General features: G+C 39.6%; 1 protein-coding gene across 1 annotated transcript; it reads right to left on the bottom strand.

Annotated features, from left to right (window-relative positions):
- Positions 1-41,584: 41,584 nt before the first annotated feature.
- gabra6b (gamma-aminobutyric acid type A receptor subunit alpha6b) lies at positions 41,585-59,308 on the bottom strand. Its single transcript, XM_041051402.1, has 9 exons — positions 59,220-59,308; positions 58,943-59,067; positions 58,444-58,511; positions 57,134-57,354; positions 56,423-56,505; positions 55,120-55,263; positions 54,571-54,723; positions 49,690-49,967; positions 41,585-41,845 (listed from the first exon to the last, which is right to left on the bottom strand). The coding sequence occupies exons 1-9, from the start codon at positions 59,306-59,308 to the stop codon at positions 41,585-41,587; spliced, it is 1,422 nt and encodes a 473-aa protein (XP_040907336.1).
- Positions 59,309-62,519: the final 3,211 nt, after the last annotated feature.

Here is a 62,519-nt window from a genome sequence, read left to right as displayed (position 1 = left end):
GGTTGTTAACATTTCTCACAGATTTACTGACAGCACATGAATCAAACCAAATGGCCTTGCCACATGCATTGGGCCATCACACGCCACTTGACACGCGCACCCCTCAAAGCTTTCACATCATCATTTTGAATTAGCTGTCACATTGACAGAGACATATTTTACATCCTAACTATGTGGGAGACGGAATTTAAATAGCCTCTCAGCATTTCGATGATCTGAAAGGGAACCAGTGTAAATGCGACTTTCATGGCTGGCACTCAATACACACACATATGGTATGGCTGCAGCTGTAGCGCATAATAATTAAGAAGAAATAACAAGGCATCACATCATCGACCACATAACACCCTGTGTGAGCTTGTAGCACCTGTGCACAGCCTCCTCTAATACCCTGCAATGTGAAGCGCGGCGATACCGCAATATCAAACCAAATCCCCTAAAATAAGAGCATTTGCTTCCTCCTTAATCATCAAGCTATGATGTCAGCCGGGTCATAAAGTATGTAAGCAATAGTCTGCGCTATTGTGCATGCAAAACACAATGCTCAGATTCACGGTCCATTTTTTGAAAGCATCATCGATGTGTCCACGAGAGGACCAATTACTTACTTACTAAAAAAAAGCGCTTAACCACTATTTCACAAACGACCACAAAATTCTGCCACTGAAACACAGCCCGCATAGAAGACAATACCCTTTCTACTTGCTTGTGATGTTCCAAGGTGCACTGTAAGCGGATGGGAGTCGGGGGACAAACAATGCTGTGTTAAAAATAAAAATAAAAATAAATCCTTTGCTTGACAAGGATTTGACGAAGCGGGGATGATGGAGATTAACGAATGGAGGAGAAAATCCCGCACAAGCACACTTTCTAAGTTATTCAGAGGAAATGTCACCCTCTCCTCCACGATATATGAATATATCTGAGTTGGATAGGAATTTAGCATGCAACTGGCATCCCCGCGAGGCTGGTCTAAATACATGCATGCCGATCCAATTCGTGCGTGGCGGAGTAATTAAGCAAATGTGCGTTGATGCCGTTTTATTCGGAGCGCTGTCCGCGGTGCTGAAACCAGTCTGCTTTCCCGTTCAAAAAACAAAACACCACACGGCTCGTTTGCCATAAAATACCCTTAAACGGTCTTAATTTCGACGGCAAACTCCCCCTTCTCCCCAATAAAACTCGTCTTCGATTCTAGCGGTGTCCAGCATCACAAACCATCCCTTCTAAATCCGAGTGTTACTCCCCTCTCCCCTTCTGGTGCCTGATAAAAAAGGCGATAAAAATGGAGAAAATCACTTACAGCAGATGTGTCGGGGTATATTCGGTGTCCGCTGCCTATATCCTCAAACTTTTGTGAATATCTTTTCTAGCCGGACTGAATGAGAAAAATCCTCTGTGATCTCAGATCTGACGAATTTTAGCTTGAGGCTGGAGAAGCGGCTGCTGACGATATGCGCAGGTCTCTCTCACTGTTCATTGGTGATGCTGTAGTGAGTTGAACTCTCTCAGTCTGTCAGCAACAAAAAATGTTGTACTGAACAAACAAATCTGGACTGTGTGCCGAGGTCGCCATCCGAAATGTTTTAGTTCATCAACCCTGCCTGTAATTAAAGTGCATGGCACACAAGCTGTGTCCAAGCGCAGACCATTTTTATTTTAGAATAGACTGTACCAACCTAATATAAAGACTAGCCCGCCCTTTTTATATGCAGCACAATTTAACTTCCACTGCTGTCGCCCTAATCTCTTTTCAGTGGCTGCTAAATAAAAATCCTCTTACATTTTCAACTGGGATCCCTTGTTTTTTCCCCATCGCGCTTTCTCTGTCTCTCTCCCTGATTCCTACGTGATGATTTCTAAGGAGATAAAACTGACATTTATCAAAAGACCGTCTAGCGACCAAAACAGCTAGGACATCTTATGGACAAGAGTGGCAGTCATAAAACGGACATTAAGTACTTACGATGAAGCAAAACGCGATTTTAGACACGAATGGACTGCACGGCTCGGATACGCGCGCACACAAGCAAGGAAAAGCCACCTCCAAAAATTTTAAGAAAATCGCGTTCTCTCGTCAGCCTGCTCTGAAGAGACGAGCGTCTCTCTGCAATAAAATCCTCCTCGAATCACTCACCGTCTCCTAAAAGCCCACGTTTCGCATCGAGACAACAGCACTGTGTCTCTGTTTACAGCCAAATATTCTGCTGCTACAGCCGCGCCACTCCAGACTGAGCTCAGAACGGCGAGGAGCGCTGAGCTGCGTGCATCTGCAAGGGAGGGAAAAAATGGGCTGATGATACCCAGCGTATATTTTTGTAGTCATCTGCGTATTCCAAGTTAAACTACAAATCAGAGGACATTTTCATCACCAAGGACTACAGCAGGAGGGATAAGAGGAACACAAGGACAGTCTTATGGGCAGTTTATACCATATCAGTGTAATTCATGATGGCATGAGCCTGCTTTAAATCCCAGCTGTTGATTTGGGAATGCTTTTGACAGAGGAGCAACTCATTTTTCGCCTTCAGTTTTGACTGGGGGATTATTTTCATCAGAGCAGGCAGAGTGAGCTGGCAGTGTAGTCACGTCAGTCTGGTCTGCAGTGCAACGTTTCCTCAGCGAGTGTGTGTGTGTGTGTTGCCTCCTCACGCGTGGTTAAAGTAGTGCATGTGCATGATTAGTTACGAGGGACATCGTGGGCTTATATGCGCCTCTGTATGCTCTGTGCTCAATAAGAGATAGATCTATCTATCTCTGAAAATAATCCATATATTTGACAAGGACTTCTGTCCACTCTTTTTCTCCCCTTCTTGCGCTCTGCTCATATTTCGTTCTCATTACCTGATGCTGCAGGTGCACATGCATATTTTAATACTCAAAATAACAATTAAAAAAACCAACATCCAACAACATCCCCACCGATCTCCTTCCGTAGAATTAAAGCCATTGTAATGCAAGTGGAGTATCATTTCAAGCTGCTTCCCCTTAAAGCCAGACGCCACCTCTGCATGTGACTCGATTTGCCTGTGAGCGCGCGTGCACGTGCGAGCATGCATAACCAACACGTGCCCGCGTGCGTGTTGTGTTGATGCGGACGCCCGCGATAGTGGAGAGGGAAGAAAAGTACGACTGCCTCCCACCTCTTTCTCACGTTTTAATAACCTTCCGTTTCTGCCAAAGAGGAGAATTTCTTCGCGGGCAACAATAGGCAGCTTCTGCAAAACAAGTGATCAATTAAGTCGAATTTCCAGGGTCGCCTCTCAAACAAATGACGGCAAGCAAAGGAGACTTGCCTACTAAAGTACAGCTCCATCTCTGGGCAGGTGATGGGAACAGATAGTGAAGTGAGGTGCGTGTGTGTGTGTGTGCAGGGCTAAACGGAGGGAGATGGATGACGGTAATTTAGGTGAGAGATGTGCAAGTTATGGGAAAATAATCACTCGCTGTGAACAGTGCTTTTGAATTTTAAAAGAAGGGATATTGATGAACTACGCCCCCCTCCCTTCTCAGTTTGTCATGGTGCTGTATGTGGTGACAGTGTGTTTCGTTCCACAAAAGAAAACTAACTGTGGCCAGTTGACATTCGGAAGCAATGTGTGGCAAAGTCAGTCCTGTATCAGTGACACAAAAAGTAACCTGGAGCCACCTTTGCCTGTTTGCATTTAATTGTTTCATGTCAGTTTGTTTATGTGTGCACACATTTGTGTCCACTATGTTTTTGCACTGGGCATGTGTTTCTGAGTGTGTGTATGTTTTGTTCAGGTGCGCAATTGATCTTGTACATGTCAGTGTGTTTTTGTATTTGCTTGTCCATTTGACCTTTTAAAGTAAAGTCATTCATGTTGGAGTTCATCACTCTGTTTTCATTTGTGTGGGTACGCATCCAAGTGCTCAACTATTTGCTCTTTGGGATGTCCTATAGAGCCTTTGTCCAGCACTTAAAGTGCCAGGATTGTTGTCTCTCAGAAGAAAAGTGGCCCTTTGAGTACTCATGACCCTGAAAGGTTTTGCTGACCTCTTTTTGGTTTAGTGAACACCTGGCTTTTAATGACTGTTACACAAACTTAACAGCCCTGATTCTTTTTCAGCCCTTGTCCGCAAGCACACAGTCTCAGTTTTGAGTCTCACTTTCAGTATATTTCTAGGCAGTAAAGAGCATTTTAAAAAGGGATAAAACCAGGACAGGTAGGAGAGGGCTTTTTCAGCCTGCTATTCACAGAGGTGGGGGTGGGGATGTTTTAATTTGGTCATGTGGTGTCACTCAGAATGGAGATTCCTGAGGCTCTGTGAGTCTCTACACTCCTGGACTCTTTTAGGGGCACGTTTTAGCTCCGGCTAGGTCAGGCCTGCTCCTCAGTGAAGAGGTAGCTCAAGACCATTCTGTCCAGTAGGCAACAGCAGGCAGGGCTCCCCTTTTGGCTGCCTCATACTGAGGCTATATCAGTGGAGAGAGAGAGAGGCAGAGAGATAATCCCAAGTGCAGTACTTCAGTTCAATTACTGCAGTAAAGCTTGATTTGCGCTTGCCTTTTTTGCCCCTTGTGCTGGTGCATTACATGATGCCAGTGGGTTGAAATTCTGCTACTGCTCTGGCTCTTGAACCTGAACTTAGTGTCTGCTGCCTAACATTATCTCATTCTGTTCCTGCCCAGTGTCTATTCATCTTTTATCCCTTCAATCTGGATGGAGCAGACTAATTGAGAGTTTCCACAGGTGTGGGTGTAAATTTTCACTGAGGTGTTATCCATACCTACCAAGAAGAGGAGAAAACACTCACTGTAAATCATAGCCGGAGTTACGGTAGTGCTTTTCCAACAAACAATAATGAAGGAAGGCTGGCACCAGTGTGGACCAGAATGCAGTGTCAGAAGTTCATGCTGGTACCTGGCTTTCTAGAGGCTGTAGTCTGTAGTTCCCATTCTGCAGAGCATCAAGAGTGACTTGCCTCAATCAGTCGTCCTGAGGAATAAATCAGGCCACTGAGGAAGACAAAAGAGTGCTTCCCCTCTGTGAGCTTCTCTCTGCAATCAGCCATGAGCTTGGATCTTCTCTGACTCACTGTTTCAGGCCAAGTCCAGTGTGACACATATGCACAGGTGCACACATACAGACACACATTCATACTCATGAACACAGTGAAAACACTTAAGCCAGACATTCTTACAAAGGGGCAAAAGGATTGGCATAGTTACTGACTAAAAATCTTGGTATCAATTTTCACTCAAAATATAGCTTTAAGAAACATGTTAAAGGAATTAAAGAGAATTCAGATTCAGCTTAGCATACATTAGACAAATGGGGAATTCTTTTTACTATCAAAGCTGCCAACATACCACATTTATTAATCACTTGATCCTCTCCCTCATGTTGCACTATTCTTCAGCCTACCAGCATGCAGGAGAAACCAGTCATTCATGATATATACAAATATATTGACACCACTGGAAAATATAAATGGCTTAGATTAAGGTGTTGTTTACTTGGTTAGTAAAAGGTCTATCAATCCATTTAGATGTCTCAGTAAGTCACACGCCCATGGTTGTGGTGGGGGTGGTGGTAGGGATAACATATTGTATTTTTATTTTTTTAAATAGTAAATAAAAAGTCACCTCAGTGTCACAGTTGCAGTAGCACTTGAGAAACGATCTTTTGAGTTCTGTCAATTACAGATTTTATCCAGATGTAAGTCTGGTGCATAAAATTTTGAATAACCTGTTCTCTCAAAACCTTATCTCTCTTTGGGCAGAGAACATCATGAAATTTTGGAGAATGTCTTCCATAAGTCTTTTGCGACCAAACCCATTATCATGATAAGTACTACATGTGCTTCAGTGCCCACTGGATTGGAGGATTGACAGTGATGCTGTGTGCAAGAAGGGCATGAGCTCAATCTACTTTCTGAGGAAACCCAGATCTTTCAATGTATGCATCAAGATGCTAGAGATCTGCTAGTCTGTGGAAGTGAGTGCCACCTACTGTGCTGTGGTCAGCTGGGGGAGCAGCTTTACATAAATGACTGGGGTAAATTCAAGTAATGAAAGTAAACCAAGATGTAATCTGCACAGTTACTACATTACAAAAGCTTAAGCAAATGTACAGTATGTGCTTGCAAAAGCACACACAAGGAAATCCAGTGTGTATGCTCATTAACAGACATAAATGCCTTTGCATACATAAAGGTTGTGCACAAATATTAATTTATATCCCACATGCATACAGTGTGGTAGAGGATTGTGTACGCACACCCACATCCATCTAAACACACACTCACACATGCACAAAACAATGCAAGACAAAATAAGGAGGTAAAACCAAAGCTAAAGCAAGAGATTGTTTGCAAATCTCTGCAGGCAACTGCATTATGCAACCAGTTGCTCTTTTCACACTCAAATATTCGTGATTGCCAACTAAAACATCATGACTTTTAAACACCACGTGAATGAACATCAAAAGAAGTACACTGCTCAACTCCATGTTTAGAATACATATATGTGCTAACCTGAGATAAAGGAATCAGAGGCATCTCTGCTACATCTTTATACCACCAAGTACATATACCACTGGTTTTCTATATACTAGGATACCAGATGGACCTCATACTTTAATGTATGTGAACTGTGTAGGTGTGTGCATGTGTATAAATGCTCTTTACTTGCAGTAAGCTTTTACTTCTCAGAATTTCCACACTGTCATCACACCTTTTAAAGGGATTTTTATCAACGTACACCACAACATTGTTGTGGATCTAAGGATCTCCTCTTAATATTACTATAACTAAATGCTGTATTGTATGTAGAAGAACACAGACGTTAGACACCATGGAGACTAGCTGCCTCCACGGTGTCCAAATAAAGTTTAAATACTAAAGAAGAAGGATTGGGGTTTTTTTCCCCAACTGCTGTGTCTTGACAACTCAGAATTGTTTTATCTTCACAGTGACGCAGTCACAGTCAGTACTTTTGGCTACAAGGTTGAATATTACATCTCCTCTTCTTGCTATGCAATTCAGTAGTTTTCCACTCGCAGTTAAATTCTACCACAGTGTGTCCTATAATGCCATGTTCACTCCTATCCTATGTTCAGTTACAGATCATCTCAGTGGGACTCTAGCCGTAATTCACATAATTAGCTCCCATGCCAATATGAGCATGAGTATATGAGCTGCTTGTACATAATAAAGTACATATATGGTCAAAAATTATAAACAGAGCTGTATTTAAAAAAAAAAGGGAGTGGCTAAGAGCTGTACTTTGCTGCAGCTCACTGAAATACAGCACTCCACTTTTTTCATTTAATTCAAGTACTCAAACACCTGTTTGCTTAATTAGAATTTCTTCATGTTCTTCCTGTTTGACCAGTTCCCAGCTCTTCCTTATATGAATTTGTTGGAGTTTTTCCCATTAATTTCAATACAGCTTATTGGATCCAGCCTCTAGTGGCCATTAGAGGAAGTGCCTCTGTAGATATTTCACACTGGCTTCAGCATTCAGCTTTGGTGGTTGCTGCTTTTTGTGATGGGCCAGTGTCCTCTTTGGCCTTGTGTGTGTCACTCAAATGCTTCTGCTGTAGGGAACGTATTTGAATTCTACTGAATATCTGATTTTGTCTGTGTCTTTTCCTGCTGGCCTTGATCTCTCTGCTTGGTTCATGCACATAGTAATTCCATTTTCCCTCTCAAAAACACACGTCTGCTTGTGAATTACACGCCAAACATATTCAAACGATGCTGTGGATGCAAGCAAATAGGGCCACGGAGCGGAGGCAGACCGCACAGCAGCAGCGCTCTCACTTGTCAGTTTACATAACACTGATTATAACCCTGAGATTTAGCCAACCAACGCGCAACAGTTTAGTTTGGCCTGGGCATTAAACTCTCACTGACCATCTGTTCCTCTGTTTAGTTGCTTCCCTTCAAATACTTTTCCTGGACACTGATTCTACTTAGTGAATATGCACTACTGACACTCATGCTTCAGAGAGCAAAATAATCTATTTCAGATATCTTTTAAATAGTCTTTTCGTCTGGAATGTTGTCCTGTCTCTTTACTTCTAATCAGGTTTTAAAAAAAAAGTAACTGTGGCATTGTGGTCATATTTATCTTTGTGCTATTTAATAATGTGACTTTACTCTTTGGCATTTCCTTCTGTCTGTTTTCAGATTTTCTCCTTTTAAAGCAAATTAATCTACTATTCATCCTTTGTATAACTAATACATATCATTATTAAAATAAATAGATATAGAAATAAAAATTATGGAAGCTTTTTTTGGAAACTGCTTTAAAAAATAGAGTCAATAAATGGGAGACAAACAGGTCACCAGGTTTATATTCACAAACTAATTAGAAAGTTAGATATTAAGGTATCATATATAAAGAAGGAATATTTTAGCTTTATCCAGTAAAATGTCCCAGTTTTGAGTAAATCCTAAAAACTAGATTAGTTAATCCTTGTTTTTTTTTCTTTTTATGTATTTTTTATATTATAGAATTAGTCGACTGAAGACTAATCAAATTGTTGCAAGTGTCACAACACTTAGGTTAGTGCCTCTACCGCACACACACTGAGTTGAGCTTCTGTGAGAACTGATCCCTGGTTATGTCAGCGGTCTTTTGTGTTATGAAGATCAGCTGAATGTTATAGTCGATGAGTCCTATGTAATTATGACTCAACCGCCTCTGCGATGGACCTTGCTTCCATACTGTCCTCCCTATGTCCAATATTTCCTCTGAGTGCAGTATACAAGTTAGAGTACTGACATTAATGGATCATAAACTCTCTTCCCTCTCCAGATGCGATGGAGAAATAGCAGTGTAGCACCATTAACTATGGCAATTATATGGAATGACAGTTCCTCTCAAACATATCACTGATCCCAAAATAAAGACAGAGTGAGAGAGATAGATAGACAGAGAGAGAGAGCGAGAGAGAGATGTTCTCTGATTGTTAGCACAAGGTAATGAAACACTGAAAAGGTGACATTATCAACATGTGGGCTGAGAGATTCAGTGAGACTGTTGCTGCCTCTATTTCTGGAGGTGTAGGAGTATTTGTGTATGTGTGTGTATGAGCGCATTTATGTGTCTGTGATTGAGAGAGAAACCTGGTGGTGTCAGAGTGTGCATGCATGTGTGCGTGTGAAAGAGGGAAAGTGACAGAATGAAAAACAGATAGAGGGAAGGAAAAAAAATATTTTTCACACATCTCCTCCCTCATTAGAGCCTATCATTCAGTCATTCAGCAAAACTGTGAATTTGTATGTAGGTGCTATCATGGGATGCAGCCACAAAAAGTTGCTCTTCTATTTCCACCATGCAGCCAAGACTAAAAATATTTCTTATTGACTTATATAGATATACTGAACAATGGCCTGTTGTACATACTCCCATGTCAAATGAAGAAAGCATACATTGCAGTTTTTTTTTCTGAGGCTCATAGTACCTTGCTGAATTGCTTTGAAACAAGCACAGATTTCCTCCCCTTGACTCTCTCATTAAAATGTGTGGAATCAGTGACGGTGCTTTGGCTTTTGCACAAAACTACCCTTGCCTTTAGGTCTGTGCAGAAAAATCTGCTTATACACATGGATTAACTCATGAAATACACATTTTTACATCACTGATGCTTTTAAATTTATACTCTGTGTAAAATCAAAACAGCTGTATATGCTGTATTAAAATGCTCTAGTAAAAATACCAGAGAAAGCATATAGAAAGTGATAGGTAGACAGGTAAACAGAGAAATTAGACAGTCAGTGAGCAAAAAGAAGCAGGGTAAGAGAGACAACACTGACGTCATTACCACTGAATAAAACCTCAGACATTTGATTGTCTGGCTTCAGTTATGCCATGCTTCAGACATCATCACTTTCATCTCTTGATGCTGGTATGAGCAAATCCAACAGACACAGACCCACAATTACCTCTCCTTGATCAGAGTCTAGGTGGAACACAAGTGGAAAAACTTGATGGCTATTTTTGTTTTGTGCTCTTTTAGCGCTCTTTCAGCATAAGCTGCTATCGCTCAGAATACATTAGGGGGAGTGAAAGAGCAACAAGATAGACAGGGAGCGAGAGAGAGTCAGACTTAGAATAACCGCAAAGCAAGTGTCTGACTCTCAGCTTGTCACTGTCAAATACAGCTGCTGGCCTTTAGCAGCCCTACTTACATGTTGTTGTTAAAGTGAGGCAAAACAATGTAAAGTGGAAGGAGAAGAATTTGTACATAACACAAAGTCAAGATAAACCACAAAGAACAGCATTGTTGGACTGATGTGCACCAATATGATGCACTAATGATAGTGGTTTCATTGCAAATATTCAAAATGAACCAACAGTGCCCTCCTAAAATCTCTGCACTCACATGGAGCTACTGCTGTTGTTGCTGCTGCTTCTGTTCATATAGCTTTTCAAAAGCCACCCTAACATGCAGCTTTAGGCTCTGAGTCTACATTCCCCTGAGGTGTAAGTTATTATTGTTGCTCCACAGTCCCTGGTGTGTTGTATCCTTGTGGGGAGTGACAAGGTCAGAGCCAAGACGTCAAATATCAGTACTGTACCTTTTCTGTTATCACATAATAAACCTTTTCATGCGAGTTTCCTGACTGAACTAAAGTGTCTTGTAATTTAATGCAACCAGAGCTGCTTTACTTGTGATAGGCATAAGTCAGCTAGATTGTGACAATCTCTAAAAGCCAAAGTGAGGCAGTGTCCTTTAGTGGTGGTCAACAAACTTACCAGTGATTCCATTACATCATGCAACCAGCCATCTACAAAATGGCTCTGGTTAAATGAGGTGATTTTAGGCTAAGTCCGATCACTAAATAATCCCAAGCACTGGTCTTAATAAAACATCCCAGAGCATTACCAGCCCCCATGAATCAATAACAAAGGGCGATTCGGGGGAAATGAAAACCAGACTCAAACATTTGCTTTTGGCTGACTCTCTAATCTCCTGTGGACAAAAACCTCGGTGACTGGCATGAGCACCATAGCTTCCTGTCAGAAAGAGCTGCCTTCCTCCATGACCTTCAGCCATGCTACTGTTTTGAAAAGGAGAAACAGCAGTGATATAGCTATGTTTTGGATGTACTGCATATTGATGAGGCACACCATGGTAGCTCTACTTGTGAGACTTTAATGTGTAGTGAAATGTGTTACGTGAAGTAAAGGTACACCTATTCCTGGCATGTAAATTACACCTTTTGGTCCCTAATTTGAATTTATGAGAAAGCCAGGGGCCGACCTGCTGCTGACCCAGTTGCAAGCATGTGAAATCATAATGTTCAAACATCCAGTCTCCTCACAAATACTCCTTTTTGCTTATGCTAGTTATATAGAGGTGTCAAAAAATTGAGACTGTTAAATAAACACTAAAAACTCCTCAAAGCTGCTATAAATGATTTCCTCATTGCACACACACACTGCAGCCCTTATTTCTGTGCTGACATGCATAACCACTGTAATAGTCTTGTAAACAAGATTGTTTTTTCCCCTGAATGATGCAAGTAAATAAGTTCAGCTGTGACATAAAAATGCAGTGCTGCACAATAAGGATACGAACTGTGTATATAGACCTATTTCTTATTCACACACATCTACAATAAGATCAGCTAACACAAATACATCCTCAGAGACCCACACACCCACGTAAATATACAATGGCCCTCTAGCTTTGTGCTAGGTGATATCATCCATGCTTCGGCAGTCACATCCAAGGTCAAGTGCTCTGTAATGAAGATTGATGTTGGTGTGATGTGGACCTAAATTGACAGCACTGATTGTGCAGTGTTATGGGTGTGTTTGTGTGTGTGTAAACATGCAAAAGAAGAAATTGGAAAGTGAAAAAGAAAGACTCTAAAGAGCCCGTGTGAGTTTTGATATTGCAAAGAAACTGTATCAGACATTCAAATAAAACTCAAGTCACATGTCTTGTATCTGTAAACAGTGCTCACAACTGTATTTTTGTCCCAAGTGTTTCTCAACCCTCACCATGCCTCTACTCAGCCTCTATAGTTAGTTGACCATGATTGATGAAAGGCACAAGACCACATTGGTGAGGGAGAGGTGACCACTGGAGCTTACAGAGGTAATAAGGTGTGATGGTGGTTGAGATAGCTACGGTGGATGTATTAGTGCCTCATACAGTAGCATGCAGGTTCACATTCTCTTAAGCATCAATCCTATTTTGGATAAAGCGGTCTGGCTGAGAAGACCTTACAGGTTATGACAGTCTGAGAGTCAGTCTTGGGGCCTTTATGCATTCAGAAAGCTTGTCACCCTTTGATGATGACAATGAAAGAGGGTTGCTTTGCTGGCTCTCCAGTGCACACACACACAAAAAAAGGAAGAAAAAATCCTAGCTCTTGGTCTTCAAAGTAAAGAGAAATATGTCAAATATTTGACAGGACGCTGATGATTATTTCTGTAGGGTATTACTTTAAGGTTGTCATGGTTAAAACAGCCAGATACTAAAACAGACATTTGAGCCAAGCATTTTTGTAGCGGTAAATTTTTTTTCTAGTGTCAAGACTACCAGTTCGCACTTATATGTTCCAAAGGCACTATGATAATGTTTTCAACAAACTGATTAATAGTATAAAGCTGAAGGAAGTTACAGTTTCTGTGAGATTCAGCATAATTTGGCTGGTTTGTTATTTTTTTCATTACTTCCTGTATTTTACAAGTCCAGTTTTCATGCATGCACAATACAAATGAATAAGCTGTGAGTCTGGCATTTCTGGTGGGTGGCTAAATTTGAAATAGGCTGAGATTCCCAAGCCTGAATCACACATTTTGTCGGTGACACAAAGTCTGTGTCATACCATTGCTTGTTATGATGCTTTTTTGTTTCAGTCACTCAGTCTTGTTTGGAATTTCAAGACCTTGTACCTGGTTGTATGAGAATGAATAATGAAGGGAGGAGGAATGAAGAATAAATGAGAATGAAGGTCCCTCCATATTCTGATCTGGTGTGTTCACTGAGCCTCGGCAGAAAGATATAGCATTACACTCAATGTAGAGAACAAATAACACTTACCTTGTGTGTTTTGTATTTTTCGTCTCATTAAACTGACTTTCATAATATTTTGCCTGCCATAATTATCAGAATTTCTATGAGCAAAATAGTTGGAGACAGCTCGGGACAGCAATATGGGGATTCATGGGTTTTCTACAATTAATTTGCAGTTAAAATGGGCATGTTGATCCAGAATTGATCTTAAATCACAAAGGTTTCCAACCTAATGAATATGCATAAATTCATAGCTATAAATCTGTGAGTGCCATGAATTGGTTGAAAAAATGTTGGTGTGGAGGCGGCACTCTGACATTCATCGATGTTAAATATTCTAACACAGTATGTTTAAGCTCGACCATCTGTTTTTTTTTCCATTCTCAGGAGACAAAATGCAGAATCTTGTGTTGTTTTTTTATTTTTTTTAAATAATGAGATACTGATCAGAACTAGTCAGGATGCATGAGTTGCTTGTTGTTGCTGCTTTGGCAGTTACAACAATGTGCTTTTGAGGAACTCTCGGACCTGTGAAAAAAAAAAGTGTATTCCCTTTTCAGAGGGTGATTGACTCATCATATATCACATAGACCCTGAGGCTAACATTGTAATCCTCCTTCGTTTGTCCCCGTGTCCTGTGTGTTTCCTGCACCTGTGGCATTTCTCAAGCTCCGATTTGGAATTGTCATATTAATGCTTTTTCTGACCTCCAGGGCCAAGACATCAATCTCTGAACAGGCAATAGATTTGTGTTGGACACCTGGAACCCTTCATTTCACCAAGATGACCTGTCCACTTTATGATGATGGCACTTGTGTGAAAGTGGGTGGTAAATTCCAACACACTGGGGTTAGTTTAGCTTCAGAGTTGACTGCCAGTGCTTGTCTGAGGCAGTGCTGTTGGAATCTTTTACTGCCACTGTATGGTTACTGTTATGGTGATTAGAATTTGCCCAGGAGTATTTTACCTTTTATTTCTCTTTCAAGCCAAATGACGTTTAAAAACAGAGGATCATCCACCAGACTAAAATCAGGTCATGGGTGTTTTCTACTTCCCACCGTTCTGACATTGCTATAGCAAAGTAGGGATCGACCCTTGTATCTATTTCTGAAAGGACATCACCGGAGAGGTGGTCACCCATATTTATTTACATGTTAGCATGCAGCTGATGCTCACCCAGAGCTCTTTAAAATGGACAGGGAATGGCTCGGTGTCTAGCTTAATGACAGTGCGACCGGGTGAACACATTGGCTGCTGAGACAGCAGATTGGAGTTTCAGCTATACAAACATTTCCTTGAGATAGAGCTGCTCTGGAGGTTAATTCTCAATAAATAGAACCAAATAATTAAAGTTTCTGTGACATGACCTGTATCCCAATTCCATATTACCCAGCAATTGAGTATGCAGTGTGTTGACACCTGTGTGTAAGTGACAAACTTAAGTATACTCAAAAAAGTCCTTACTTAATAAAAAAACACTTTAGTTTTGACTGTGCTGTTGAAGTAATCTATCGTCCCAAAATCCTATACGCAAATGAAGTAGAATTGAATTACAGGACTTAAATCAAACTGCACAGGTGAAACTACCCCAGAAAGATGTTGGAAAAAAGATATTAAATCTTTGCTGCCAGTGTCAAAACTTTTGGACCAGAATCTTGTATAGTGACCACTACTACAACACACATTTTAAAGAGCAGCCAAAATACAGCAGTATATAACCACAATATTTGACGCACACCATGCAACTACGCTTAATGCACCTGCAAAACCATAACGTAAATGTGGAAATATTTACACGATACTGATGCATGTGATTCAAATGAGGAAATATTTGTGGCACTAAAGAGAGTCTGGTTTGTGTTGCTGCAGTGTTATCATGACAGTACCGAGACCATGGAGCATGGACAGAGAGAAGTGCTGCTTTGGTGCGCAGCCATGGATGTATTAAGAGAAGCGGGTACTGTTCAAATATGCCACCCCATACATTCCAATGAAAATTGCTCAGCAGGCCCATTAAGCATGTGCATTAGAGTTCTTCTCCAGCTGGGCTGACTGACTTCCTGCTGATTCCCTGCACACACGAATGGCAAGAAAGTAACTTGCAATGTATATATAAGTTTACAGCTGTCTGTTTTCTTTCTGGATCAGTGTGCTTCACATGGCTTGGAGTTCTGACTGTGTCCACTATCATGAAATTGTCCCTCAGTCCAGTGCTGTTCCTGGGGGCTTTTGAGTAGCAAACATGCTAAAAGGGGCACAGACAAATCAAAGACTGAGCAAATCATTGATGGAACAAATCCTTTATGTTGACCTACAGTACTGACTAGCTTCTTGGCCATCATTAAGAAATATTTAACTAGAACTTTAAGCTGAATGCATAAACCTGTGACCTTTATGTTACAAGGTAGTCTGTTAAATTGCCTGAAAGTAATCATTTTCAGGGCATCTATTGGGAGCTGAGGTTTTCTGGGATGACAGCTGTGCCTCTGAGGGCTATAGGAAGAGGAATGCTTTCTTTTGTTTGGGCTGAGTGTCAGGCCTAGAATATGTGCTGATGTGAAATATGTCAACTCAACACTGGCCTAAAGGTTCTCCTTGGAGCAGGTATTTACTTGAGCACCGTCAGCATATTAGATCAGGCTGTAAATTGGTTGACGTAGAATACAGCTGTACAGGTCCTGATGTGTATTTCTATGAGAAGCAATCTCTGATGAGCAGGCCATCCCATGCCGGGAAGACAGGAAATAGAGGGGTTGGACTTCAAGAGGTACAGCGTCAACATCATCATTGTTATATTTGTTTGCCAATCAATGCACTACATCTCTATACTCATTTTTTTGTCGTTCTTCTCTGCCCTAATCAGTTTCTGTTATCATTTAATGCTTGCTTCCTTTCCCACTCTCACTTATCTGTTCAGCACACTGGCTGTCTTCACATGCCTCCATTTCTTTTCTCTGGCAACGTCTTTTCGCATTTACAACCTTTGTCCATCCATCCATCCACCCGTCCAGCCATTATCCATGCATTCATCCATCCATCCATTTATTCACCCATACACATTCATCTGTCCATCCAGCCAATCCCTTATCTTCCTCCCACAGTGTCCATTACAACCACTCCTCATCCCTTATCCTGAGTTCACCTGTACTGTTATATGTCTCTCATCTGCCTGCTTCCTCCTTCACCCCCCTGTGCTAATCTTTTTCCAATTCACCCTTTGCTCAGCCCTCTCCCTTACTGAATTACTCTGGCTCCATGATTTGTTTCCTTTTCTTCGCCCTCTGTGTCTTCACACCATTTTTCAGTTCCTTCCTGCTTTTCTTCTTTTTATTTCATAGGAGCATGATTTTGTTATGTCTAACCCCCCAAAAAGGACAGATTTGTTTCCTTTCTCCATTTTGGTTTTGGTCACTTGCCGCTCTTACCCACTTACCACCTTACCATAATGCCTCCTGTCCTCCTCCTCAATTCCTCCTTAACCCACTCCCCACAACCTTACCTCTGCCCCTGCCTTGATCCTTTTGTCCCAGATTCCTTTGCCTCATTACAGGCCAGATTTGACCCTCTCTTCCCCTTCTCCCACATCTGTTACTTACTTTGTTGTCCTTGACTGTTTTATTCTCTCTTCCCCTGTCCTCCTCCCTTTGGTCCAATTTCCCTGCTAATCCTTTCACCTTAGAAATTTTCCATGTGTTCATCTTCCAAATGCCATTCTCTGTCAGTCCAAATCATCCCCACAATGCCCCTCTCTCCTACCTTTTTCATGCCACTGCCGGCCTCTCTCTTGCTTTCGCTAATGTCTCTAATGTACCTCTCCCTCATTCCCCTTCTCTTCCCTCCCCCTGCTGTCCTTTTTCTTCAATCCGACATGCCCCCTAGTGTGCGCTCCAGAGTCTCATTTGGGGTAGTTAGGTTATTTACAGATTTTATTTCCATGTAATATTAATGGCAGCACATTTTAAGTCGGCAAATGAAGTCTATTTAGACTATAGCTAAATGTATAAAGGGGAGCATTGCTTTGTGTGCTCATCATTACATAAAATCTTTAGACAATCTTTTCAGTAACCTAGTTGGGGGATGATTCATAAATGAAAGCCTGTTTTGTAAAACTGGTGTCGGTTATTGTAAAATATGATCACAAAATGTCCTGTTTTTGCCAGCATTTCAAGCCACATTATACCATAGAGTCTGTTACACAGTAGGAAAAGATTATGACACAGGCAATATGTTGCCAGGAAAAAAAAGCTGTTTAATTAATGTGAAAAAAAAAATCAATCTTACTCATACTGTAAGCTCAACAGGGATTATTTAGGTTTGCTTTCAGCTTGGTCATGCAAAACCACCCACCAGTGGGAAACACACAGCTTTTACATAAGATCAACTGCATAGCCTGCAGCAAATACTCACAAGTCTGTTATTGATTGATTGAGTTTAAAGGGGCAATATGTAATTTTTTTAGTTGAAAACATTAAAAAATTAACTAAGATTGTGAAGAAATGACAGCTTTTACACTTGTATGTATTATGCTGCAGAGATATCTACTGAAGTTAGCATGTTAACCAGCTAGCCCCGGGCTATCTCACCTGTTAATACCACTTTATACCTCAAGAGGTGATAGTGAGTCACTGTAGCATCCAGCCTGCCCAAAGTCCAACATGAGAGGATGAAGAAATAGTAACTCAAGTTAAATCATATGAAGTCTTCAAGGTCTTTGGAGTTATTTCTAGTCAGAAGTGTCTAGGTGTCATTTGTAAAAAGAAACTAGTTTTTAAGTAATCAAACTTCTGATCTTGAATACTGTTCAGATACTTTTCTGGAATGTGTTGTAGCATGCTGTGTAAAGGAAATAAAAGATACCCCTCTGCTACATATGTTAGTAGAAGAGCACAAAACAGAGTCCCTCACAGAATCTTATCAAAACCACAATCTTACCCTTTACCAGGGACACACCTATGCACTTCTTGGGTCCAGTTACAGGCAGTGGGCGATCAGGGCAGTGCCAGGGAAATTTTTTACTTATATAAAGCTGACCTTCCTGTTTTAGATTTACTGAGCCTTGGTGAAGGTCTTATGGCATGTCTCCACAGGAAGTGATTCTGTCTCTTTTTCAGATGTCCAGTTTCATGTTCATCTGACAGAACAGATGTGCTTCTATTTTAATCAGTGGCAAACACGATACTAGCTGAATGTTAGAGAAGTTTATTTGTGTATCTGCCCACAGAACTTCATACACATCTGTCAAAACAGATGGTACCGTCCATTTAAGTCTATTGACTGTATATAATTAGTCAATGATAGGGTGTTCTGGGAAGACTGAAAATGCAGCTCATTACGACCCACAGTTACGTTTTATTGGTGACCTGTGGCGGCTGTAATAATTAGGATGGGAGTAAAAGAGTAAGTCATGTGACATAGTATAAACAGTGACAAAGTCCATATTAGAAGAAGGAGGGGTGGGGGTAGATGGATAGATTCACAAAACACAGGACTTTCAAATGGGACACCACTGTTTATTTCACCGATTGAAACCGATAGTAGTGGTTGTTTCTTTTAACCCTGACCATTCCACAACCTTAAGTGTTTATTACTGTAACCATGATGATGAAGGTCCTAAGTAAAAGCCTAAGTAGTTTTTGTGCATAAACCAAACCAAACCATGACCGTTCTATGAGCTTAGCTATGTGTTTCTAATTGTAACAATATTGACCAAGGTTTGATACGCCTGCGGCTGTAGGAGTGCTTTTGTGAGAGATGCCTATGGGTTGTATCAGTGGGTAGGGAAAATGACCTATGTGGTTGTTCAAGTCAGAGGGCTTGGTCTGGGGAATCTTTTGGTGTTATACCTAGGGCTATTTTCATAATTAATCCTCCTGATGAAAAATACATTGTTTTGCACATAATTGATGTCATACCTTTCCATTGCATGACATAAATCTTTAATTTAAACCCCTCTAATCACAGGGTCACAAATAGTTATCTAGTTTACAAAAAAAGGCACAGTAAGTTCCTAAAGTAGCTGGGAGCTATTTTCAGTTGCATTCATATGCACTTGTGAGTATTTACAGCAGCTGGATGGTGAATGTGGGACTGACTCAAAATAAACTACAGTGTCTGTGTTCATGGAAATGAAGGGACATGTCACCCAGAGCAATGATGTGGCTCGCTCGTTGATATGTTTTTAATGGTTTTTCAACAACAGTGCAGCTCTGTGGCAGAGTGCACTAAACTATCAAGCTTTGGCAGCACAAAAATACTTCCTGGTTCAGTTGTTGGATCAGTTCAGTATTTATTTTGCTCTTTTCTTAGAATTTGCTAACCATAACAAAAACATTTAATTTCACCAGACTAATCACTTCAGGGCCATAATACTCATCATAATTCATGGTCTTTTGTGCCTCTTCTGTACCAGATCTTCAGTACCTGAATCAGTGGCCCACTATGTCTTATGTCTTGGACACAAATTATTATGTCTATATTGTCTGTATGTGTGTAGTCTTTATATAAGTTTTTTTTTTTTTTTTCTTGAGATTTTTGTTTTATTTTATCAGGGTAAGGAAACCAGGAGAAGCTGAAAGTATCCAGGCAAACAAGCAAACCATTCAACCAAAGCAACCAATGCCTTGACCCTGTGACACAACTGTCTGGTCAGGGCTCATCACCATCTTCATGTGTGCTCATGTATTTGTGTTAGGCAAGGTTTACTCAGATATTTCAGATGGACTGCCACCTTGATCTGATTCTTTTGTTGTAACGTATTTGTAAGGATAGTGGAAGGATTGTGGTGATAAAAAATGTTTCCCCTCAAACTGTCCATGACATTTTGGTTTTCACATTTCCCAGATCTCTGAGCCAAAACCATCCAACCATACATCCAAGAATATATAAATCCATCCATCCACTCATCTATCCCCTTCTCATCCCCTCATCCATCCACCCACCCGTCCAACCAGCCAAGCTATGGCTAGCCATCTGTTATTTTCTCAACTTTTTTTCTTTGCTCCCTACTGTCCGCCTATCTCTCTCTACTCTCTCTCTCTCCTTCTCTCTCACTTTCTCTCTCTTCCAAAGCCCATCCATGATATGAATGCCCCGCTCCAGTGAGCAGTGTGCTTTTTCCCAGACATCCTGACGGAGAGAGACAACCTTGGCAGAAGACTTTATGTAAGCAGTTCATTAGCTTCTCAGCTCTGGACCCCCCACACTCAAATGATAATCAGAATGGCTGCCATGGTGAGAAATCATCAGAAAAATATCCATTTGACATACAGACTGAAAACACTCCAGCCGGACATGTTATGCAACTGTGACCCTGGTCTCTTTGCGCTGCAGGAGTGAAGGCACTGTAGGGCAGAAAAGGCCAGGCTGTTGATTAAAAGGACAAATTAAAAGGGCTTTATTTCACTGCCCTTTTGAACTGTCACTTTACGTGCAAGAGACACCTCCTAAACTCTGGTTTGGGAAACCATCACTGTGTTATGATATCATTAAATTCCACAACAGAGGGCTGTTAGTGTACCTCATCTGCCACTTGTGATGTTAAGCAGTGGAGCAGTTGTGGCTGAATAAATTGTATGTCGCTGAAACTGCCCGTGTTATGGGATAGGTTATCGACTCGGGGTGCACTTACTGTGGCAGTCTGTGCTGTAAAAACATCTACTACTTTTTTTTTTTGAAATGCACTTTGTGCAGTTAAACTCTGTTCTTTATTGAGAATTTAAGCATAATACATTATTGTATTGGGAAATCTCATCATAGCTGATTAGAAATTTCTGATCTTAGTTCTAAAAGTTAAACTTATAGCAATGAAACTATAAGTGTGAAATATAACTAAGTACATTTACGGAAGTATTGTACTTAGGTACAAATTCAAGGTACATTCTTTTGTGTTTTACTACTTTGTGCTTCTACTACATGACAGTTCAGAGGGAAATAATGTTCTAATTACACCACTATGTTTATCAGACAGCTTTAGTCACTAGATATTTGCAGATCAAGGGCAGCTGTGGCTCAGTGAATAGAAAGGTTGTCCACTAATAACAGGGTTGTCAGTTCGATTCCCCAGCTCCTTCTGTCCACATGCCAAAGTGTCAATGTGGAAGACACTGCACCTCAAATTGCTCCTGATGGCCAGGGCAGCATTTTGCATGGTCACTGCCATCAGTGTGTGAGTGTGTATGTGAATAAATGGAATAAATGCAGCCATTTATATTGAGATTTTATACACATGCATTTTTGTAGACTGAACTAACTAAGTGTGGCTGAACCATATGTTTCACTTTTTAAGCTGGTACAGCTTCTTTAGTGATTATTAACTAAAAGAGGGAAAAGCATGAATAATTTAAGATGATGTATTCAAATTTAAAACATTTATTATCTAAACAGAACATTCATTTTCACAGTGTGTGCCATCAATACACATTAGGAGTGAAACTGGCAATTGCCAGATTTATGGCAAACAAATTTTGCACTGTTCACCTGTTTATCAGCCACTACCTACATTTGAGCCAAGATCTACTGCATCACTGCATTACCACTGCCACAAAGGGCTTTGGCACTGTAATATTTTCACTTCACCTCTGGATTCTGAATAATTAAACTAAATTGTAATTATATCTGATATGTTACCTAATATGAGATTAGTTGCCTTACTGTTCATCATAATTAAACCAATTAGGCTACATGATTCTGAGTTGCATAACCAGGCGTGATTTGGCGCAGCAGCTGCAGGCTCTGAGAGGGATGCTTCCTCCCGATAGCTAAGCCAAAGATTGTTTCAAATATCAAAATATGTTAATCTTATGTTAATAATATGCTAATAATATTGATAATACAGTAAATGGCTCACTGCAGAAGAGAGGAAGACAACTGTGTATGATATACATTCTCATGTGCCTTATTGATACACTCTTGTGCACTCCTGGTTTGGATTTTTGTGCAAAGCAATATGTGGAGACGAAACTGTAAGTGTCTTGGTTACAGTTCGGCTAATTACATAGGATGCTGCAGATTCTGCTAGTACACATAATGAAAGATCGACTGTGTGGGCTAGTAAATAAAATGATGTTATTCAATTGCTAATTAGATCTATATGTACTGTGTTTCTTTGAATGAACATATTGGTCTCTTGTAACTGGAGAAAATAATACCCTGATACACAGACAGGACCGGTGACCTTTATGACCCATGGCACAAAAAACACACCCTTGCTCTCTCAAAAAGTCGACTCCCCTCCCTTTAGCAAAATTGAAAAATACAGTAGTCCCATTTTGTCTGACCTTTCCTTTTACAAAAAAGGAAGCCTTATTTGTTTGTTGTCTGTTATAATAGCTAATGCAGTGAACACTGGGTGGGAATGTCTTCTTCTCTTGTTTTTGTTCTTTATGAAACCAAATAGCATAGGATGTTGCTGCTTGAATGAACGCACAGATTCTGTATGACTGTAACAACAGCAGCTGGTATGAGGTGTGCGAGAACCGACTCAAAGTTATCTGAGGAACAGATGGACCAGCTGGTCTCTTCTGGTGGGTTACCATGGTAATGTGGATTTGACCTTATTTGTGTCTAATATTTCTACTGCCCCGCCGCCACACCGCACCCAGTCCTTTCTTTAATAGGATAGGCATATATGTCTGTGTTCGTACTCACATGGATATCCACTTAAACACACATTTCTTAGCCATCAACAAAAAAACACACGTTTATACCCATTTGCCCACACACATATGCACACACCTATTTCCAGTGGAATCAGGCAGCACCTGCTGTGTTTGGAGTTACTGTTGCCTCTTCTCATTCAGTTTGCTTTCTAAACCCATGGGAGGTCTCCCGTGTTCCTTATTAGCATAGGTTCTGTCCACAGCATGTAGCCTGTCATCAATCTTCCACTTAAGATATGCAAACTTGGGGACAAGAAAGGAAAAGAACAAAATCAGAAAACAGAAGACTGTAGGTCAATTTTAAAGTGTATTTTTTTATGCTTGTTGGAAGAGGAGATTTGTGTACAAATTTCCATGAATTGGTTTAACAACATTTCTCTTTCTTTCTTTCATTTTTTTGGTAATATCTACTTTTGTTTCATGTAGCCCTTGTGATTTTGTGGCTGCTTGTGAAGAAAGGGGTGAGCTCTTTATAATGAACAAATGGTTAGTATCACCTCTGTCCAGGTGGTCACAGCATTTATTGCTACAATACAAGCTAATGCTTCATAAAGTCATAAAGGAGTCATTCTATTCTTTACACCCACAAAGGAATTCTGTGTCCACTACAGCTTGTGATTTAAGCTGATAAAGCAAGTGTATTTACATAGCCTGCACGACTGTTAACTGTTGTTTTACAACGAACCGTCAGCCACGTTAAGTCTGAGACCTTTAACTTTGTTTACATTCCTGGTCAACTGGCTACTGAACTCTCTCTTCCCCACATCAGTCTGCACCTTTCTCCACCCAGTCTCAACATGTCTTCTTTATGGCCTGTACCAAAATGTCCCCCAAAAATTAAATGTTAAATACATTGAGTTCTAGCTGCTAAGGAGGCAGGGTTTCCTGCCAATTAAACTTTTTTTCCTCTTGAGTGCATGGAGCCAGGAAGTCCTATTGATGTATAGATATGCTTTAATGCAAAAATCATGGTGCCTAATGTACTGTTGGGTGCTATAAATCCCTTGTATAGGCTGTTAACTCTTAAGTGTTGAGCAGGTTATAGGATGTGTATATATCAACATTTTTTTCTTTTTTTTTTGGTCATGCTGTCATTGTTAACATACATACTTAGATGCGATACGTACAAAATTCAAAACAAATAGAAAACATAAATGCAAACCATTATGTTCTGATCTAATACACATGACATATCAGCTATCTTCTTGTTTCATGTCATGTGGATTAATGACCAAGTGCATCCACGTTACTGTCTATCTCCAGTATAATCTAGATGTTGAGGTCACAGCAAGCTGCTTAATAAAAGTGGTTTCTCTGTAAGTACAGATCGGCTTTTCCCATCACACAGTATGCGCTCCTCTCTCTCTCTCTCTCTCTCTCTCTCTCTCTCTCTCTCTCTCTCTGTCACACTCTCTTTCTCCCCTGCTGTAATCCTCACAATGAATGTCTTCAGCTTAAACTGCAGTGTCAGGAGTAACACTGCTCTTCACACTCTGGATGAATGTGGGATTTAGGTATAACCGTTTGTAGACAGGAACAGTTAATACACACGTCACTAGGCACCTGAGCAGCCAGCAGTACTCTTGTAGTGGGTGTGTCAATAATTTTTGAACACAAATATTTAATTGTATATTATATTTAAGTATTCACTTTTTTGACCATGTCAGAGACTTGTTGGATAAACTCTATGGTCAATTTAGCCATAGGCCACAGTTTATGGTAGGGCTCTAATATATTGCATCTTATTGTAAGAAATCCCTGTTAATTTATCCACTGATATATACTGTATGTGTCACTAAGGTCAACATATATGTGTCAGTGAGATGATTATATATTTTAAAATGATGACTGTAATAAACTGCTTGGTTCCTGATGAAACCATTAGAGTAACACTTGAATAATAAACTACATTGATAAAAAGATGAAAACAAGCATTTTATACTGATTCTACCAATACTATATTGATCATTGAGGATCAATAAAAGCAATCAGGCTTAAATGGTCCCATCCTCAGTACCTCTGTGATTTTCCTCATTAAAAGACCGACATGGCGGTCGGCCATCAGCACTGTTTTGAGAGGCATTTGACACATCATCAATAATGACCTGGCCCTGTTCACATATACATATTTAAAATGGCAGGCTCTCCATTGCAGAGGTTATAGCATAGAGAAAAGGGAAGCCTTTGACGGTGAGAATCAACTTTTCCTTCATTATATCTGAAATAATTTTAAATTTTAATAAAACAACTGTGGTTCCTTATTGGTTGTCACCTGGCTTTTGCTACCATATGTCAGAGGACATCTGTGTAAAGCTGAACCTCTCTCATCTTCAGTAGGGTCATGCCACTGGCCAAATTTTGAGTCTTTAGTCATGGTGGGTGGCACCAGGATGCTATTTCAAGGTTCAATTGACAATGAATGGCGTCTTGTGGCGCCTCCAGTGTGGGTCTGTACGTGTGAACGAGGAGGAAGACACAAAATGTTATCACAGCTACAAAAATAACCAGATTATTACTTTCTACAACCTTCATATCAAATTGTGATTTTTTTTTCTGTTAATACAACTTCGCCCACTAGAAGCAGTAGAAAAGCAAGAATACCAGAGTCCTTTCAGACCTGAAAACAAAACCTGACACATTTGCCAAGTACTAAAGATCTAACAAGCATTTCTTTCATAGCACAGGCTACACTGTGGACTGGTGAGGGGAGGTGAGTCCCTGTAATGTCAGTGTGTTTACAGACTTTTGCCATAATGTGATTTATACAATCACACACAAACATACCCCACAAGCACTTCTGCCACCTTCTCTAGCTTGTCAGTTGTCTCACAGTCTGAAGTGATTCAAGTTTAATTCCTTAAATTTAGAGCAAGTCCTCACTTTAATGCAGTCATCATTTTTAAATGTATTGAATGACTTTGCATCTGCACATTTGACCCTTGTATGCACCTAAACTTTATTTAAAATGTTATTTCTAGGTATTTTGAGTGTATTGTGGACTGAAGACGAGATGTGGTGATTCACAGTTTTGCTATTTTGTCTCATATTTAGTCTAAAGCAAACACAGAGATGGTGCTCTGAGCCAAGATTTGTTCATCTGTAATGCCTTGTTCAAATAAGATGGTTTTGATTAGAATTCAGTTGGCTAGTCGCCCAGGCCACAGAACTGCTTTTATTAATCTCTCCTCATAAAAACTCATCATACAAACTGCAGCAACTTCATTATGAAACTATTGCCTTCAAGTCAAATAAATTTGTTACACTCTGTAATCAAATGGCATTTTGTCACCCTGATACAAAGCACCGCCACTATGCATCACACGCTGTGCGCAGGGCACCCAAATGGATAGCAGCGGCCCTGCTGGCGCACACAGGCTGTTTGTAATACTTTAGGTTGAATTAATTGACATAGGGACTTCCTAATTTGATATTTGCGAGTTCTACTCTGAGTGAAATGTATGAAACTACAGGGAACAGATAAATTAAGACTTTCTTATACAAACCACTGCAAGAATCGAAATAACAAGTCTGAACATTGATGAGAGCTGTTGTGTGCTAGAAAATATGGCTAGGATGTGAGTAACACAAATAAAGAAACAGATGTGTACTCATGAGTAATATGTTGGAGGAGAATGTAAGCTTGATGCAGAAGTTGAGATGGGACCTTTCACCTTCCAGCGTGGGAGACCCAGCCGTTGGTACCCTGTCATCTTCTCTGCAAGCTCTAACTGACCTCTTGCAATAAGAAAGAATTGGTTGCTATGGTATCAAGAGGGATTTTAATGATATGCTTGGAGGCGTTGCTATAGAGAGACCGGTTTAATGCTGCCAAAGAGTGCACCGTATCTCCATGCCTACATGGCAATAGGTTATTTGAACCTCTAAAAGTGATTAGAAGAATGCTTTGTTTTAAGTTGGGCCCAGGTGGTGGTGCATGTTGCTTCCTGTTTTGCATGGATATTGGACAGAATACTATTTAGCCAAGAATATATGCTTATTACACCAAATATGAACATAGAAAATATATATATTTCACCACTGCTTTATTGCAGATCATTATGCAGTGTGGTCAAAGGATCTCTGCCTGATTCCTTTCAGCTGTTTCTTTTATTTTCCTACCTTTCTTAGTGCTATAAAAATGCAACATTGATTGATTAAGGTTCTTGAAGACGTTTCCTCTTGTGCTTCTTCTTCAGTTCAGAACTGAAGGAACCTTTCGGATAAGACGTTAAATGTATAGCACTTAGAAATATCATGACTGAGAATCTTCATAGATGTACGTGTATATAGTTTATACTCAGTTATACCTTTTTCATTTTTTAGAGGTAGGGTGCAAGCAAAACCTATACTTGCGGATATGAGAAGAATAAATAGCAGAACAAAAAATAGCTTATGTGACAACATGAGGCACTGAGTCATAGAGCTCAACCTCTCAGGCTAATGTATTCATTGATTCACAGGGTATTTGTCTGAAAATAAGAAACTGGCATGGATCTTTTTTTTTTAACCTTCATATTTGGGATTTTTGGAGATTTTGATATTTTTGAAGTTGAGATTTCATCACCTGATCAAATAAATTTTTAATATGTACTGCAGGGTATATTCACAATTGTGTTTGAAGAGAGCGCTGGACAAATTTTAACTCTGTAATCCATTCAAAGACTATTTTTGAGCTTTTATTGAAATACTCATCGAAGCTCCTCATCTGCCCAGTATGCTGTTTCCGTTCCAGGAGTGTGTGAAGCACTGGAGTGTATTGAAGGAGGTCGTTTGTCACTTATTCTGTGGTTATTTTTAACCATCCCCCGTGTGCAGGTCTAATCAGAACAGGATGTTCCTCATCAAATTAACCAGGAAATATATTTTCATGAAATGAGAATGGGTCTGTACATAAACCCTACCATGATGTAGCAGACTAAGGTCAATTACACAGGAGGGTTACGGGGCTAAATGCAGATCAGGGTTGAGTTCTGCAATTTCTACAGTAATGGCTTGGAAACAGAGAATGTTAAGGTTATTAGTTACTTCATAATGGGGCAGTAACCCAGAGACAAAGTAATATTTGAAATTAATGAAAAGTCTATGCCCAGTTATTTTTTTCCTTGTTTTTTTCCTTTAACTGAAAAGGAAAAAAATCTCTGCTAATAAATGTAGTAACAATTATTTTCTATCTTGATTGTGTCAAGACTAAAGCTAAACGTTTTCCCATTATTTTATTATTGCTTTGTGGGAATACAGAATATTCTTGACATAACTTAAGTTTGATTTTTTTAACACAGATCTTCAGACTATTTATCATTAATCATTAATCTTTGAACACTCTTTCAAACACTTTTAGGGATTTTATGAAAAGAGAATATGAAAATGTTCATGTATGAGGCCCATTCTCCCTCCCTGCTGGTGTGTTGGCAGTGTTTTCCTCTTGCAGTAACCTAAGATAATTAAGAGGCCATTCTGTGTTTGTGAAGTAAACAGATAAAAAATGTTGTCATTAATCTAAAGAGCAATCTCTCCTTGTTCAAAATTATTTTGCAACAAGTGACAGTTTGAAAGTCACTCCAGCTGTGATGAGCTTCTTCAGACCTCATTTACATTTCACACGGTGACACATTGCATAATATCACTAAACACTGAGGATTTTCTCCTTGGGTCGATAAGAGATTGACTGCATAAGGACCACAAAAGCCTTACTGGATCAATGCTCTTCAAACACTTCAGGCCCATATTTTTACATATATTCAAAAGCTGAAATGTGATACGTGTGGTGATAGTGCCATTGAAGATACTCCACATAAAGTGAAACCTCCTAAGCATTGTTTCATATACCATGCTGCCAGTGAGCAGCAAATGGAATTGGAGATCTGTGTGCATGACACCACATTACATCCTTCAGAGGAAAAGTAGATGGAACGGAATGAAATGAGAGTCAGCCGGCACCTCCACACAAAACACCATCACTAGTGTTTCTGTGGATCTGCTACACAAAGAGAGACAGAAAGAAGCCTGAGTATGTTTCCCATCTGTGTGACACTCAGCGTTCCCGGGTTATTGGCTGGTTTGTGTCGTCGTGTTTCTTCTTGAACACCAGCTTGGCATGTCAGGCACGAGAGAGCTACAGTTCTGCTTGCGTGCCCCTTTGATTTATTCATCTTTTTTTCTGAATCCCTTATCCCTCTCCTATCTTTTTCTTCACTATCCACTTCTTAGTTTATTCCTGATTTTCCCATCGCCTTTCCATCTTTGCATATTTCCTCTCACCTTCCTCTATCTGTTTCCTCTCTGCCCCCTCCCTCTCTCCTTCCTGCTGTCTCTCTATCTTCTCCTCTCCTGAGTTGACAGAGTGGAAAGTTGATGAATCAGACTGCATGTGACAGTCTGGCATTTGAGTGAATCTGATGTGGTTAATATGGTGCCTGCTGACAGGGCTGTGGAAATTGTTAACAGTGGTGGGGCAACGAGGCACCGCTACACTTTGGCCTGGCTACCCTCACTCACTCCGCTGATAGTGTGTTTGTGTAGGGGGAGCATATGTTTGCTCGAGCGTGTGTGTGTGTGTGCATATTTGAGTGTGCATAAACAGTTTTTCCTGGATGTCAAAGGTCAGCAGAATAAGTTGCCTTCCTTTGTCTTCCCACACATATCATCCTTGCTCCAGCAGCTATTCCTTCCAGAGTTCGCATCACCATGACTGTGAAAGCAGGTTCACTGGATAAATTCAAGTGTTACATACACACTGGGCTTACAAAAAACAAAGTACACTAGGTGCTCACAAAACTCACATTACATAATGATTTACTGTGGATAAGATCCTTTCTAAAAAGTCATGTTACTTTAGATGTCTTTCCGTGAAATATTATCTTTAAATTGATTAAATTAAGAACATATAATTACTACTTTAAGAAATGTTTTCCCTGATAAAACAAAAATACACACGCACACACCCTTTTCCCCTTTATTTTATTAAATTAAATAAAAATAAACACATACATGTAGGTCCTACATAGTGAATAGCTTCTCATATGATCAATAAACCTTCAGGCCAAAATTTATGCAGCATTACTGAGATAAGTGGGGATATTGTTCATGGATGTTTGAAACAAGCATACAGAAAAAAATGTTCTTGTTAAATTATTTAGCTATATAACTCCTTTCACATGCAATGATTTTGGTCTTATTGCTGAGTTGTGAGTATTTGTCAGTTTTTGCATTGGAATAAATCTGTGTGCTGTAATTCTGTACATAAATACATGCATGAGCATCTGCATGCGTTCTCGCATGCACACACACAAGATATTTCTGCATGTCAGTCTATGTGTGCACATGGCGACAGTGTTTGCTCAAACTGTGATTTTCTCTGTGTGTGTGTAAAAACATATGGTGAGTCAGTGTGTAGGAGTTGAGCGCCAGTGTATCTGTGGGAGGAGGGAGAGTAGATAGGTGGTGGTGGAGAGGAGAGAGGATTCAGGTTGTGCACCAATAGGTGGCACTCTACCCTTTTGTGATTGGCTATGGTGACCCAGACTAAGACAGGTCTGGAAGCACATGCGTTTGCATCCGAACAGAACAGGAAGTTGGATGATAAAACTTCTTTTTTTTTTCAGTTCTCTGGTTATTTCTGCCTGCTGGCTGCTCTTAGTGAAGAGGAATGAAAGGAAAGTAAGAGGAGAGTGTGATGGATGGTTACACTCTGGGTGTATGAATAGAGACTTAACACTGCTGGGGTTAGAGGCTGGCTTCCCTTTAGGGCTAAATGCATGTCTTTATGGCAAAAAGCTTTGAGTGACCCAGGTCATGTGTTGCCTGTAGATGTGTTCATGTTTATATTTAGCAGTGGAAAATGATTGTTTGTGCGTATGTGCAAAGTGTCACCAAATGTCAGCCAACACTCTGTGTCATAAGCTGTAGTTTACTGTCGTGTAACCCATTCACAGAGTAGAACATACTGAGACTGAATTACATAAATGGGTGTGTCACTGACCACACATTTCATATCACATCACTGCGATGTGATATGATCATTGGAAGTAAAGTCACATTTGCGTCACATTCAGGGCACAGTACCATTCATGTGTGAAATGAGAATTAATCATACTGTGTGGTTTAAAAAGTACTAAATGAAATTTGGAAGCTTCTTTATGAGGACAGACTATAATAAATACAACAATAATTATCCCGGAATGTAATTTTGGTTTGTTTTGAACATTTTCTTCATCCATTCATTTTGCACAACAAAAATAGCAGCAATAATAATAAAATAAATGTACTGCTAAGTAGGCCTTCAGAGATTGCATACTCAAAATCTTACAACAAAGACTGTATTTTCAAAATCCCACATTGAGCAGACCCTCAAATGTTATTCTAAAAGACAGAATATCTCACTGCACACTGGTGGTTTTATACAAAGAGACCTGGAAGAGAGGTTTTTATATATATACATAATCTGTCTTTATTGAACATAGTAATATACAGTCCTGTGGGGAGAGTGAGCCGTAGTTAATTTATTAACAGGGGACAAAATACCTGAATATGCAAATATTCTTTTCTCTTGCAATAAAAACAGGCCATCCTCATGACAATGAAAACTAATGGAATAAGGAATAAATGTGGAGGAACAAAAATACAAAAGTTGTGGTTTGTCATTCAAACCAATGCAAATGGTTAATGCAGTGCAACTGATCATCAAGCAGGGTTGTACAGTTGGAATACAAATTGCAACCTACAGAAATACTTAATCATATTCACAAAATGTACACATAAAATAACAACGTGAAGCATTCATTGTCTTCTAAATTGTGTCCACAATTTCTAGGCAAATGACAGTGTAGAAATGAACAAAAAAAAAGCATTAACACTGGTTAAATGAAATCATGAATCAATAAAGCCCATGCCTGTGGAATGAAATGAAATGACTAAAGGGCAGTTTTTGGCCGCAGTCACCATAGCAATAGAATTCTATATTCTATGGAGTTCACAACCTTCTACATTCAACAACCCTAACAAGCACATAAAGGGTCGGAGGTCATGCAAGTGTGGTTCTCCCTGTGGTGTGATAGCGCTGAGCAGCTAGGCTGGAGTCAGAGGGCAGATCAGCTGGGTCACTGATAAAAGCAAATGAGCTCAGTCATATAAAAAAAAAGCACACACACACACACACTTAGTACATACACCCACCCCCACCTCACCACATCCATCTCCTCCCACCGTATCTTACTTTTGTTTTCAACTGTAGTATATTCTGCAGTCACTCATCAGTCACTGCTGGAGGTGGGAGGTCGTCACTTTTCTGAGGCTCCAGTGGGGTTGAGCCAGCAGTTCTGTAGCAGTCTGAGTTCACTGGCAGTCAGGTTTTCCCACAATAGAGGCTGACGTGCAGGGCAATAAGGGCTGAGATGCCCTGTCTCTTCAGCCTCTGCCTCAAACACAGAGGAGAGGACGGTGATGTATGAAGTAGAGAAAGAGGGGGGACACAAAGTTCATACAGTCCGACACCACTGTTTTTTTAGTCCTCTGGTGTACACATGAAGAAAAAAACATGCAACAACAGGCCTTAAAATGAATATATTTGTATTTCATAAATGACACTAGGCCATAGTTACTCATCATTTCGAAGATAACTGAATAAAGCTTGAAGTACACAGTTGTGTGTCCAAATTTAGTATGTTAGATTTTCATTTTTATCTGTGACCATGATTTTCCCTGAACCTTAACAAAGAGCTTTAGTAGCCGAGCCCCAACCTGACCTTAATTACACCATAGCTGCCATACGCAGATGTTATAGAAAGTGACAAGTTAAAATCCTTGGCACTGGATGTAACCCCAGTTTTAAATGAATTGTTCAATACTGATGTTCTTGTCTGGCAGTAATGTTTCATTTGCAACCAAGTTAGCAACCAGTTCATGAAAGTTTTGCAACTTCAGGATATGGTTTTAAGCAATGGATCCCAACCCCGGGAGTCCAACCAGAGTCTATATTGCATTTTAATAGTTGTATTGCATATTTTTATTCTAAAAAAAACTGATGTTCCATATGATTTTTTAAAAAAAAGATCATGCATCATTGATTTACTATATCAGTGCTGTTGAACTGAATTCTACCATGCTGGTCTGCTTGCAAATCAAAGTGCTTATAAGAAGTATACATAATTACAACAAATGAAGCGCTTCCTTCCAAAGTGGCATTGAAAAAGAAAAAAAAAATCATAACACCAAACTGAAAGCTAAACTTCCCACTTCTTGTTCAGTACCTTTAGTTTGGGACCTCAGTATGTGCAAGTCTGAAAAAGAACACGGGCATTTTACACCAACTGTACAGTTTGTGTGAAAATTTTCATCTTAACCAAATATCAACTACACAACCAGAGGAAGTGCACAGTTTTTAATATATACATGTAATCTTTTGGCACACTGTGCAGGCTTTTCATTTCAGAGGGTGCCTGTGTTAATAAGAGACACCTTTAATGAGAGCATCCTCATGGATGATGGATGTCATGAGGAAGCAAACACACATCAGCTTATATTTAGAAGCCACATGGCTTTAACATGTTACCGTCTCTACTTAATTGGAAACAGTGCATAATCATATGCAAATCCACCCAAGTGGATTATTAATGAATATGTTTTGGCATTTCGTATAATTGATGATGATAGGTTTAGCTTTCTATTTTTTGCTGCTTTTTCTAAATGAAAACCCAAAGCTGTCATCTGAATACCCACCCCACCAGTGTGGAAATGCTTTAACTTCAATTAAAATAACTACAATAAATAGACACAATAAAAAAGAAAATGATAACAATGTTAGCATGTAAAGGCCTAAATATTCTCTGGGGAAAGAGTGGGTTGTTGTCAGGATGCATGAAGACCTTACTGAATGAGATGCATGCTAGCATATGTGCAGCAGTGGTATAAATGTATGCTGTCTTTCTTTCTTTCTTTCTTTCTTTCTTCCTTTCTATGCATTTCAAATCATTTTTTTTCTTCCTGTGTATTTACATTCATTGTTGCACTAGAGTGCCATTTATATCATAAATGTAGCCAACCAAACTAATTCCTCTGGCTTTCAGTATATATAGGGCAAACCTACACATTTGTTTTCCCAACAATATTGCTGGCTCCTTTTTTTCCTTTAGGCAGGTACTGTGTGTTTCTGTGATTTTTTTTTTCTCCTAAAAATGTCCCTGGATGGATCACAGCTTTGAGCTGTGTAACGAGTTATTTTATGCTAGTCATTAAATTATGTGTTGATGTTTCAAAGTTTACTTCTGTCTATAAGAAATCTAGGACATAGAATCCTGTGATTGTGAAAATCATGGAAACCATAAAAAGTAGGTGAGTGGCATGTGTGCATATTTGAGTGTCTTGCATTTTTTTTTTTTATATTTGCATGTGGACGTTTCTCCATCACATGACATGCATGTGACATTGAATATTCAACCAGGCCAATGTATCTGTGGAACACACCATAAAAACCCTTTGAAGATTTTGCTTCACATCCTCTGTACTCCATCAGTGGAGGGAAATTAAGCCAATGAACCAAAAAATAGAGTGTTGTGGGGAAAAAAATGATGAGTGGAAATAGGAACTAGTAGTGAGAGATTTCCTATGAGTCAGTCACACTGGATCCAGTCAGGGCAGCTGGTACACTCATTTGATCAAGTGTGTTCTAAATATCAGGGAAGAGAATGTATCATTTCAAACACACATGCAAATTTGCTCTTGTGTATGGAAATGCATGCTTGTTGCACGCAGAAATATTTACATAAAACAAAGTAGTGGCTCTGCCTCTGGTTCTGCAGCCTAGCTAGCTTAGCTGTTACACATTTCCCCATCCACTTAGGCAGGGGACACAACATGGACGCTGAGAAAGTGTCATAACATGTAACTTTTTTAAATATTGGGGAAAGAGAAATAAAGAAATGAGAGAGACAGAGAGAGTTGTAGTACCTGTTTGAAATGGTTTCAGAGCCTGCTGCCCACAGGCTGTGAGCTCCTGGGTCGAGTTGGCAATAGGAGCTGATACATCTGCTCTCAAAACACTCACTTTCAATGGAGTACTTAAAAAGAAATACAATGCACTGAGGCGGCATAAAAGAGTGCTTGGCAAGCATCTGTCATCTGTTCATTGTGTATGTATATGTGTGTGACTGTGCAGGTGTATAAAGGTGCATATGTAGGCATGTGTGTGTGATTTCCAGGATGATGAACCCTTGGTTTAGATGGTATCCCTGTAAGACAGAAAACAGAGAGAGGAAGATAGAATTAGTCCAAAATGGCAGCTGTGTTCACCATGTGTGTTAAGAAGAGACAGGGAGAGAAAGAGGGGCGCCCTGGTATGCTGCCTTGAGTAAATAAAGGTTTTCTCTTATAATTATGGAACATATTTTATCATATTCAAACATACAGAAATATGCAAACACACACCTACACATACCCCTACTCCATTTCACATTTGTCCACATCTGCCTTCACACGAGCACAAATGAACATTGGTATGATGTAACAGTAAGCTCCTGTTCAGTGTTGCTGAGAAGGTTGGCATCCATTCCGGGCTGAATTTAAAATCTGAATTTATTCAATCCCTCGCTGCCAGTGTTGTTCACAAAGATCTTGTGAAACTTGTCTGGGAACCTCTCCCAGGTAGTTCACACCTCCACCTCCTCCGCCTGATATGTTAAAACAGGAGACACTTTTGACAGCACTGAGAGCCATTTTCAGCCAGAGAACTTACATGGCTGCTGGGGAAAAAAAGGCCAGCTTTCTGTGTGTTTTTGGTTGGTAGGTCGGTTAGGCATTTGGGAACAGAGTTGGGACTGTGTGTCCATGCACTGTAAAGGGCAAACATGTTATGGTAAAATAAATCGATTTAGCAAACTAAAACAATTTATTTGCATGCAGTATGTACAGATGTGTTATTGTATCTGCAGGTGTGAGCACTGACCTGTAATTCTAGTTTAAACTCTTGAACATGCGCTAAATGTTCACTAACTGGTAGATTTGTGCGTATATATAAACACGCATGTATTTGAGATTGTGTGGAGTTATAGGGACCCTGGTCATATGCTAAATATTGTATATTGATTTATGCAGCCATAAGTGTCAAAATATTGTTATACTATAGCAGGTCATTACATAGATTATACTGGTACAAATCAAATTGCTGGATTTAAATGAACCATTTAAAACAGCTCTGATACAAATGTGTATATCTGTGTCCACATGAAATTACACAATATTATCCATTCATAGTACTTCATAGATGGTTCAGTCTAAATTGACTGAGGACTGCATTCCAAAACAACTAAAAAATTCCAATCAATAAATTGATTATTAACTAATTAACTCATTTTCCCAATAGAGCAGCCTATCATTCAATTTTAAGTGAAACAAAGCTATTTTTCAGTTTGATGCTGTTACACATGATTAATAATACAACACAAATATAGGAAAACAATCTACACATTAATACATACGTACAATAATACACACTACAGTATCTGGAGCACAAAAATGCCATTGCACAAAGTGCTTAGATGTGATCACTTCCCAGATCTCTTACTAAATCTGATTCACCTGTGACATCAGACACAGTGTGAAACAAGAACAGTTGATATGATTACCTGCAGTTTTATTTATCATATGTAATGATAAATAATTGACATATAATGTCTGTTGCTTTCTGTGTTGCCATGTCATCTATGCACTCGCCAGTCTTTGCTGTTGAGTGGCTCTCAAATATTAGCAACTAATATTATTTAAGACACTTGCAAGTGATAAGTCATAATTGCATCCAGTGTGACTTATAGTGAGTCCCTTGCTCTAGGGCACCTGATGACAGACTCATATTGGCTCTTGCAGAGACTGAACTTGTGACCTTTAGATGATGGGACCATTTCTTTTTAGACGAGACTGCCCTGCTACATTAACTGTATTTGCCCAAGTAACCAGATGGTCAATATACATCTATACAGTCTGTAAAGAAGACTAATAGGCAGTACATACAGAGACAAGATTCCTCTTTGCTCGGATATGGCTGGATGATTAATGCTGAGTAGATGAGGGAGAGGGACAGCACTCTGCTTAGCCTGTTGGGCTGTCCTGTCTTATAAAAGAGGAGGCAGAGAACAGGCAGTTCACCATGGGAGAGAGAGAGGGGGTGGGGGTGCATAGAGACAAGAAGGGGGTAGCAGAGAGAGGGAGAGAGTGTTTCTGAGAGAGTGACACTGAGATAAAGTGAGAAAGAGAGAAAGCAATTGAGCGTGAGGGATAATAGGAAAGAGAGAAACAGCATGTGTATGTGAAGAGAAAGTCAGGAACAGAGAGCAATTTTCTCGTGTGGTAACAATTTATCTTATAAGTATTTATAAATGTCTGCATGTATGCGCTTGCGTGTGCACATAGATGTCCATGTAAACACAGGCAGATGTGTGATAAATGCATTCATGCAAGCACACACAAACTAGGTGAGAAAGGCGGATGTAGCAATTCCCACGAGGCCACAGAGAGAAATATGATAGATAGGGGATCGCTGTTTATATCGGTCTTCTTCGCTTCCTGACTGAGTGGCCTGTAATTGAATGATCATTACACCAAAGTTATGGCTATGGACCCACAGTCGAAAATAGGAATTGAGTTGGAAACAGCATTTAGCGGTTTTGATTTATGAGCAACAATGGGAAAGTTGTTTTTCAAGCGTGGCACTCTGATGGGCAATAAAGAGGAGTAAGGCTTATCGCCTGCTGTACCTACTCTGACACACATACACCAGTCAGCCTGCCAGCTAAACAGCCAGCAACCAGTCAGCCAACCAGCTGGGGCCCTTCACGGAAGGAAGTGTTTTGAGCAAATTTGTTTCCTTCATGTCTCGCCCTGAATGGCGCTATTCATTAAAATAGCCTCCAGTCGGTAGGCACTGCTGCCATGGCACATTTATACACTTGTACGCCCGTATCCTCACAGAAGTAGACACACACACACAAATCCACCTGCACACACACACACACTCACACAAACAGACACTCTTTTCTTCTGGTCCAGCTCATCTTTGCAGGAGGGCCTTCTGTAATAAAAGCAAATCTACAAAGAGAAAAAAAGGGTCTACCGCCTGTTTTCAGTTAGGGCCACTGGAGCTGTATATTTATTTCTCAGGAGTGAAAAGGACTACCCTCTTTCATTTACTGGTTGTGGTATTTGGATTAAGGTGAATCTAACTCAGAATGAAGGGGTCACTAGAGTGGGTGGTGCCATATAAAAATAGCAATGAAATGTGTTAGCTGTGGAAGAGAGAGGCATTGTACAGTGGATCATAATTCTATATGACTGAGGAATGCTTTCATTTCCACCAAAGCTAGTGTCTACAATGACTCTGTTCAGACTCACAGTTCAGCTCAGTCACATGTGCATTATTGTCACCTTAAGCCGTGATTACATGCTGTCACTTTTATGCATCTCCACTAGCCAGATCTCAAATCTAATTGCATTAGGTCTTGGTTGCAAATAAGAGCAACCCCTACACCAGTCTAGAGAGTTTTGGTAATGCACCTGAAGCTGTGTCACTCCTCATCAAGAGTTCATGCCATTCTCCCACCTATACAGATCATTCAGTGGCTGCACTGATTGTGGATCAGATTAACAATACAACAGCATGTTACACATTCTGTATGAGTCAAAGCTACATGTTGAAATCTCTGGACCCCCTTATTTCATTTAACATCACTGACTAGTTTCTGGTAATCTGTTTTTTAAAACATTTTATTTGTGCTACACCTGTTGGCAAGACACGGTTGCCTTAAGTGATACCAAAGGGACATCACTGGTAACAAAGACAAGAACAAAAATCAAACTTTCATCAGCACTGTAATTCATATAGAAATCACCATTGTACCAACAAGGACAAAGACTGTTTTGTTGTATTCTTAAGCTTGTTGGTATGCAGCCATTTTGTAAGTTAAAATGAAGTCAACTGTAAATTCTTCCACCTTCTGCAACAACAGCCATATTTGATGACAGTTTTCATCAATGCCAGACATCTTGACTTTTACAGCAAGGTAAATGTGACCGCAATCAATCACAGTGACAACCTGTGGTTTTACTTGATTTTGCTCTGACCGGTACCAGCACCTCTGGGATTTTCAGTTATGAGCCCTGGGGCGCTGTGTGTTGTATCACCTCTTCTTTCCTTTCATCACCCCCCCCCCCCCCCCCCCCCCCAAAAAAAAACTCACTGTACTTGCTTGGTCATACACTGAATTAATGTGCAGACATTCATTCAGTTCATGTGCAGTTTTGCACACATATGTGCACATGAATACAAACAGAAACACTCTTTCATTCTATATTACATGTGATTTCCTTCTTTTTAATTCTTGTTGATTCCCAGAGCCTTAAGGCCACCACTCTGCTGCTTTCCTACAAGCAACTTGTCAGGGTCTGCCTCTTGCTTACAGTCCATATCAATTAATAGAAACAGTTAGGACAGTGTCACTAAGGGGGTTAGTCACACAGAGCTAACCTGATGCCTGCCAACACTGTCATGTCATCTGACTTGTCTCAGCTCAGGCCTCAGGGCTTTTCCCTTTTTAGAGAAAAAGCAAGGCAGGGAATGAAAGAAGCTGAACCCACACAGTTAAAAAGCCTCAGGAGTGGGGATGCACATTGATACTGTGCACATAAATGCAGAGCCAGGCATATGCATCTGTTTAGAGCATATGGTTGAGACAAATCAAACGCACAAACTTACTTACAATCACACATTATAAAGAAGAGATTCCTCAGTCAACCAGTATAACGCTCAGCATTCTGTCAAAGTGTCAAACCCTACAGGAGCTGTAGAGGTAAAGCACGAGCAGCTTAATGTCATGAGAACACTGCAGCGTGATTTAATCTGTTGACAGACGTATTGCTTTGGCAACATATACTATGCCATGAAGACTGCTGTGCGTATCTGCTATCAATAAAAATGTATATGTCTCAGTTTATCACGCATTTGAAAGACATCACTTGTGAAAATGACGTTAATGTGCCTCTTAGCCTTCATAATTCACCCCGACAACCACAGTCTTGTTTGCTGTTTCAAATCATGTTCTTTGTACTGTACGGTGTTTTGATTTATGTCATATGCCAGATTTGAGATATTTTTAGTGGTAGCCTAATTAGCATAGATTATAAAATGTAAATTAAAAACTTGCCTGACACATCGACACAACATGTGTAGCTTATTTAACTTTTGCACACTTCGTTTTTCACAAGAACTTGTTCTAAATACTGGAGGTCCTGAATTAGAATGTTAATGAGATACACCTGATAAAATCTGCTGGTGTCATGACAAATGATAACAGAAATATTTGCTAACCAGAAACTGCTCACAAGAAAATGCTTGTTATCTGAAAATCTTTTACATTTCTCTTTGCTAGTACTCTGGTCCAAACTGAAATATCGCCAATATTGGATGCCAGTAATTTTGATTGCAAAATATCAGCATCAGCAATTCACTGTGTTTAGTGCACATTAACAAATATTATCTTGGTACATTGCTACAATGGCAACCTCTGTAAACATTACCTGCTGATATTTTCAATGTTAGCATTCAGCTCAAAGCACCGTAATGCCTTGGCACAGTTTTACAGACAGCTATCGTGGTCGTACACTAGTGTAATCTACGACAAACAAAAAACTTTATAATGCTACTCAGATACACAATAGAAATTAGTTTGCATTTTCTTGCCATCATTAAGGCCATAGTTTACTGTGTGTAGAAAGCAGAGAGACCTACAGGCGATGAGTATTGCAGCCGGTTGGCACTGTAGAGTGCCAGATACATTGCAAAACATTGAATGACAAATACAGAGCCTGCCCGTGTTTCCTGGTGGTCTTGTTTTGCAATTACAACTCAACTACTGTATCAAACCCGTGACCACTCTTCAACTCTGCTGACACATTTGGAAAAAGCCACATGGTAAATAATTATAGCTGAAAGTGTAAGAACATTGTGTGGCTGATGAATAATATATGGGCTTTCAGGCTGGTAAACACATATATAAAAGAAATAAGCATATAATGGAGACAAATACATACTGTACACTCCCATACTACCCCCCATGATACACATAGACACACACATACATATATTAACAGACAAAAGAAGAGCTGATAAATAAATCCAAGTACAACTGTACCATGTAAACCTGTGAGACATACACTGTGTCTACCATATTTTCTAAGTATTGGCTCTGAATCTAAACATACAGTATAGACTCAATGTGCAGTCTGATAAACAGGATGTAATGTGGCCTTTTCTGGCCCAAAGTGCCTGTGAACAAACTGCAATATCATATATATTGCTTGCTTTCTACCTCTCCTTGAATGATTTTTTTTTTTTTTATATTAAATGATAAGAGACAAATGGATAGCTTCAGCAACATTTTATGAAGCCAGGCAGTTCATAAGCATCAGCACCAATGACGTCAGTAAGATTTGGAAACTTTCTCTTATTTCATGTAAACAATCCTTTAAATTCTCTTTCACTGGCCATGCAGTTGACCATTTAGTTTCATGTTTTAATTACCACAGTTACTGCTATTAAAAATGTTTTTAATGAGATTTAGTTGAGTTGAAAGAGCTGAAAAGTCTGGCCCTGTTTCATTGCCCTCAGTGGTCAGCAACCCATCTGCATCTACATGTCTAAACTAGTTCACATTTCCTATAGGAATAATGGGTTATCACACAAGTAGAGAACTTGTGCATATGTTATGCAGTAGCCTGGCTGAGGTTTTGATAGATTTATTCGAATAAATTATAGTCACTGTGGAGTTAGTTGCATAAGAATAGTCCCACCATCACTCTCTGACTTACGCAGTAAACACCACCCTGTGCTCCTTGTACAACAAAACGAATGCTGGAATTATTTGTAACAACCATGCCATCTGTTCACCTGGACATCTCCATGGTGTCCTTGGTGAGATAGACGATCCAGTAGACCAGGTTGAAGGCGCCAAATGAAAGGGGAAAGAGGATGCGGGAGTATTTATCGATGATGCTGGTGCCAGTCAGAACGTTGTTGGCTGGTACAGCTGAACCCTGCTGCAGGAAGGCTTGGGCATTGACAGGTGGGTTGGGAAATGTTTTGGCAGGGCGGTCAAACAGCAGAGTAGAGTTCATCCTCTTCTTCAGTACACTACTGGCATCCACCTTAGAGAGGCAAAGAGGAAAAGTATAGAAACTGTGAGAGGAAATTCACATTAAAGAGAATATTGCATGATGTAAAATATGGGTATTAATAATGAAACTGGTTCTGTGCTGTTGTACCCTAATGTTAGTGGCATATTTGCACAGCTGTGAGTTGATCAGTGCATGTGGGGAATGTGTGTGTCTGCAAAAAACTATGTCTAGAATACCAATGAGCACCACAGTAATTAAGCTCAACAAAGGAAATCAATGATGTTTTGCTGTAGATTTGATGTGATTTCAATCAGCCCGTTTCATGAAGATTGATGCAGTTGTGGGAAGCAAACAAAACATATTAAACAAAAGAGGCTCACAGTATTTTGACACATGGTTATCGCTATGCCTCATCAACTTTCAGTAAACCAGTGTGATCTCGGCACACGCTCCCTGCTCCAATACTTGTAAATCAGATACAGTATGTGTACAGAGGGAAAGGGAATGCGCATCTGGGAAATGGGTCAAGGAACAGTGTGTTGCCTGTAGGTAGAGTCAGGGAGTATCAGAGATGGGGACTAAAAGAGAGTGCAGTCCTTTTTTAAACCAAAGAAGTTGTATAAAATTTTATTCTGACAGTAGGCCCACAGAAATAGAACAGTCACGTCTTCATGGCTCCACTGATTCATGATGTAGCAGTCAGGAAATGAATGTTATGAACAATTAAAGAGAAACATAATCAAATATTTAGCATTTTGTCCTGTGAAGCCTTATGTTTGCAAGACTGTATTCTTGATAAGTTCTATTTCAGTACCACATTTTCAAACAAGAACCAAAACCAGTTCGTGATTCTGGAATAAATCATACTTTTGCAGAATAATGTTCTCTACAGTCATGACTTTGAAAAGATGTTTTCAAGTTTTAAGAAATAAACTCCCTATAGTTCACTGACCGGTCCAGCTTTGCTGTTGGATTTAGTGCACAGTGGATATTTTTCCAGGCTAGAATCTTGGAACAAAAACTGATCTTGTGAGATTTAGGTTGGATTTGTAAGGCTTCAGGATTACATGTTCCTCTACAGGTTGAGAAACTACTAAACTGTTACAATCCTCTGACTGAGGGGAACCCTTCCAAAAATGCAAGGGGGCCAATGTACAATAAGATAAGTCCTTGAGTTATTAATTTTACTAAACTTGAAATATTTGCAGATGTGCAGGTTTCATCCAACAGTAAATGTACAATTAAGAATTGCACGTAATGTTTATTAAGAGATTCATTTATGTTTTTAACAGTCTGACATTGCCTTGATGTTCATCTCCAAAGCAACCTCATCAGTCACTCTATCCTATAGAGTCTATAGCATTATCCATGTGCAATTCATTTGACCATTCAACACTGTGGATTTGATTATGTTCTTATTATTCCAATTCTGTCTGAAGATCTGACATCAGAAACATAACCATGGAAACATATAACAAAGAAAAAAATATTCATATAGTGCATTTCTGCTGAGTTTTTCCATATCCAAGGTGAAGGTCTAAGGATAGGGGGTCTTGTATTTTGTACAGATTGTAAAGCCCTCTGATAACATTTCATGACTTTGGCTTAACTTCACTATATATTACAGTTACAGACTCTTTCTGCCTCTCTGTGAAAGCATAAAACTGTAATCCATGGTATTCGTAAAACAGAAGATCATCCTTCACTGTGGTATAGTACAAAGTGTGACAAAGACAGAGAGAGAGAAAAAAAGGATGCTGCACTGTGATCAAAGAATTTAAAAATCCTTCAATTCTCTTCAGGCTTCATTACTGTGAGACATTTCTTTAAGGGACTGCAGTCTTCCCTAAAACAATCTTATCCATATTTCAGTCTTGACACACAAGGGTAAAAATGTAATGGAACGATATGAAAGGTATATAGGATAGAAGAAGGGATAAAAAACAATAGGTAAGGATTTGCAAAACCCTTTAGTAACATGACAGGGGGATTGGCTGTGAAAGGGAGTGGGTCCAGGTGATCTAACAGTTGTATCACTGCTCATTTGTAAGGCCAAGGCCTTGAGTTTTGAGGATTTACACTCAAACAGGAATTTGATCGTAAAGGTCTGTTTATTTTCTGCTGTAACTAAACCCCAGGCTGTAGCTTTAAATGTCAGCTACCTAACATTGTAATGGCTCCCTTTGAGGTAAAAGTTCATGATTTGAGTATACCTTGCATGCATTTCCTGTGTGGCAAATAATGTACACGGTGTACTGTATGTACATGCAGCTGATCTGATGTACAAGCTATTTTTGATAATGACAACATGGTTGCTTGGCTTCTTCATGGTCAAATCCCAGAGGGATCAGCTCCTCTTCTCTTTATCCACTGCTCTAGATTTCAATGGCGCTAGGAGGATGGGCACTGACTGATGGATATGTGGATGTTGTTTGGGTGTGAATATTTACATGTGTGCGTGGGGTGGGGGCAGGGGCCGGGGGCAACATGTGATTAACGTGTGTTTTATACTGTGTGCGTGAAATAAGGTTACACTGTGCACTATCAGTATGTGTGGCATGGGAGTAAGTGCATACAGGTTCATCCCTGTGGGTGTTGAGTGGGTGTATATACGCTTGTGGATGAGTATTAGGAGGCAGTACAGAAGGATATCTGTATGTAAATGTACTTTTTATAATGGTGTATTTGAAGCAAGGCAGTAAGTATCCTCAATATAACGGCTATGACACTCTGTTTTCATTGTTAAGGTTTAGAAAGTAACAGCATAAAAGTGGATATAGATTGGAGAATGCAAAGTACACGATCATCTTTTTGGTTTGTGTTTGTGTGTCATGGTATAAATTCACCACACGTGCAGCAAAAATGCAAATTAAGCAAGTTAACACAGACTACCGGTACTTGAGTAGCTGCAAGTAAAATGTTTTACAACATCCCTTTAATATTACGCTGCAGTCTTAACATCTACTGGGGAAAGGTTAATAGATTGTGGACTGGCATTCAAGAAAACAAGGCTTTGACTTTAAATCATGCTCTCCCCAGTTCCCAGTTATATAAGGTTACATTCCAACTTGATGAACTCATGAAAGTATTGCCACTAACTTGCTATGTGACTTGCTCCACAGGGAGCTATAAAGAAAAGCAATAAAGCTCTCAAAAAGTCTAACCCTGTTTTAGAAATCAGCAGACGATTTGGTCACATAGTGATCCCCAATTCCCCTTGGGGGAATAGTCAAAACAGATCACAAATGTCCAAGTGTCCAAGGTGAAAGTAATGTTCAAGACCAAATATTCGATTTAAACATTGATTTTGACCCAAGCAAACATTTTCCATTCCAAACAGACAGAAGACATCTGATTCTGAAAATAGCTTTTAAGATGAAAACTGCTGCTGGTTCACAGGAAGTTTGCGTTGGGAATGCCACGTATTCTCTGCTAGCAGCCAAGAACACACACACACACACACACACATTAGCAAATGGTTTGCACAATACTGACTGGTGACTAAAACACAAATAAGAATACATCAAAGACACCAAATGTGATGTTAAATGAAACTGACAATTTATCCAATCATGAAGGGGGATTCCTCAGTTTCACACTATTCCACTGACCTATGGTTGGTAAAGATAACACATTGAGAGATGTAGCAATGTGCCAGCAAAAGGTGGAGAAAAGGAAGGCTGCTTGCTAATGTAAACATGCAACAAAAAGATGGCATTGCAAACATTTTATGAGGAAGGAGCATTCAACACATTTGTTAGACCTCAGGAATGCTCTGTGTTTTCGTGAGAAATACATAAACATAAGATAAACAAATATTAACATAAACCTGTTTGCAAGAAAACTCAACCGTACTGTACCCTGTATGACACTTTTTGCTGTCAACATCCTTGCCTGAGCTTCAAAATCATAACACTCATTCAGTCTAATTATCAGGACACCGAGACGGCAGGACAAATGCTTGAAAATCAGAACTGTCCCAAATTAATCAGGATGTTTCTTCACCTAAGCAGTGATCACCAATCTTATGATTACCGGCACCTGTGGCTAGGCCTATAAATAAAGTTCCCTTCTTTCTATCACTCTCTCTTTTCCTTTATTTCCTCCTACGACTCTTAATTTCCTGCACCACGCACTGCACCACCTACTCACATACACCACCGACAATGAATGCAGCACCCTTTACACTCACTGATAAACACCCCCCTTCCCTTTTGTGTTTACAGCTGTATATTTGATTCATTAAATAAACCATTTAACTTATGCTGTTGTGAGGTTTCCATTCCTGTTTATGGTTTTACCCGACAGTCATAACAGGTTGTAGTGTTTTAAATCGTGACTGAGGGGTGGCTATTTCTATTCCCAGTGATACACCATTGTTTTTTTTCCCTTTTTCTAATGAAGAGTCTTCCCTCCTACATATTTGGTGAAAGCAGTCATTTTCCATGATGCATCCCTCCCACTCTCTCTTTCTGTCAGTGTAACTTTCTCTCATGCACACACACACACAAACAAACACACAAACACACACACACGCACACAAAACACAAAAACAAACCACACTGGCCCCTCACATCCATCTCTCCATCTTGTTCCACAAAAATGGACTGAGCCAGCTTTCTCAGCCCCCACTCCACGTCACTGTGGTGGCTGCCCTCCTTCTTGTGAGCCTGCAGTGATCTGCTGGATATTCCCTTAATCTATGGCTCTTACATAATCTGTAGCAACATCGTTCACAGAGCCACTGGCTGTCTCCTCGTGTCACTCTCTGTGGTTATCACACAGTTACAGGGCAGAATAGAGGACTAGGAGAGAGGGATGGATGATAGATATGCTGTGGATGGATGGATGGATGGATAAGACATTGTATAGAGTGATGAGTGAATTATATGGATGTGAGGGAAGTAATTGTTGCAGCTTACATGTGTGCATATATATACGTGCCTGTGTGTGTGTGTGTGTGCTGCAGATTATGTGTAGATGTGTGGGAATGTGAGGACAAGTGTGGATAAAGTGGAGATTGTGGTGTTTCAGCGTGTATATGTGGTCAGCACATTCAATCAAAAAGAGAGGGAGAGTAGCAAAAGAGGGGTGGTTAAGAGGTGTGTGTGTGTGTGTGTGTGTGGATGAGTGAGAGAGCCTGTGTGAAGAGAGAAAAGAAGGTTCACATGAAGAGCACAGCAGGGAGCTGGAGAGAAGAAGCAGAAAAAGAGGGATAATGTTAAATGTTGGTGCATTTTTGTGTGTGCGCATGAGGAGGAATAAATGGAACATTTATGTACATATGTGATATAAGCGAGATTATGATTTTCTCTAGGATGAGGCAGAGGATAAAAGGGAGGTTGTGTATATAATATACATTGTTTACATTGCACATGCTGCATGTGTGATTACAAATGGATGCAAATGGATGAACAGGAGGGAGAAGAGATAATGGAACATCAGAGCAAGTTAGAATGTAGCCAGAAATTCTACATGAGTAATATAAAAAGAATATAAACCTCTATGTGGATATAAAACCATTGAAACAGCTGTCTCTGACCTTCACCATTCAGACCAGTGCAACCAGTCAGCCTTAAAGCCACAAAGCAGTCTCATTCATCAAAAGCACTGAAAGACACTTTAAAAAAGATTTCAGTTCACAATGGAGAGAAGAAAACAAGTCACTCAGCAAAGTGACCTATCACCAATTCCTCAACTGAGAAATTCAACTGGCAGAGTGTCTGAATGGAAGCAAGATCTTATCAAAACAGAGAGTAAAGAACAGTGAACCAGAGAGTGAAAGTGGTTGGTACATGAAATCACAAAAATCGCATCAGATGAATGTAACTGTATGAGATTAATAAGATAAAAAGCTTTATAACCCTGCACGTCCCACAGCTCAGTTTACTACCTGCTACAAGACAGACAAACAAACAATAACTAACATGGTAACATACATCTGTCTTTAACAGCATATACAGTATATACATTATACATATACTGTATATACTGTATACAGCATATACAGTATATGTATAATGTATAAAATTAACACACATGGAGATTATGACATGAATGTACTTGTACAGACAGACTGGATGTACACCAGTACACAAGATATTACATTTCTTTATCCACTATTTTTCTTTTTATGCTTTTGCAACACAGATGTGTTTATGTGCCAATAAAGCAAATTAAAATGGAAAATGAATGGAACACTGAAAGTGAAATAGTTACATAAAGGCAAAGAGCTGAGAATGAGTCCAGAGAGAAAGAGAGACAAACAGAACAAGACAGACAGGAGGAGAAATAAACTCAAGCTTAGCAAGAGACCAGAACTGAGCAAGCCAAACCAGAGATGAAAGGCATGATCAGAAGAGAAGTAGTATTAGATATATGGAGAGATGACAGTGACAGAAAGTTTACATGTATACATCCAGAACACCACCCGCCACCTCATTATTGCAGGCTATACTGGCCATATTCTTTATTATTTTAGTTAACCTTTTGCATGAAATTTATGCAGATTGCATCAAAAAATCACATCCCTTCTCCTCTGAGTCATAACTCAATCAAACCAAAGTTAATAATAAGCCATAAAAATACAGCTGGAATCGCTGTACTCATGATTACAGTGCAACCAGTAATTTCATGTAAAAGATGATCATTCATGGTGCAATTTCACCAAAATCTAAAGAAATATAGTTAATCTTCACATCAGCCAGATGTGACTGATCCATACAGACAAAAAATGGTTCATTTGCTGGGATTAACTCATTTTTATGCATAAAGCATCTGCTGATACTAAAACCACCCTTTTCTACAAATGCGTCAATGCATTTTAATGTACAGGTGGTGCATAATTGCTGTGAGACCAGAAGTGTGGGTGGTTAGTTTACTAAAGTTTGTCTTGGTGCGCCTTTTAAATTTAGATATTTTAAGCTAGTAAGTTGTTTTGAAAACTACGTGAAGAAAATACATTGTATTACATGTTTGACAGAGATCAATAACGGAGAACAGCTCAGAAAACAAGTCGGAATAGCAAACTTTCTGCAACAGAGTTAAAAGCCCTGCGTAAAGTTCTTTAGCCATTCACTTTAAATTTGTGAGTGATTTGATGAAGAGAGGCATGTAATGAGGCCATGTGAAGCCTTTTTCCTTTCCTGTGCGTGCAGCATCATGTGATCCCATAATTTATCACAGCAGCTAAGTGCAGTTTATAAGGTCTGCATCTGCACACAATTCCAGTAACCCTACTACTGCCTAACCTATAAGACAAGTTGAAAGCATTTGTGTGTCCTGTCCTTGTGAGGTTAATGCTTTGTAATGACACATTTTCTTAAACCTTCTAAACAATATTATTTGCGTGAGCCTAAGCAGGATGGTGGTATATAGGAGCATTTCAGCTTGTAATTACACTGATGCATAGTTACAGTAGCTTGTTACTTTACACACAGAAGCATAATCTTTATCTGTCTTAAACAGTAACGTTTACAGATTTTGGATGAAGAAAAAAACATTTGCTTGGTACTCTGTGTTGATAGAGTTTGGATGTCTGAATTGGTAGCAGGAGAAAAAAAAATCAAATCAGTGCATTCCTGATTTTTGGATCATGTTTCCATTCTATCTGTCATCCTCTTAGGCTGATCAAGAAATTACATGGAGAATAGATATTAGTAACTGCTGCATTTTGTTAACAGCAAAATATACTTAAAGCTCAGATGTCAAAAACCAAAGTGAAGAAAGTCAATTTATATTTTGTAACAACCAGTTAAATATTTGAAGCTTTACCTGGTTCCCTGTCTTAATTACATAGGCTTCAAATCTTAAGTCACCACACCTTTACTGATGCATGCCAACACAACAGGTGTAAAACAGCAGGGCAGACTTACTGAGGAAACCTCTCCATCGTTCCCTGTGGATGCAGCTGGGGCTGCAGCTGCAGCCGCTGCCTCCTGAGCCGCCGCCTTCATAGCTGCTGCCTTCCGCATCTCCCGGTTAGCTTGCAGGGTGGAGAAGTAGTTGACAGCCGCAAACTCAATCAGGGCAGAGAAGACGAAGGCAAAGCAAACAGCAATAAACCAATCCATGGCTGTGGCATAAGAAACTTTGGGGAGGGAGTGACGAGCGCTGATACTGAGTGTTGTCATGGTCAAGACAGTGGTGATACCTGCATACAGGGGGGAAACAGGAGAGATTAATTGACTTGTATTTATTCTTGCTTTTACTGTTTTGGTATGCTGTGGCAGTGTGCTAGACAAAACTTATTGTTCTCTTAAAGGAATAACATTTTGCGAAGTACACTTATTTGCTTTATTGTAGAGTGTTAAGTGATCAAGTCAATACCACTCTCGTGTGTGCATTAAATGTAAGTCTAGGGCTGGGGGGTGGTTAGCCGAGCTTTGGATCAAAACTAAAAGCATGGGGAAACAGCTAGCCTGGCTCCCTCCAAATTTCACCAATATGACTACGATCTATACTCTATCTTTACTAAAATAACTCTCTGGAAAACCACAACTTGATGTTTTTACATTTCTGTTTGTGGGAGGATCCATCTAATAAGATATAACATGTAAATTAGTGAGCTTTAGAGGCACGAGTATGCACATGAAAGTTTGGACAGTGCCAAGGTAACTGTTTCTCCCTGCCAGAGTTTATGCTAAGTTAAGCTAATCGCTTCTTGGCTCTACCTTTATACTTAATGCACAGACATGAAAGTGGTATTGATCTTCTTATCTCATTCTCATTAAGGAAGTGAATAAGCATATTTCCCAAAATGCTTTCCTCCTGTGACCCCTTTATGATGGGGGATAGTGCTTGTATCTGTTCCAGTTAAGTCTCAAGTGTGTTGATGATAAATGTGTACCTGTAAGATTTTTTCTCTCATTTCTGAGAAATCAAAATATGACTCAAGGCTCAGGAACATTTGTCAGCCAATAACAATGTAGGGACATGATTATGAGAGGCCACTGAAGTCAGTTTGATTTCGACACACATACACTCCAGATGCATAAAAACAAACACGCACACACACAAATATAACGTTATACTCTAAATTAGAAAGAATCTTAAGTGTAAATTGCCACCATTCAGCCTGCAGACTGTTTTTTCTTCAAATACATATCTCCAATCTAACAGGTCTCAGCAAAGCTATTTTATCATTTAAGTGGCAAACAAAACTGCAGTATGTCTTTGAAAATTGCCATTTCAGCTCATTTAACAAAATATTACCATCTGGGAAAATAACGTCTGTGATCACTTCAGCATTGCAGAGATGATAGCAGTTGAAGCACTCATGTTTTCAGTATTTATTAAACCACAATGCTGCAGAGATTATACAAAGCTAGTTCCCAGCAAGGTTTTAGCATGTACCATAGTCAATCATTGACACATGCAGAAATTTATCAATACTAACTTTATATCAGCGTTTATGTTCCAAAGTACTGGTGTATTCCTACCATCAGTCCACTGAGAAGACACATTTTGATTTTCTAAAGCCTCATTTTGTCATTCATATTTGTAATAAAAATGCACAGAATGTGAGTAATGTGTAGAAAACTATGTGGAGCATTCCAAATAATGCAGTGACACGTTTGTTGTGGGTGTTCTATTGTGTGCTTACTCGTATCGTTTGATTATTTTAAGGGCTGAACCGGAATTTTCATGTCTACTCTTTCACTGAAATATGCACAGTGTAATTATTTGCAAACAGGCAAACATGGTAGGAATTAAGTGCAATTTTATATAACAAAATAATAAAAGGATGCCAATCCATCACAGTATGTACACAGCTGATTTTCCAGATGTTGGACACATGGCAGCAACTCTTTTTCATGGCATATAACTAGAATATCAGGCCATGTGGCATTTCAACTAAGTATAGGTTTGCCAAAAAGTCACTTCAGGGGATGCTAAGCTGTCCATAAGCAGACTAACCTGTGCCCCCACACTGATACACAAATAAAAGAGACCAAATATCTGTAAACATACTTCAGAAAACCATCCAGTACATACAAACAGACAAAAGCCACAAAACATTTGCTAATATTTGTTTATCTGTTAGTAAGTGTCTCATAATATGGTCTTCGGGTGAGATGACAGATAGATGAACAGACAGAATACATCTTTGATATCTTTGCCCCCTGAAGTGTGAATTCACTATGCTTCTTCACCTCTGGCCATGGCTATGAATTGAGGCACAGACTGCCAAGATCCCTTTAAACACAGCCCCAAAGTATAGAAAACTAAGAAAAACACTGTATAGATCTGAGGCCATTCATAACTTCTCTTGGATACTTGACAGTTTGAAATTAGTTTGTATCACACAAAAGGTCCGTGGCAGTTGCATTTTAGAGGCACCTTTGAAGTGTCAAACTATCAAAACATATGACAACAACAAATATGAAGTTCAGTTTTGCCACCAGAAAAACATCTGTTACTCAGTGGAGAAGGATTCTCTTATGTCTTTCTCAAATTCCATCCTTATTAAGTCAGATAAAGGTGCTGACAATGAACATCTCCTTTAATGGCCCATTAACAAAGTGCATATCTAATTCACTTTCATCAAGCTAAAGCAAGCAGGGAAAAAAGGGCCATTGAACACTGCTGTCCATGCTTTTACCAAATGTGCGCTGTAGTGGTGCACATTTCATTAGCAGCCTGGGATCTCAGGGGGGATTTAATGCACCTGATAATGTCTCAAAAGCATTTTCTACACACCACTTCACCAGTGAAAGGTAACAAGTCTCGAATACAACCTCCTCCAGTAGCCAACCAATGCTGACTGTCTCAAGCTCAAGCACAAGTTAAATGATTGCAAAGGGGAGGAGGGACATGTGATGAAAGCCTGTCAGGGTAGGAGGGAGAGGCATAAGAAAGAGAAAGAAAGAAAGAACAAGTGTAGGAGGGAGGGGGATGAAGTATAAAGACAGGATAGAAATTAAATGCTTGGGGCATTTATGTGCTTTTATAGGAAAAAAAGCAAGGTACAAATTAGGCCACACTCAATTAAGTCTGTGAGACTTGTGCTCAAGGGACTTTCAGCTCTTAGAGAGGGTTGTTGACAATCCAGCGCACAACATACAATGGCTTAATGTACTGTCAGGGTGGAGCACAACCATATAGCAACTTCTCTCCTCTTCTCTTCTCTTCTCTTCTCCCTCATTCTCAACTTTTTATCTCACATGCTCCAAAGCACCACAGCATTAATGAAACTTACTTAGATAATGGCTTTCTGACCATATCACTTGTTTTATACCAGAAAAAAATAAGACTATATATTGTAACTCAGAGTATTTTAAGAGCTCATAAGCAAGGCACTTTAAATTTAGAAACAAACCATATTGCAGTTAGAATATGAAGCTTGGCCTTTTGTAATGAAAAATCCACTATGTGCTATTAGATTTTTTTCTATATAACCTCTTCTAAGATACCCGGCGTGCCCTGCGATCACCCAAAGCTCCTATTCAACAACAGTCAATCCAGAGAATAAGCTGTTGTTTTTTTTTTATCGTATACCCAATATTGAGTGAAATGAAAACAGCAGGACGAGTGAGGTTAATGAGTTGCCACAGATGTGTTTTCCACATGGGGCCTCAACTTCCACGCTAACACTAATGATTGGGATCTATTCTCTGAAGAAGCACACAGGCTCGTTGGAGCGCTGGCTCGCTTCCAAAGACAAGCGCAGACCACAGAGCCATAATCTACAAGGGCCAGCAGTGTCACTCCGATCAGCTGCAGCTTGTTGAAATTTAAGGGGAATAGAAATTAAAAAGGAGAGAAATGTCTACACACTTTCCCACAACATCCCCATTTTTTTCCTCTTTGTTTTGTCTCAGTCTTTTTGTCTCTCTCGTTCCTCTCACTCTCTCTCTCTTTGTTCAGAGTCTCTCACCCTCTCTGCTCCCGAGGCTAGAGCTTGGTGGCAACTGTAGCGTGATGTAATGTGAGCAAGCGGAACCTGTGAGTGCTCGGAAGAGGGCCAAGTAAACATCCTCCCCCTCTTGGCCCTTGCATGACCAATTTCAAAAAGGACATTTATTCACAATTAATTCAGCTCCACCACAGTGGGGGAGGAATGGAGATAATGAAGAAAGGTTAAAACATGATGACTGTGTCTGTCTTTGTTTTCCAGCAGAAGATTGTATTTTGAGGAACAATCTGTGCAGTTTAAGCCAATCGTAGTGCAGTAAATGCAGAAAAGTATGCTTGCTTAAAGTTTGCAGAGCTGGAGTCACACTGGGGTTAAGCAGTGGGTGGTGAGTCAATAAATGCAGAAAAAAAATTTCATTTGAGTTTTAGATACTTGAAGAAAACAAAGTTGAGTTTTTAGAACTTGATATAAACTCTTGCAGCATGTGAAAGTAAGACTCATCAGAGGTGTTGGACACTACACTATAATAGATGGTGCTTTAGAGTCACAGCTTTAAAAATTCCTAAGTGTCTTGTTCTGTTCAGCGAATTAACCTTATTTACATCTTTCCCCACATTACAGTCCTCTTTTAAGTGATTGCAATCATGCAAAATGGCAACTGAGAAGACTGCTCTTTTCTACAAAAAGAGCCTCAATTAACTGCAAGACCTTTTTTGTTGCAGTTTTTGGCAGCTATAATGAGAATGGTCTTGAATTTTCTAAGCGATTCCATTCCAACAGTTATGTAATGTGCAGTGTGATTCTCCTCCCTTTTCACTTGAAAACTTTGAAAATGGGCTTGAAACTTAAATTCTTATTTAAACAACATATGAGTAACGTCAATTTAAAGAAATCTTACCAAACACAGTCCGAGCTGGAACTGATTCCTTGTTAATCCAGAAAGAGACTTGAGCCAGGATAACAGTCATAATACAGGGAATGTAAGTCTGAATCAGGAAGAATCCCATTTTCCTTTGTAGGTGGAAGTGGACGGTCATGATCACATATTCACCTGTGACAGTGAGCATCAAATCAGAAATTCAGTAACACAAGAGGGACTGACTTACAAAACACCTTTCCAAAAATATAATATGCCCATTTTGTGCAAAAAAGGTGATACTGATGATAATCAGTGTTTTGTTAGTCCTAACATTGCTAAAAACTTAAGTTTGTGCTTTCTTGCCAATCATTTTAATGTAATATCATATATTTTTATAGATACCTTATCTTAGAATAAAAGCCTTTATATCACATAAACTTAGTCGAACATGCCGTATAGTTTACATTCATTAAAAACATGTTGCACGTTTCAAAATCTGAAACCAGACATGGCTGTATATAGTATCATAACAGCTGCAGATCACACTCAAACATGTAGCTCCAAACTGTGAAAGGGTTCTTTGCTCACCTGTATTGGACTTTAGCCTCTCGCTTGACACTGTCTGACCGATGAGGTCGTACTGCAGTAAACTGGATGATTCCTGTGGCACCTCTACAGAAGAAAGAGGACCTTTCTTCCATGTGTACACAATCTCACTGATGGGGTAGGCATCTAGACAGGATGGATGATGAACGTTGTTAAAACTTGACATCCACCATTTCATAAAAGTGTTTTTTCTTTTCTTTTTTTCAAAAATATTTTACTGCTTACTGGCTTGTGGCTTTCAAATGTACTTCTGCACTCTCAAGAAACAAAACAAACAAAAAAAACCCTCAATAAACTGAAACATTATCCTTATCCTTGAGTTTACTAGTTATTTACTAGTATTATAAAAAATAGAAAATAATCAATTTTTTTTATCATTTCATAAACACTTTTTTGGCATGGTCATAAATGAGGAATCCCTGACATAGATTTTTTATTTTTATTTTTGCGAACACTTCACTGTACAGCCCACTTTTAACTGTGTGTAATTAAAGAGGAAATAGGGAGAACAGTCACATATTATATTACAGCCTGCATAACTTATTCTTACCATGTAATTAGAAGAATTCAAATAATAATTACTAGGTTCCTCATTGAACATTAAAGATTAGCTATGTTTGATACACTTTCATCTGTTATATTATTACATTCCTTGATTATAATTTTTTCCTCTTCGGATGAGGGTTGGGGTTTGGGTTAAATAGACAGAAACCTTCCATGCACTTCTATGCACTTGGGAGAGTTGTGTGTGTTTTCTACACCTTTTATGACCTGCTGCAGAGTTAGACAAATATGCATGCTAGGGACAAAATTTCAAACATATTGAACTATTTCTCAGCTTGTCCTTATTCCAAATCCTGCAGTGAAGTCTAAGACATGATACTAAATCCTTGCAGCGTGTGTAATTACCCTCCCTTCTTGTATATCATATTTTCTCCTACACACTGCGATAACGTTTCTTAATGAACAAAACTACACCATACATTTTATACTACACAGTAATGATAAGGTATGTGGGCTGCAATATAAAGTGTGACTGCTATCCACCTTTTACTCTTTAATTACACAGTATAAAAAGGGTTGTGAACACCTTATTTCGCAAACTTCACTTTTGTTTCCCAGTTTTCTTACTGTTCTGCTGATGTGGCTAGTGTATGTGACATTTCTAATTAAAGTCTTTGAATGTATCCTGTCTGACACTCAGTTACTCAGTGACAGAATGGCCATTTGAGAGTGACACCATCTGTCAGACCAGTGAGGCTTAACAAAAAAAAAAAAAACTCACAACTCCCAAACTTGAGCGGGCAGGCATGGCCGTCCATCGGGAAGTTCATCAGACGCATGGGGCACTCTGCATTTATAGTTAGTCTGTCAGAAAAGAGACAAGTTGAAAGACATGTTTGATTTATATTTGATACAATGTTCCTGGGTAAGAAATGACTACTGTTTTAAGCTGGATCCAGTCACTGTAGTGCCATGCAGTACAATGACTGACACATAAATCAAAACAAACAAACAAATATTTTTGATGTAATGTGGGTGGGTGAACTCGGTAAAGATTAATGCGTAATGGTATTTCTTGGTATATTTTTGCAATACATCACATCCTGTGGGAGAGAAAACTCTGAATGTACCTGCAAGTTAAGAATATGGATTCAAAAAAGTTCTTGGACTTAATCAAATGTTTTAAAGTTTATCCATTTAAATTTTTTAAATTAATTTAAAAATCTGTTTCTATGCCATCAGTAGCTCTTGGGGCATTTTTTTCCTCTTACATATGTCCTTTTGGAAGAAAGCTGGAGTCATGTTTGTTTGAATTGCTTTCCAGGCGTGTTTTCAGTATCAGATGGCACACATCTTGTTTTTGGAATGGCACTCCTCATTTCTTTTCATGTCTGTGCATATTCTTGGATGCTTGTTTGTTTGATTAGCTTTCCAGGTCTGTGCTCTATTCCGGTCTTGGCTTGGTTTGGAGCTCACTGTCCAGCACTGTTACCTCATGGTGTAGAGGATAGTTCCGTTCTGCATGATGCGGAACAGCTTGTTGGGGGTGGTCATGTTGTGAGAAATCGACCTCTTGCCATTCCGGAAAAAGGTGTCCGGCGTCCAGATCTTGCTGACCATCAGGTTGTTGAGCCGCAGGATCTCAATGGGGCCCTCGAATTTCAGCCGTTCGTCGATCCATGTCTGACGAAAGAACACGTCCATGGTGTATTCCTGGACGGGGGTTAGAGTATGGGTTAAGGATTTATTTACTACTATTACAGCCACTCCTACTACTGGTGCTGCTTCTGCTCCTACCGCTACTATCTCCACTACCCCTAGAGAGAATGGCAGATGGGTTTGTGAGCCATGGTTTCTTTGGAACCTGCTGGATAGAACACTGGCAATGTGATGAGTTTTTTTTCTGGACTATTCTATTTTTGCTGCCTACTAATGGCATTTAAATGATAGTTTTGCAGTTTTATCTATAAATTTTATTTTAATGGAGTTAATATGGGATGTTTGGACACTAACAAGCCTATGTGGGACACAGATACACTGTAACCTCCTCAAAATATCCCCTTTATAATGTATATTAAATGCCTTCAAAAGACACTGACAAGACAATTTAAACTGATGCCAAAACATAAAATATCTTTATCTTCAGTGTTATGAGGTTATCTTATCTTTTATCCAGTTTTTTCATGGACTATCATTTCTGGAGATGAAATTACTTAATTAACTGATTAATGATGAATTCATTAAATATGAATATAGATTATTTCATCTACAGAGTGAGCATGAAGTCCATCCTGGATGCTTTTAGGCCAAGTGGATGGCCTTGCTGCTCCAAAGAGCCTTTAACATGCCTTTCTACAGGACTGTCACCAGCATATCACATGGCAGTTCAAGTAGGCTTTAGATGCAGGGGAATAGTATCTAAAGCCTAAAGCCTAAACAGTGTAGAGTACAACAGGCATACAGTGCTCAGCCTATCCCATGACAGGAGTAGCCAGCCTATCCCATCCCAACATCAGCCAGATCTCTCTCTCTCTCCTCTCTGACGGGGGGATTGTCAACCAGATTAAAATCCTAAGCTGCACTAATGACATCCTGCCCAAATGCTGGAATAATGAAGGCTGGGAGAACCACGACTTGAAGCTATATGCACAGTTATGGGGAAAACTGTACATATTATCTTGTGTTCATACAGTGACACTGACTTTGTTAACAATTGGTGACAGAAATGTGTATTATATGTATGCAGTTAAGTAGCCTGTGTATCCTGTTTGTGTGTTTCAGCAGTCAGTATGGTTTACATACCATCTCAACATCTGAAACAGGTCCAAAGCTGGTGACAAAGATGTCAGTTTTAACCTCCGTAACCGGACCTACAGCAGAAGGATAAGTAGTTGCTGTGACACAGACACAAATAACACCTTTGGGTCTGACATTTTAACGTTTTCCAAAATATAAAGCAGTTAAAAGTAAACCTGTATTTAATGTATATCCCATTCACAGAGCAAAATGGCCACTGAAAATCAAATTCCTCTAAATAACAAAAACGAACATGAAATTGATTCTAAGTTGATCCTCAAACTCAGTTTCCAGTTGTTCGCTGGTAATTTTGTCATTATTGTGTAAAAGAAAAAACACGGTAATATTTATCCAGTACAGCTGAAGGACTAATTGAAAAGGAGGCGCACACACAACTACTGGAGTAAAACTTTATCTCCTGAGGAAAGGATGATCGATCCAATCATCTATGACATTTATGAAACAATATCATATGAAATGTAATATGACACAGTCATTAGCATACCTCCAAATCCAGGTCGTAGCCTGTTGTCATAGCCATCCAGTAATCTATCCAGTATACGCGTGATGTTATCCAAATAGATACTGGTCTCACTGTGTTGATTTCCCCAAACACTGCTCGCACTGTAACTAAAGTACATATGCACTAATCAAAAAAATTATTTCAACCGATAAAAGACAATTGAAAATACAGAGTTTTTCAAACGCACATCCATCCACAGTCTCTGGTTGCCGTGCGTAAAAGTGGGAGAACATGCAGAGAAAAGAGTTGTCATACTCACCAAGACAGAAATAAGCAGGTTAAAATGAAAGCCATGCCTCGCAAACACCCCACAACAAGAAATCCCTGGTCAACTTTTAAAATCAGCATATTCCATCATTTAACGGCATGATTAAACGCGAGTCAGGTCTTCTTTGAGTTGTGAACCGTGCGAGGATATCGCGCCAGTCCAGCACGACTTGACTTCCCCTCTAGTGCGGTTGCGCCCGCCTCAGCCTGAATCGCTCAGTTGGAAAAACCTGAAGAGTTTTTAAGAGAGTGAAGAGGAGGGACGAGGGGGGGCATTAACATTAACCGAACAAGGCATTTTACAAGAAATGCGCTGGTCTCAAGTGCAAGTTGGATGTTTAGAAAATGTTTGGGTGAAATTAATGACGGTTATTGTGCTTATTTGATCCAGAAGCTTTGAAGAGAAAAGCGATGAAGATAAATAAAAACAGAGCGGGGAGGGAGAATTAGAGGAAGAAGCCTGCACAATTACAGTACTGTCATATCAATGAACAGTATACCCAGGGACCTTTTGTACGCAGTATAATTTTTAAATGATTTCATTTTGCTACCGCCTTCTTCTGCCTTTGTTACCTGTGTGAGTGCGTGTGTGAGAGAGAAAGTGCGAAACTACAGGGCTTGGCCATGCAAAGACAGAAAATTGCTACTAGAGATAAAACATGATGAACTGTGATTCATATAGTGGTTGGGTGGTTGAGTGGAGTGGGTGGTAGATACATTTAGTGCAACTTCAAATTCACAATATCCATAGACCAAGCGCAAGGGGAAAATACAACACTGTCAAAGCCAGCTATTCCTACTGGGCTGACATGAGTTTATTTCTGTTGCACAAACATAATTCAAGAAATTGCATCATTTTCACGGGTGCTCAGTGAAGTTGAGCTTGCAGAAGCACATCAAGCAGGGTGCACAACCATCAACTAATGGGCTATAGCACAGAGGCTAAAGAGAAAAGCAAATGTTATACCTCGGTGGTCAAGTGCAAACGTGGAAATTTACACACTTTTTATTTATTTTAGTTTAAAGGTTGGATGAAAAAATTAAATCAGGGCTCTATTCAATATGATTATCGTTTGAACAAAAAGCTGGTGAACAAATAAGAAACCCAGCACAGTGTGGGATGGATCTTTTGACTGTGCTACCATTTATGACTTAAATGACTTAAAAACATAATTATAACTCTTGCTCTGAACATAATTTACTATACCCTAACTTAACCTTTAAACTAAAAAAAGAATTCCTGCAATAGAAAAAAAAAAAAATCTGATTCAGTGTTTTCTGACGTTCCAATTTCAGCGAGTGTCTTCATTTTATGTCTCCACTGAACAATAAACTAGAATACTTCATCCCAGTACAGCATTACTTTTTCATTATAAGTGGTATCATAGTCATGTTATCAATAATTCATGTGAAGGGAGAAAAATATAGCATATTCTTCTGACAGCATTAAAATGTGGAGACTGATTAAGTAACATAATCCTTCAACTCTGGTCTCTTTGTACTCAAAAGACAAGTTATATAATGATCTCAAAATATGATTTATATCACACAACACAACTACTCTGGATTGAGGGCAACCAGAGTTAGTCCTTCCACAGAAAATGAGACATTACTGTAATGTATTTGATGAATGGAAAGATTCTCCTTTGGTTTTCACGGTACACCTCTGGTTAGTGGTAGATTTAGGTCGATAATCATAGTAAAAATGTTGTTCCACACAGACAGAGAGCATACGTATTCCTCTGAGGAGTCACACTAAAGCAGCCTCTTATGGTGCACTACACTACAGAGGATTTGGTTTGTATGGTCTGTTGTTCAGGGACATAAAACATACTTGTAACCTTGCTGGGTGTACTGGGATCAGACCAAACATCTTTTGATATGTTTTCTTTTTCTCTGTGTTCACTCCGACCTACCCTCCAAGAGTTGGAGGAACCGGAAAAAAAGAGAAGTAGCAGCAGTAGTAGGAGTACAAGGGGCAGGTGCAGCATTATGTATGTAGTATGGTGGAAATAGCAGTAAGAATAGTAGGAGTGGTAGACACAGTAGTAGCAGTTGCAATAGTAGGAAAAGCAGAAGCAGCAGCAGTCGCAACATAAACTAAAGTAGAACTGTAGTAGAAGCAGCTGTTGTGGCAATTGAGAGTAGATCTTATATCATTTGTGAACAAGTTGCTGTTTGACCTTCTCTGTTGGCTTGCTGGTAAACAAAGTCATTTGACCCTAATGCTGTGATCAACTTGATCTTATCAACCATGAGGTCAGCTCATCTGACCAACCACAGCGCACTGACCATGAAAGCCTCCTGACCTGATTCACTTTGCTGGCTCCAGCTGAGGTTGTAGATGAGCCAGGACAAGAATGAACTTATTCTGTTCCTCACTGGTGCAAGTGAGCTTAGCATGCAATGCAATGGCTTCTGATGCCATGAGCCAGCAGAGGCTCATGTTTATAGTGCACACACATACTCATACTCACATTCACACAACGCAAACAAGAGTCATTACACCTCTATGGCTGGTACCTTTACATATCATGCAGTGGACACACCTACGCAGCCATTATTAAATTCAGCATTTTAGACATGTAAACCATTACAAGAGTCTGTTCAGTATTCATGCAAAATTGGCACAGTACAGTACTGGACTCATACTTGATACCGTAAGAGGTTTTCAGTTTTGTTTAGATTAGAGATGATGTTTATGCATGGACTCACATGTGTTCTTGTATATCTGCATCTCGTCTGCCTGTTTTCCCACCTGACACCAAAGCAAATTCCTAGTAATGTGAAACCCTTTCACTTACATGGCAATAAACCTGATTCTGATTTCCCGTCAGTGTAGTGAATATTTTCCAAGAAGTACAGGTTTGCTGGTTGGCTAATTGTCTGACTGGCTGGCTAAATGGCCAGTTGATAGAAAGGTTGGCTGAGTACCTAGACGCATCTCCTAAATGGCTGGATGACTGACTTACAGACAGCTATTAAAATATAATGCCTGTCTACCTGACTGGATCACTGTATTCTTGGATACCAAGCCTTGAAGCATTTACAATAAGTCTGGCAGAAAGTACAGAAGCAGATGGTTTCACTGACTCAATTGGGAGTCATGTAAATGCAGATGGTTATATGAAACAGATATTAATCCTAACCTGAAAGTCAGTGAGGATAATAGTCCGCTCAGGTGAATCCTTTTACCAGTCCTGTTGATTATCTTGCCATAGCCAACATGTTCTGACAACTCATTCTCTATTCTGTCTGACCCGCTTCATACTTTCCCTGTAATTGGTCATTA

This window comes from Toxotes jaculatrix, chromosome 12 (genome assembly GCF_017976425.1).
Source record: "Toxotes jaculatrix isolate fToxJac2 chromosome 12, fToxJac2.pri, whole genome shotgun sequence".
Lineage (NCBI taxonomy): Eukaryota > Metazoa > Chordata > Actinopteri > Toxotidae > Toxotes > Toxotes jaculatrix.
This window is presented reverse-complemented; position numbering and strand designations above follow the sequence as displayed.

Excerpts from the sequence above, each read along its gene's own strand:
- gabra6b (XM_041051402.1), bottom strand. The coding sequence starts at position 59,308 with ATGCTGATTTTAAAAGTTGACCAGGGATTTCTTGTTGTGGGGTGTTTG. Across the intron at positions 57,355-58,443 it reads CTGTTTCAGATGTTGAGATG|GAATACACCATGGACGTGTT; the intron begins GTATGTAAACCA and ends ACCCCCGTCCAG. Across the intron at positions 55,264-56,422 it reads CCCGCTCAAGTTTGGGAGTT|ATGCCTACCCCATCAGTGAG; the intron begins GTGAGTTTTTTT and ends CATCCTGTCTAG.